Source organism: Prunus persica, chromosome G2 (genome assembly GCF_000346465.2).
Source record: "Prunus persica cultivar Lovell chromosome G2, Prunus_persica_NCBIv2, whole genome shotgun sequence".
NCBI lineage: Eukaryota > Viridiplantae > Streptophyta > Magnoliopsida > Rosales > Rosaceae > Prunus > Prunus persica.
This window is the reverse complement of record NC_034010.1, coordinates 18,646,032-18,718,120: the sequence shown is the minus strand read 5'-3', so window position 1 is coordinate 18,718,120 and position 72,089 is coordinate 18,646,032. Positions and strand designations below refer to the sequence as shown.

The window sequence follows — 72,089 nt, the reverse complement described above, 5'->3', positions numbered from 1 at the left end:
GTAATTCAGTATGCAACTTAGCTTTTGTTAAATCCATTTTTTGGGTATTTCAGAAGAGCCCATATAAAAATAAATAAAAGTAAAACGACAAAGACATTTACTTAAGTTTACAATGTAAATAAGGAAGTACCCTCCATTTGGATTCAAATAAAAATACTAGAAAATCAAATTCCCACCAAATCAAAATATGAAAAATCGGTTTTAGTGCAAAATACGATTTAGGCTAAAAATGATGGCTCATTAAGTCAATATATACTTCATACTAAAATCCCATAAAATCAAGTTTTCTTATTTGATGTGTGAGGAATAAAAGCCGCCAAAATTATCTTGAGAAAATGATTATTCTGAAAACCCATTTTTCATACTTAGTCAATATTTTTACATAAAATAACTTTTCATGTATTATATGAATGCATAAAGGAACATAAGGTCAATTTAGGTAAAAAGCCTTAGATGTTCAATCTACTATGGTGTTAAACCCTATTTGGTTTATGTTAAAACTTATTGAAAATTAGTCTATGGAGCTATGAACTAGTTTGGTTTATACAGTTTAATGTTTACTTTTATTTCTAGAAAGATTATAGAAATTGTAAGTACCAAAAAAAATAATCATTAAATTTTAAGCTAATAACTTTAGTTAGCCCACTCGTTGAAAAATTCCTGGTTCCACCCTTGCCAAATTCATCAATGAAATATACAACTTTCATCTCAACCCACTGAATCTTTCTGAAACTTTCCTTTTTCTCGTGTAGAAGCTCTTTAATATGCTGTATTTTTCTTTAAAATTATGGGTACAACAATTGCCACCAGACCAAATAGTTCTCACAAAGTTTCTGCAACTATGGAAAAACCATGTCTCTTCACCATAACACCGTTTTTGCAAATTCATTTGTTTATTTTGACTTTAGCCATCAAATTTCAAGAAACAATTATAACGTGTTATGAAGGAGGGTTGGTTTCTTAGCTTTATCTTAAATGTTTTTTTAATTTATTTTTAATAACCGGAATAGTGTTCTGATATTGGAGAAGTAATAAATGATGATATTTAAATCAGTTTTTTTTTTCTCGGACCACAATTTCATTGGGTCATAGGGTGCAAGAGAACAGGATTGTCAAGCTGCCCGGGCTCATAATAGAACTTATAATGGGAAAACAACATGCTTGAGACTGGGGTGATATCCCTAGATTTTTTCTTATGTCAGAGACGAACATGATTGATCCTCTGACAAAATCACTATGTCGAAAGCTAGTGAGTGATACATCGAAGGGGATGGGGACTTTTGCATGTATCAGTGCTCAACAGCCTATGTATAGGTTCATATGGGTAAGAACAAGCTGGTTGATCGGCCTGCACTATCAAATTTATGACTAAGAATTTATCCCTATGGTGTAGATATAGTGAGGTTGAACTTATAGATGGGGTGCTTGTGGGTGCATGGCCCATTCGCACCAACCCGCTTGAACAACTTGAATCTGAGAATTTAATGTGGGTTGTGAGTCCTCTCGGATTCACAATAAGAAATCTTGGTTCATAGAAAATATCATTTTCACCAAACTTTTGTGGCTCATGACTATCATATCCTAAGGCTAGTTCAGAATCCAAAAGACACCAATTCTGATGCATTGAATTTTCACTTTGCCTATTGACCAAAAACAAAAGGGCTTCTTAGATCTAGGTCCAAAATGATTAGTTATCATTGGGTTTAGTCCATGCGTTATTGGTTTTAGATGTAGGTCCTTTGACATTTATTACTTTTTTGTTGTGTCGATTTTACCCCTTGATGTAAATAAGGAAAACACATTGAAAATATAAATTTAATGCATTATTTCCTTGTAATTGCATTTCAGAATTTAAAATTTTAATTATTCCTTGATAAATCGTGTTACCTATAAGTTAGGAACATAAATTACAAGACTACCTCTAAATTAGGAACATAAATTAGAAGACTACCTATAAGTCAGATACAAAAATAGACAAATAAAATTTTATGTTACCTATAAAAATTAGAACATAAATTACAATATTGTCGAAAATATGAAGAGAAAAAAAAAACACATATATACCTATGCAAAAGGCAATAAGACAATATACCTACACCGTAAACAAATGCTTTTTTTCCTTTGTCAAAACATTTAGAGTTCGAAAGAGCATGAATGTAGGTAAAAACGTGATTTTTGGAAAATGTTTGCTATATTTTCCTTTTCTATTCAATGCCAAACGTTGTAAATAGCTAATTATTATGACATAAATGGCTATGATCCCATTCAAGTTGTAAGGGGCAACATTGGAACAAAAAATGATTTTCAAAATAAATAAATAAAAAGATTACATCAGAAAATACTAAAAAAGGAATGTAATCTTATGTGGCACAAAAGTCAAAGGACTTAGATCAAAGTAACCAAATCCGAGGATTAAACCCAACTCCTCAATGAGAATTTGGATCTATATCAACTTTTCTAAAAACAAAATCACTAATTTATCGCTAATTTTCAAAAAAGAATGTTTGATTACCAATTTAAGATGTTACAGGGGTTCGAATTTAAGACTACTATTGTACAAATCAAAGCCCTATTCCAATGAAATAGACCCCATTGACTGTTGTCTAGTTATTTTGTTAAGCAACGATATTGTCAGCTATATTACTATGATTATAAATACTCAGAATCTCTTGTAAGTGTTAACCACACTCCTAAATTCACTGAACACATCCTGTATATTCAATCTACTCAACACCCAGACAAAAGATTCAAATGCTGAGCACAACACTCCCCTTGATAAGCATCACGATTGTAGTCGTACAATGGTCCTCACGATTGTAGGGTTTTACCGAGTATAGAAACATTGTATTCATTCGTTTGTAAAGTAAGGCAGAAGCCAGCCGAATATATTTCGAAATCAATTATTTCCTCTGACAACTTCTCTTTCGCTCTTACATCTCTGCAATTTTCCATCAAGAAATCTTCACAGTAAGTACTCACTTTCTATCAGTAAATCCTCTATGTTCTTATGACTCTACATAATTATGATCAAATAAATAGGTACGCAAATACACTTTCTAATAAACACTAAAATTTTTGTTTTTAGTTTTCGTTTCTCGCGCTAGATTACAGAGGAAAAAGAGGGAGAATGGAAGTGAGAATAAGAAGAGTGAATAGGACTGAGATGGAAGATGAGAAGGGAGGATGGGAGGATGGGCTTCGTGCCTAAGAATTCCCCATATTCAACAAGCTAAGGCTTCGTGCCAACAAAAATCAACAAATCAAGGCTTTTTGCCAAAAATCAGACTATATCCAAGAACGGTGTGCTCAAGAAAAACATAGAATGGCTTCGTGCCACACAAATTCCAAAATCATATCAGTTTCAATAGCAAACCATGACGAATAGGGAAAATCCAGACCAAATCTGGCGAACGAACACATTTTAACAAAGCAAGACTAAGACATTATGTTCAATCGCCAGCAATATCACCTCAAGAATCCCAGCAAATCACGCATAAGCAAAATCAGAATCACCGCAATTAACAGATCTCAGTGAAAAGATGAACGGTGCAGAAGCGAAAAAGTATTGAGGCTGAGCTCTGGTACCATGTTAACAAAGAGTTAGAAGCAAAAAGACAGAGAATATTTTGAGAATATTCTAGATTTCTTTCTGATTTTTTTACTGAATGAATTACATAAGCTCTGTTGAGCCTTTATATACTATGATTACAGTTTGCTTACTAAGACACTAATTACAACTGAAATAGATGCTTACATGAACTCATCTAATGCAAGCTCATCATGACACCTCAGCTATTACTTCCGCACCAAGCAAACTGGTAAACTATCTCTTTGATGCACCTATACTTCGCATATTACCTATTGACCTAATACCTAGCCAATAGATAAAGTTGAAAATGATGTATCATGTACCTCCTTGCAGGTAAGGGACATATTCAACTCAATAGGTATAAATTAAAAGTTTTTCTATTTAAACTCCGCAATTCTCTTTGTTCACTTCATATTCTAAGTTCACCCTAATTTCTAATTCACATTTTCACAACTTCTGAGAAAAGCTCACTATCTTCCCAAACTGCCTCTAAATACACACCCAACAAAAAAATAAAAATAAAAATAAAAAAAACTCATCAACCTCACATCCCACACCCCACTATTAGAAAACTTACACAAGAAAGGAAAGTTTCAGAAAAGAATTAGAGGGTTGAGATGAAAGTTGTATATTTCATTGATGCATTTGGTGTACAATAAAGCTGCAGACTAAAACCCTAATTATCCACTGTGTAATGCGAGTATATATATAGAGGTAGTTTAGGGCAAGATGGCGGGGTGTGGGCTGTGGGGTTGATGAGTTTTTTTTTTTTTTTTTCCTGGTGCGTGTGTATTTAATTTATGGGTAGTTTAGGAAGATAGTTGGGTTTTCTTAGAAATTGTGAAAATTTGAATTAGAAGTTGAGGTGAACTTAGAATATGAAGTGAACAAAAAGAAATGCGGAGTTTAAATAGAAAAACTCTAAATTAATAACCAAGTATTGAAATCCCCATAATATATCCTAGGTCCAAGTACATATCCGTATACAATATTATATATGTAAGGGATACGGACACTTAAACACCATAAAAGATGCTGGCAAACCACACTCCGTCAAATTCATTACCTCCACCAATAGACGACGAGATAAAAGAAAAAGAAAAGAAAATTGAAACATCCAACATTAGTACATAGAAACAATATATATGATGCGTAGGCCATAATTATTGAGTTGATTAAGCATGAAATTTTTACATTAAATATTTGACTTCAAAGATATTGTAGCATCCCAGAATCGAAGGATGCGTTTTTATAATTGCCTTATGAACTAATGGCATATGTAATAATCAGGCTCGATCTCACACCCATGCAAGTAAGTGTTCAACACACCCAAACTGCATCCAGATGATATTCCTACAACACCTCAGCATACCATTTCTTCGTGCTTATTGTTGGGAAAGATGGCGAAAAATTAAAGAGCCAATAAATAAATATGGCACTCTTAAGATCTGACTTCTCTCAACCTTGTGTAAATAAAATGGGCAAAATTAACACTCTATCTTTCACTAAGAAAAATAATGGGAATACAAAAATAATCTCACCCAAACACCAGTGGCTAAACTCTCTTGGTTTTTCTCTCAAGAGGATTTTCTCTCTCACACAAGTGAGGCTTTCTTATTTCTCAAAACTGTCTAAGTTTTGGTTTTCGAAGGGATGCATTGAACTGAAAGAAAGGTAACTACTTTTATAGCCAGCATTCCTAACTAATTGGTGGCCATGCATGAGGGAGAGTTCTTCTCATTTTCTCTTCCATTCATTTTCTTCAAATTTTCCCATCCTTTCTTTCATTTTCTTTTAATATTTATTTTCCTTCTTTTTCTGTTCTCCACTAACGAGGGAAACCCATCAATCTCCCCCTCCCGACTTAGGTGGAGGGCTCCAGCAATCCAGCTGCTCTTCTGCAAAATTCGTATTTTTCCTTAGGTAAGGACTTGGTCATCATATCTGAACTATTGTCATCAGTATGGATTTTCTCAAGTTGTAATTGCTTAGACTCCAACACATCACGTATCTAGTGATATCGCACACCAAAGTGCTTCGACCTCGAGTGAAAACTCGGATTCTTGCTCAAGTGGATCGCACTCTGACTATCACAATGCAAAATGTATTTATACTGCTCTTGCCCTAATTCTTGTAGGAATAGCTTCATGCAAAGCATTTCTTGGCACGCTTCAGTAGCTGCAATAAACTCTGCCTCTATAGTTGATAGAGTAACACATTTCTGTAACTTTGATTGCCACGAAACTGCTCCCCCTGAAAATGTAATCAGGTATTCTGAAGTAGATTTTCTGGAATCAAGATCTCCTACCATGTCTGCATCTGTGTAGCCAATCAATGCAGGTTTTCCACCTCCAAAGCACAAACTCATTTTGGAAGTCCCCTTGAGATATCTAAGAATCCACTTCACAGCATTCCAATGCTCTCTTCCTGGTTTAGACAGGAATCTGCTTACAACGCCCACTGCGTGCTTAATGTCTGGCATCGTGCAAATCATTGCATACATCAGACTACCAACAGCTGAGGAATATGGCACCATAGCCATGTTTTCTTTTTCTTTCTCACATGTAGGACTCTGCTTTGAACTAAGCTTGAAGTGATTAGGAAATGGAGTAGAAACTGGTTTTGTTTTATCCATGTTAAATTGCTTTAGTACCTTCTCAATATAACTTTCTTGTGATAACCTCAACTTCTGATTTTTTCTATCACGGGATATACTCATACTAAGGATTCGTTTTGCGGGTCCTAAGTCTTTCATAGCAAAAGACTTGCTCAACTCTTTCTTCAGCTTGTTAATCTTGTCACTGTTCTGTCCTACGATCAACATGTCATCGACATAGAGAAGAAGTATGATAAATTCACCATCATCAAATCTTTTCACAAATACACAATGGTCTGAAGTAGTCCTCCGATATCTGTGTTCAATCATGAAGGAATCAAACTTCTTATACCATTGTCGAGGTGTCTGCTTGAGTCCATATAAGCTCTTCTTCAGTCGACATACCAAATCTTCTTTTCCTTTGACTTTGAATCTTTCTGGCTGCTCCATGTAGATTTCTTCTTCTAGATCTCTTGAAGAAAAGCTGTCTTCACATCTAGTTGTTCGATCTCGAGAATCAGGCTTGCAGCCAAACCGAGTACTACCCGTATGGATGACATCTTCACTACGGGTGAGAAAATCTCTTCAAAGTCAATTCCTTTCTTCTGACTGAAACCTTTCACAACTAGCCTTGCCTTAAACTTAGGCTTAGAGTTGTTTTCTTCCGTCTTCAGTTGATACACCCATTTGTTCTTAAGTGCTCTTCTACTTTTGGTAGGTTCACCAAATCATATGTGTAGTTCTCATGTAGAGATTGCATCTCTTCATGCATAGCTTTCAACCACTCATCTTGTTGATCATGAGTCAATGCTTTTTTATAGCATTCTAATTCTCCCTCTTATGTTAGGAGAACGTAATCATCTAGAGAATACCTACTCGGAGGTCTTCGTACCCTGGTCAATCTTCTTGGTTGGAATTCGGCGCTGGCTCTTCATGGGCTTGTGCTTCTCAACTACATCATCTACTATACTATCAGTTGTGTGATCATCACTCATGTCATTAGAAACTGGTTCATTTATAATAGGATCACTAGTTGGATCATCAGTATCATTGGATTCATCTTGCCCATCATTGTGCTCCAATGGAGGAGGAATTGGATCCAAGTTAGCTGGATATTCTCTAGGATTATCAAGTTTATCACCTCTTCGAATGTCTTCAATGTTCTAATCTTCAAAAAAGACAACATCTCTACTTCTAATAATCTTTCTAGCTACAGGATCCCATAACCTATAATCGAATTCTTCATTCTCATATCCCACGAAGATACATTCTTTCGACTTCGTGTCAAGCTTGGATCTCTCGTATTTAGGAATATGAACAAAAGCTCTACAACCAAAAACTTTCAAATGATTGTAGGATACGTCTTTTCCCGACCAAAATTTGTTCAGGACATCATCATTCAAAGGTGTTGAAGAAGAAAGGTTGATTAGATCAACCGCAGTAATCAGGATTTCACCTCAAAAACCTTTGGGCAGCTTGGCATGAGATAACATTGTTCTTATTCTTTCAACAATTGTTCTGATCATTCTCTCAGCTATGTCATTATGCTGAGGAGTCTTTAGAATAGATCATTCATGCCTGATTCCATTACTTCTACAGTAGTTTCTAAATGCCCCTATATATTCTCCTCCATTATCGGTGCGAACACATTTCAAGCTTCTACGAGTCTTTCGTTCAACGCTAGCATGAAACTGCTTGAAAACTTCATATACTTGATCTTTTGTTCTAAGTACGTAAGCCCATACCTTCTTGGAATGATCGTCAATGAAGGTGACAAAATATCTTGTACCACTAAGAGTACTAGTGGTCATAGGACCACAAACATCAGAGTACACAACATCCAATACATTGGGTTTTCTTTATGCATGACCATGTTGAAACGAAGCTTTATGCTGCTTTCTCGCCAAGTAATGCGTGCATGATTTTAAAGGCATGCCTTTCTTCATCCCAATCAGTGCCTCTCTTTTGGCTAGAATTGCAGCCTTTTCTCGCTCATGTGACCGATCCATTTATGTCATAGCTCGATCGAGTCTTCTGCAAGAGCATTTACGTACCCATTACTGACTTTTGCATGTGTCATGTATATGGTGTTCTCCTTCTTCCCTCGTGTTAGGACAAGAGAGTTCTTGCTGAGTTTCCATTTCCCTTCAGCAAAGACATTGGTGTATCCTTTATCGTCAAGTAATCCAGTGGAGATTAGATTGAGATGCATGTCTGAAACATGTCTCATATCCTTGAGGACCAAGTGACAACTTGTGTTGATTTCAAGGGAAATTTCTCCTCTTCCCACGATCTTGGACAATTTGTCATTTCCCATCCTCATATTACCAAAATCTCCATTGGTGTAAGATGTAAAAAAGTCCCTCCGTGAGGTGACATGAAATAATGCACTAGAATCTACTATCCAGCATGTATCTTGAGAGGAAAAATTAACGAAGCCATCACCACATAGAATAATTACCTCATTTCCATTAGAGGTAGTTGCAATCGTGTGCCTGTATCACTCTTTTCGTTACCTCTATTTCGCTCTCGTTTAAACAACATGCACTCTCTCTTCATGTGGTCTATCCCGCCACAATGGTAACATTCTAAGTCCTTTCTTGTCTTGGACCTTCCTCTCGAGCCATCTCTTGACTTGCCCTTTGACTTGTCTCGCCTATGGAATTTTCTATTGTTAGTTCTTCCATGATGCTCTGAGACGAGGGCTTCTGACTCGGCTACTACACCTTGTTCTTTCCTCCTTACTTCTTCATTGAACATGTTATCTTTAACTATGTCCAATGTAAAAACACCTTGAGGAGCTGAATTAGTTGAGGATACTACTAGTGTATCCCAGCTATCAGGCAAAGAGCTGCGTAACACTAGTGCTTGTAACTAGTCATCAAGTATTATCTTCATATTCGTCAACATGTTGATCAAACCTTGGAAGTCATTGAGATGCTCAATAACACTTCGACCATCTCTGTACTTAAGGTTTACCAACCGTCGGATAACCAATGCTTTATTTTGAGCGGTCTTCTGCTCATACATGGAAGACAATTTTGTCCATAATTTGTATGCATCCGTCTCTTGTGCCACATGGTGGATGGTGGAACACACTTTGATCCACCCATTGTCGAATTTGTCTGACAGCTTTTCTATTCATAATGCTCAATGCATCGTCTGACTTCCTTTCTGGTTTTTGTCCTAGCAATTGAAGGGGCTCACACAAATCCTTGCAGTAAAGAATGTCCTCCATTCTTGGCTTCCAAATGGAGTAATGGGATGCGGTCAATTTTAACATTGTTGCTGATGATGATGACGATGACTCCTCCATCTTATTTATTGGCTATGATACCACTTGTTGGGAAAGATAGCACAAACTCAAAGAGCCAATAAATAAATATGGCACTCCCAGGTTCTGACTTCTCCTAGCCTTGTGTAAATAAAATGGGCAAAATTAACACTCTATCTTCCACTAAGAAAAATAATGGGAATACAAAAATAATATCACCAAACACCGGTGGCTAAACTCTCTTTTGGATTTTCTCTCTCACACAAGTGAGGCTTTCTTATCTCAAAACTGTCTAAGTTTTGATTTTCTAAGGGATGCATTGAACTGAAAGAAAGGCAACTACTACTTTTATAGCCAGCATTCCTAACTAATTGGTGGTCATGCATGAGGGAGAATTTTTCTCATTTTCTCTTCCATTCATTTTCTTCAAATTTTCCCATCCTTTCTTTTATTTTATTTTAATATTTATTTTCCTTCTTTTTCTCTTCTCCAAGGGAAACTCATCACTTAAGTAGTCAAGACAGCTAGCAAGGAACCTCTTGTATATTTTCGATACTGTTCTAGAATACACACGATTGTATGGCTATATATATATATATATATACTCGCATTACACAGTGGACAATTAGGGTTTTAGTCTGCAGCTTTATTGTATACCAAATTCATCAATGAAATATACAACTTTCATCTCAACCCTCTGAATCTTTCTGAAACTTTCCTTTTTCTCGTGTAAAAGCTCTTTAATATGCTGTATTTTTCTTTAAAATTATGGGTACAACAATTGCCACCAGACCAAATAGTTCTCACAAAGTTTCTGCAACTATGGAAAAACCATGTCTCTTCACTATGACAACGTTTTTGCAAATTCATTTGTTTATTTTGACGTTAGCCATCAAATTTCAAGAAACAATTATAACGCGTCATAAAGGAGGGTGGGGAGCTATACAACCTTCTTACATTGAGACATTTCCAAGGGACGAAATCTATCTTAAGGATAGTGACTACATACTTCAACAAAAATCTATTATTCTACTCAAGCATGAATGGAAATCGAAATAATGACAAAATAATAATGACATAGAGACCTTAATTTGACTACACGCCATAAGTATTTTGTTATTATTTTGTTTATTTTATTTACAATGCAAATAAATTATAAATTATTAACAATTATTTTATGTGATGTTTTGCAAGAAAACTAGCATCCATCAACCAAAATTTTCCAACAATCTTAAGAGTAGATCGGATGCTACCTAACTTACACTGCAAAGCATAATGATCTGCTTACATTATTAGCAAACAATTCCTTTGAGCATCATGAGAGGAACAAAGGGTGATACACTTTATAATACTAGAGCAGAATAGAATTCTATCTATTGGATGGAGCAGTACTCCTTCCAAACTTGGTGTAAAGGTATGGACCCTTAAATCCTTTTGGGGAAGCTTTTGACTCAAATGTGATTCATAAAGCATCAAAGTTTTATATTGATATATGAGTACCTTAATGGAAATATTTCTAATAGACATCCAGGATGAATTTGAGGTCAAGTGGTGTAACAACATCTTGGCTATGTCCCTTAATGGAAGAAAACCAACTTTGAAATGTCTGCATTGTGAGAATATCTTGTCAGATATCCCTTTATGGAAGAGGTCAGCTTTGTCTGTGTCTAAGTGACTATGTCCAAAGCTATGTCCAAAATGACTATGTCAGAGATGAACTTTTGATTGATCCTCTGACAAAATGACTGTCCAAAGCTAGGGCCTAGGGAGCGACACATCGAAGGTGATGGGGACTTACGGTACGTATGATTATCCTATATAGTGCTACATGGTGCTGTCACCACACAAAAACTCTTTTTCAAAAATGCGTAAAAACCAATTAAACATATGATACATCAACAATACTAAGTGCATACTTTTTTTATTATTTTTTTTATCCCTAAATTTTATGTGAGAGATCAGCAAAAGTTAAGGCTTTGGAATTATATTGAATTTGTTGCTATCATATATTTCCTATATAAAGGTACGTCATTTTACTATTATTGAAGTGTTCCATTTCTCAAGGGCAGATCCAAATGACATAGTGATATATGTCTCCCGAGAATGGCGCAGTCGCCACTTTTTTTTTTGGTTGAGGAACAATATGATTTAGATCAGTAAAAAAGAGCCTTGATTAGCAGTCTCATGACATCTTGGTATGTAATAGTTGTATAATAAAACCCCCTTCTCCCTTCCTAAGTTAACTTTGGCCAAAAAGAAAACGTTTAGAATTCGAATATTAGCTCCTTAAAAACAAAACCTTAACTGTCTTAAATAATTTCCAAGCGTTCAAACATGCACTCACACAAAAATCCAGAGGGAGCTATAAGAGATCCATTGGAGGACTCACTAGTAATGTAGTACAATATTCACATCCTCTAATTTTTTTAGGCCTTCATTTAACGACGAGCTTGGGAAATATTAGTCAAATCGAAGATCATTATAATAATACAACCTCTAGTGTTAGCTACTAAGTCACATGATACTCACATGTTGATTAGTTATATTTGAATACAAGCAATAATCTCAACTACAAGAGGGGTCTATCACATACACTAAGGAGGGTGTATTCAATTTAGATTTAAATTATTTTAAAAGAGTTATAAAGTTGATGGAGTTTAATTGAATCTAATTGAGTTTGATTGAATTTGTGTATAGATTTTAACTCTGTTTGTTAGAGTTTTATTATTGATTTTAATGGAGTTTATAACACTTAAAAAACAAAGGGTTTAGGGGTGATGACAGTGGTGATGGCAATGGTGGTTTGTGGGTGATGGTGGGGTAGGTAGCGGTGAAAGAGGTGGGGTGGTAGTGGAATAAAAACTATTATTCTACTCAAGCATGAATAAAGACCGAAATAGTAACAAAATAATAATGACATAGAGATCTTTGACTACATGCCATATGTATTTTGTTATTATTTTATCTATTTTATTTTATTTACAATGTCATTGTAATAAATTATAAATTTGAGGCCAAGTGGTGTAACAACATCTTTGCTATGTCCCTTAATGGAAGAAAACCAACTTTGAAATGTCTGCATTGCGAGAATATCTAGTCAGATATCCCTTTATGGAAGAGGTCAGCTTTGTCTGTGTCTATGCATTGTGATATTCAGGCTGCACAGTCATGTTCTCCTGGCTGTGGATAATTCTGCCTCCCTCTATCGGATAATGGTGGTGGTTGTTTGGTTTCTCAGCTTTATCTTAAATGTTTCTTTAAATTTTTTTTAATAACCGAAATAGTGTTTTGATATTGGAGAAGTAAAAAATGATTAAATCAGTTTTATTGTGGGAGCATATATTTTCGTCTCCAATCAGGGCACGCCACGTGGAAAAGAAGATTATCTCTTTAATTAATTAATTAAATCAGTTTATCTGGCTAATTAATTAATTGGAATAAATATCTTAATTAATATGATATTATCTTTATTTAAAGAGATAATATCATTAATTAAGATATTATCACAATAAAGAGAAGATAATATCATTTAAATCAGATATTATCTTCTTAAGAGATAATGTCTATTTAATTCAGATATTATCAGGCCCATTCCTACGAAACCCTAGCCCCGAAGCTCCTATAAATAGACGACCTCATTCATCATTCAAGGTACATCTAAACCTACTCCTTATACCAGAGAAAAATACCCGAAGCTCTCTCTCCCTCTCCATTCTCCATATTTTCTCCCCACGGCTCCGGCCACCACACACGGCTCCGGCCACCCGGTTTACACCCTACATAAAACTCCGTACCCTTTGCTTAGCTATTGTTTTCCTACAAACACTCGAACTAACTTAGGCATCGGAGGGCCTTTGGCCAACACCCCCCGGGTGTGGTCTATTTACTCCAGTCTTTTTTACAGGAATCGAGGAAGAGAGAGAAGGAAGATCGAAGGTTGAAGGATCTAGAAGCGAATATTCTCCCGTGAGATTATTTGCACAAACATTTGGTGCTTTCATTGAGAGTGCGAGTTATACTCAACGCGTGCTCAAGGAATCCGTTCCTCCTATTTTCCAATCCACCGAAGCCTTCCAAACAACCATGGTTGGAAGCAAGCGCACGAGGAGCAAAACCGCCGCTATGGCTCAATCCGTGACGGCCCAAAGCTACTCCTCCCACGATCCCGCGATCGACATGGCGGCCCCACCACCTCTCGCCGCCATGAACCCTCAACAACCACCCCGTGTGACTGGAACCACCGTACCGGCCTCCGCCGCCGTCGTACCGTCTCAAGGCCCCATGGCCGGACCTAGCCACCTTCATAGCACCATCGTTGAGCATGGTGGAACCTCACATCCAGTTGGGCTCACTACCATCGTCGACTTTGGCCCAATCTTGGAGCAACTTCAACCATTCCCTCCATTGCCTCCACGCTCGACGCATGCTCCCACGCATACATCCAACGAAAACCTAGCCCGTGTGCAATTAGGCTCTACACATTTCTCTCCTCCCGATCCACGAAGTCAAGCAGACCTTAATCTGAGAGTTGACCAGCTAACTCAGAGAATGGACGACCAAAACAATTTGATGAGGCAATTCCTCAATCAAATAAATTTGGCTCAAAACCTTGGCCTTGGACAACAGGGCGAAGAGAGAAGGATAAACGAACGCGCCGATAGGCAGTTCGGTGGGAACCAAGCAGGTCGAGCAGGAGTGAGCAGACAAGGAAATGCGCAACAACGAGATCAGCTCGCGGACATGTCGCAAGCATCTGCAAGCCACACTCAGAGCAGACGAAGTTTCCCATCCAGATTGAATTTAGGGACCAACGTGCGCGATAGGCTGGGCCCAAGACCTGACATCCACGCTCGCCTGGGCCAGCATGAAGACGTTCATGAAAGGCTAGGCTCCCAGGGAGGTCAACTTGACGGCCATCGAGACGAGGATCGAGAAGAAAGGCGCTCTGCTGCCCGCTCACAGAGAAATATTCACGAAAGGATAGGCCCCCAGGGAGGTCAACTCGACAATCATCACAATAAGGACCGTGAAGAAAGGCGCTCCGCTACTCGCTCTCGAAGAACCAACTCTCGTCACCAAGCTATTGGAAATCCTTCGCAAGCGCAGTCCACCAACACGCCGCCTAGACAGCGCAACCGAGAAGGTCGACCCTCGCAAGCCAATGACGAAGTCAATCAGCATCGTCTAAATCGCGAAGGTCATCAACATGACCGACTAGCCATGCGTGCAGAAGACGTTGAAAAGCTTGTGAATAACCGACTTCGAGACTTAAAGATTGGCGGAAATTTCGAAGACGCACTACGCATTGAGGTAGACCAAGCAAACTCCTCACCTTTCACCGCCAAAATCGAGCAGGCTCCCCCCCCCTCCCCAAAAAGATTCTCAACGCCCTCTTTCACATGCTTCAAAAGCGATTCCGACCCTGAAAGTCATCTGAAGCATTTCAAGAGCCTTATGATCCTTTACAAAGCCGAAGACGCGCTAATGTGCAAGGTGTTTGCAATGACTTTGCGAGGAGCAGCTCAAGATTGGTTCCATACCCTGCCATCCGGGTCGATCAACAGCTTCAAGGAGCTTACTTACGTCTTCACTAAAGAATACACTTCTTATCGGACGATCAAGAAGAACCCTGACCATCTGTTCAACCTGCGCAAGAAGCCTGAGGAATCCCTTCGAGATTACATCAAGAGGTTCAAAGCAGAAAAGGCCAACATCGTAGGGTGCGATGACCAAATTGCATCCTCTGCATTCAAGAAAGGTCTTCCAGCAGAACATGACTTATACCGCGAGCTGACTATCACTCCCAGCCAGACTCTAGCAGAGGTCTTTGCGACCGCAGAACGCTACGCACTCTGAGATGACGATCGAATCGCCGCGAAGAAGTCCACTGAGCAGGAAGATCGACCGGCTAAACGGGCAGAACAAAGAGGCTACAGGCTTGGCAGCAGGGACAAAGACAAAGGCAGGTCACGCCCACAAAGAGAGGCCACGACGAAAGAGAACTACACCAAGTTCTCTATCCCCATACATCAAATTCTAGCCCAAGTGAAGAACAAAATCGCCACCCTTGAAAGGAGATCCGGAAAAGAGGGATACCAGAAAATATTGTGCCTTCCATGCGACACATGGGCACAATACGAATAATTGCTTTGCTTGGAAAGCGCATCTCGAAGAACTCGTAAGAGAAGGACATTGCACGGAGTTCATCGCGAAGCAGGCCATCCAGCAGAAAGAAGACCGCGATACCGCGAAGGAGCCACCCCAGAAGGTCATAAGGATTAACACAATCCTAGCCGACTCTGAGAAGTCCGGACTGACCAACAAAGAAAAGAAGAGGAAGATCAAACAGGCTACTATGATCTCCCAAGTCTCAACTAGCTTTTCACTGGCAGAAGACGATCCCGTGATCGGCTTTCAAAAGAAAGACTTAATCGGCCTGGATCTACCGCACAACGACGCCCTTGTCATCAGCATTCAAATCGCTCAGGCCATGGTCGACCGAGTCCATGCAGATGAGGGCAGTGCAGCCAACATCCTACAATTGGCAGTCGTCCAACAGATGGGCTTAGAGGCAAAGATCAATAAATCAGCCAAGTCCCTGACTGGTTTCAATGGCGCAACGACGGTTACCGTGGGCACGATAGATCTCGACGTCTACTCTCCACCTGTAATCAGCTCGCAAACGTTCATGGTCATTGATGAGATCTCACCCTACAATGGCATTCTAGGCAGACCATGGATCGGCCAGATCAACGCCATCACCTCTGCCACACATCAGAAGATTCGCTACCCAATCCCTGGGGGCGGTATCAGCCAGATCAACAGCGATCAAGCAATGGCAAGAAAATGCTCAGCTCAAGGGCTGAAGAAAGGCAAGCAAACACAGTTCCTCCCTGTAAATCAGGCAGATCTAAAGGGAGTAGAACAAGCAGATGAGAAAGCAGATCCCGTTCCTGACGGCCGAGCAGACCAGAAAGGAAAGGGAATAGCTACTCCCCAATAGCAATCAAAGAATCAGGACCAAGTCGAGGGAATCCGTCCGGAGGTCTCTCCTGAAGAAGGATGGAAGCCCGAAGAGGACGTTGAGCTAGTACCCCTTGATCCTGACAAGCCAGAGAGAAAAGCGCGGATCGGCTCGCGCCTAAGCCATGAGGAAAAGATAGAGCTTGCAGCCTTCCTCCGGAACAACAAAGACGTATTTGCATGGTCGCCATCCGACATGCCTGGCATCGATCCCCAGATCATCTGCCATCGCCTACACGTCAACCCAGCCATCAAACCTGTGGCGCAGAAGAGACGCAACTTCGCCCCCGAGCGGGTTGCCATCATTGAAACCGAGATCGATAAGCTTCTAGCTGCTGGTTTCATCGAAGAAGTCTCCTACGCAGAATGGCTGGCGAACATTGTTCTAGTGGCAAAAAAAGATAAAGGTCTGTGGAGAGTGTGCGTCGACTACACCGACCTCAACAAGGCATGCCCTAAAGACAACTTTCCACTGCCTAGAATTGATCAGCTCGTCGATTCAACTTCCGGCAACCAACTGCTAAGCTTCATGGACGCCTACTCCGGCTACAACCAAATCATGATGCATGAAGATGACAAGGCTAAAACCTCTTTCATCATCGAAAGAGGTACATACTGCTACAAAGTCATGCCCTTTGGGCTGAAGAACGCCGGAGCAACCTACCAAAGGCTGGTGAACAAAATTTTCAAGGAGCAAATCGGCAAGACTATGGAGGTCTACGTAGACGACATGCTAGTCAAGGCTCCCGAGCGAGCAGACCACATCAAGAACCTTGTCGAGGCATTCAGCCTACTCCGAAAATACAACATGAAGTTGAACCCGAGCAAATGCACGTTTGGAGTCTCGTCCGGCCGATTCCTGGGATACTTAGTCACCCAAAGAGGAATTGAAGCACATCCAAATCAAATCAAGGCTATACTCAACATGAAGTCACCTGCCACAACAAAGGAGATACAAAGTCTAACGGGTAGGGCGGCAGCCCTCAACCAATTCCTCTCAAAATCTACCGACAGGTGCAGGCCATTTTTTAAAGCCTTGAAGAAAGGACATAGGGACAAGTGGGATGACGAGTGTGAAGTAGCTTTTCAAAACTTGAAAACCTACCTCACTTCACCTCCCTTACTCTCAAAACCGATACCAGGCGAAGACTTGTACATCTACCTGGCGGTGTCCGACTCAGCTGTCAGCTCAGCTCTCATCCGAGAAGAGCTGGGGGCACAACATCCGGTATTCTACACTTCAAAAGCTCTCCTTGATGCAGAGACTCGCTATCCGAAAATGGAGAAGCTCATTTTTTCGCTTGTAGTTTCCGCGAGAAAACTAAGGCCCTACTACCAAGCACACCGGATAATTGTCATAACAGAATTTCCTTTGAGATCGATCCTCCACAGCCCCGACGCTTCTCAGCGACTCATGAAATGGGCTATCGAACTCAGTCAAGACGACCTCCTCTACCGGCCGAAGACTGCTATAAAAGCCCAAGCTTTAGCAGATTTTGTTGTAGAGTTTACTCCGACAGCCGAAGAAGAGAAGATGGTCACGAAAAGCAAGGAAAAAGCAGACGACACCTCCCCTGCCGATTCAAACCTACCTAACGACATGTGGCAATTGCATGTAGACGGAGCATCAAATCATAAAGGATCAGGGGCAGGCGTCGTCATAATCACCCCAGACGGAACCTTGTTGGAACAAGCCATCACACTAGGCTTTTCTGCTTCAAACAACGAGGCAGAATATGAGGCATTGCTCGCAGGATTGTGCCTAGCAAAAGAACTGACGATCAAGAGATTAGCCATCTACTCAGACTCCCAACTGATCACGAATCAAGCCTCAGGCGAGTATATGGCAAAGCATCCAAGAATGATCCAGTACCTCGACAAAGTCCAAGGACTTCTGAAAGAATTTCCTACTTTCACCATCCAACAAGTTCCACGGACAGAGAACACTCATGCAGATGCGTTGGCAAGCCTAGGATCATCACTGGACACCCAATTCAGACGCTCCATCCTAGTTGAACACCTTGACCGACCAAGCATCGAAGAAATAGAGCCAATCGACTCAATGCAGATCGATGAAGACCCCAGCTGGCAAGACCCCATCATCGACTACCTAGTGAATGGAAATCTGCCAACGGATAAGTCCGAAGCTAGGAAGGTCCAACAGAAAGCCGCGAGATATTACATGCAGGGCGACAAGCTCATTCGCAGATCATACTCCGGCCCTCATCTCACTTGCATAAAGTACCCTCAAACACTTGAGGTCCTTTGCAAAATTCATGACGGCGAGTGTGGCAACCACTCTGGGGGCAGGTCACTCGCCCAGAAGGCTCTAAACGTAGGCTATTTCTGGCCTACTATGCGCCATGACTCTACTGAATATGTCAAAAGATGTGATCGCTGCCAACGGTACAAACCAGTTCCTAGTCTGCCTGCCGAAATCTACCATCCGCAGAACAGTCCGTGGCCTTTCATGCAATGGGCCATCGACTTAGTAGGCCCCATGCCAACGGCACCTGCCAAGAAAGAAATGATGATCGTCGCCACTGATTACTTTACTAAATGGATCGAGGCCGAAGCTCTATTCTCTACTAAAGAAGATGATGTGGAACGATTTATCTGGAGAAATATTATCTGCCGGTTTGGCTGCCCACAATCACTAGTCACCGACAATGGCTCGCAATTCATCGGCAAGCAGATCACTGCCTTCTACAAAAAGTACGGCATCAAGCAGCATTTATCTACCCCAAGATATCCTCAAGGCAACGGCCAGGCCGAGGCATCCAATAAAATAATATTGGACTGTCTAAAGAAGAGATTAGAAGGCGCCGAAGGAAAATGGGTAGATGAGCTCCCTGGCGTACTATGGGCTTATCGCACCACCAAGCGAAGATCAACTGGCGAAACCCCGTTTTCCCTCGCCTATGGAACTGAAGCGATCATTCCTCCTCACATCACTGTCCCTTCTATAGGCATCGAAGTGGGCAGTATTGAGCAGAACTCCGAGCAGATGAGACTCAACCTTGACTTACTTGAAGGCGAGCGCGAGAAGGCCATTGTCCGAGTCGCCTCCTATCAACAGCGGTTGAAGTCTTACTACGACAAAAGAGCCAAGATCAGACAATTTCAACCAGGCGACCTTGTCCTAAGAAAGGCCTTCATCACTGCACAAAGACAAGGATCTAAAAAGATGAAACCCAATTGGGAAGGCCCTTACATAATCAGCCGGTCCGGGGGCAGAGGAAGCTATACGCTTGACACCATGGAAGGGAAGGAGATTCCGCGACAATGGAACGCCTACCATCTCCAAAGATACTATCCATGACGCTTCCTCATACCTGCTCAGTCCCCAGCAGACGACTGAGTACTGCACATTTCTGAAAAAGAGAAGCAACTACTGCAAATTCCAGAATGTGCCACAACAAAAGACAGTTGCCCATAAGGAGCGTCCTAAGGGAGACGCAGGGTGACGACAAAACGCGTCCGTTTGGAGACGTAGCCCGCTAAAAAAGCGTCCTAAGGGAGACGCAGGGTGCGTCAGGAATTTCCTAAGGGAGATATCCAGGTTCCTATCCGTTTCCTAAGGGAGGTAGGATAGTCACACAGTTGCCCATAAGGAGCGTCCTAAGGGAGACGCAGGGTGACGACAAAACGCGTCCGTTTGGAGACGTAGCCCGCTAAAAAAGCGTCCTAAGGGAGACGCAGGGTGCGCCAGGAATTTCCTAAGGGAGATATCCAGGTTCCTATCCGTTTACTAAGGGAGGCAGGATAGTCACACAGTTGCCCATAAGGAGCATCCTAAGGGAGACGCAGGGTGACGACAAAATGCGTCCGTTTGGAGACGTAGCCCGCTAAAAAAGCGTCCTAAGGGAGACGCAGGGTGCGCCAGGAATTTCTTAAAAGGGGGTCACCATGCTCTCTGCGGGAAATATCTAGGTTCCTATCCGTTTCCTAAGGGAGGCAGGATAGTCAAAAAAGTTGTCCATAAAAAGCGTCCTAAGGGAGACGCAGGGCGACGACCAAAAGCGTCCTTCGGGAGACGCAGCCCACAAAGCAGCATCCTAAGGGGGTTGCAGGGTGCGCCAGGAATTTCCTAAGGGAGGTATCCAGGTTCCTATCCGTTTCCTAAGGGTGGCAGGATAGTCACACAGTTGCCCATAAGGAGCGTCCTAAGGGAGACGCAGGGTGACGACAAAACGCGTCCGTTTGGAGACGTAGCCCGCTAAAAAAGCGTCCTAAGGGAGACGCAGGGTGCGCCAGGAATTTCTTAAAAGGGGGTCACCATGCTCTCTGCGGGAAATATCCAGGTTCCTATCCGTTTCCTAAGGGAGGCAGGATCGTCAAAAAAGTTGTCCATAAAAAGCGTCCTAAGGGAGACGCAGGGCGACGACCAAAAGCGTCCTTCGGGAGACGCAGCCCACAAAGCAGCATCCTAAGGGGGTTGCAGGGTGCGCCAGGAATTTCCTAAGGGAGGTATCCAGGTTCCTATCCGTTTCCTAAGGGGGGCAGGATAGTCAGACAGTTGTCCATAAGCAGCGTCCTAAGGGAGACGCAGGGCAACGACCAGAAGCGTCTTAAAGCGTTTTCTGGAAAAATGCAGAACACGCCCGGAGTCCCTCAAGGGGGACCCTGGCTTTTGCCGAAATTCCAAGGGAAATACACAGCAGGACACTAACCGGTTACTCAAGCAGTTTACAAGACAATGTGCAAATTGAAGTTGAAAAAATAAAGACTGAAATTTCCATAGTAAAGCGACCAACCGGCCAAGTTCAAACAAAAAGAAGATGGTCAAAACAAGACCAATTATTCTAAACAAAAAGCAGACTACAAAAGCTGAAAAGAAATAAAGAAGCCTTCGTCTACTCCGAAGCTCCAGCAGGAGACCCCTGATCTGCAGCCTCTTCAGCGTCCACCTGATCAGCCACGCTCTCAGCAGCTCCACATGCATGATTTATGACGTCTGCCGCCACCTCATCAGCTGCATCATCCTCTGCTCCATCTTCTTCAGCTACCGCGTCTTCAGCCACCTGCTCTTCAGCCCCTTCGGTGTTCGCAGCATTAGCCTCCTCACCTTTCACAGGGGGCAAGTCAGGATAGAGCGTTTCGATGTCTTCATCTCCAATGGCATAGAAGGGATCATATCCAATTGTGCAGTCCAAGTAGCCCAACTTGTACGCATCCATGACAGCATCGGACTTGGATTCTTCAGCAGACTTATGATAGGCGTGAAATCTAGCCAAAAGCTTGTCATAACTATGAGAGATGTCGACATTCTTGCGCTCAAGGCGGAAATAAGCATCTTTTCGACTCGCCAAGTCAACAGCAGAAGAGCTCATCTCGGAATCTTTCTCAGTAAGGGAACTCTTCAGCTCAGATATCATCGCCCGCAAATCAGACGTCTTCTTCTCATAACGAGTCTGCTCGGCAGAAAGCTTGCTAGCCAGCTCAGCATTCTTCTTCTCCAACTCACTAAGCTGAGCAGAAGAGGGGGCAACAGCAGACGACGAGTTCCGGATGGTCTCCGCAGCAAAAACCACTCCTTTTTGAAGCAGATGAAATGTTGCTTCTCTTTGTTTTTCCAAGGAAAGACTTGAAAAAGTACCGAGATCACCAGCCTGACGGACTTGATCAACCAGCTCAGCACAATCGGATGGACTTGATAGAAAGTGCGTCTTGAGCAGATCAGACACGCCTGCATCCCCTGTAGGGCTAGGCTTGTCCACCTTTGGATCAGCCGCTGATGTCGCAGAAGAACTTTTTCCCCGAGCAGATGACTCTCTTGCTTTCTTAGCCTCTGCCAACCTTACTTCCAAAGGAACTGACGAAGATGAATCGACTCCACCCTTGACTGCTTGTGATTCAACAGTTGGATCATGATGGTTGGATGGATGAGCAGACCTCGCACATCGACCTCCACTCTTCGACTGGTGCCGACGACCCGAACTTCGGAGAGGAAAATCAGCATCTCTTGGCTTCTCAACAGGTGACCTGGACCGTGCACGAACTACGTCGCGGAGCAGATCACGATCTCCAAACTCATCAGCAAGAGGCTTAAGGGGAACATCCCTAATGTTGCGCATACCACCAATCTTCTTGCTATCGGCACCAACAAGATGTTTGACTCTGGCAGATGACGCGGGAATAGCTCCTACTTGGGTTTTCTCAGCAGAAGGGAACCTTGGCTTCTTCCTCAACGGAGACACATTCCTCGCCCGCAAAGAAGTAGCTGGAGTTCTCGAAGACTTGACATCGGCCTTCCTTTCTGTTGGGGGTTCAGCAAAGCACTCATCCTGTTCAGCAGATAGATCATCAGGGTCCGGACCATTCTGCTTCCATCTCTCGACATCCTCGGCAGGGGGCAGACCACCATCCTCCTCCACGCCCTTGCTTCAGGCCCAGCACGCATATGCTCCAGCCCAGGCCATGTAGCACCAAGACCAGCATGCACATCATGCTCCATCTGATCCCAGCATCAATTCCCCAGCTATTTGGCAGCTATCGCTCACGAATTGCAACTCATGCTGGACCATCTCCGTGCTGCAAAATAAAAATAAAAATATATATATACATACATATATATTTTTATAGGCTCGACTTACTTGGGATGCACGGCAACTCCTCTCCTCAACAAGCAGTACAAATTCTCCAAAATCTTTCTCAAGCCAGAAGGTAGAGAAGTTAAGTTTGCGATATGAGAAAGAGTGAAGAGAAGCCCTGTATTTATACAGGTTGGACAACCCGGGTCAAGAAGGAATCACAAACTCATTCCTACTGGGAATCCAACTCCAACAACAGTCAGAAGCCTACACCAATTGGAAATCCAATCTGCGAAGGAGTCCAACTCACATAATAAAGCCCAGACACAGTTGGAGAGCCCGAAAAAAATAATTTCATCTCCTACATGCCACACAAGCGCCATGCAGAAGCTGGGGGCATTTGTGGGAGCATATATTTTCGTCTCCAATCAGGGCACGCCACGTGGAAAAGAAGATTATCTCTTTAATTAATTAATTAAATCAGTTTATCTGGCTAATTAATTAATTGGGATAAATATCTTAATTAATATGATATTATCTTTATTTAAAGAGATAATATCATTAATTAAGATATTATCACAATAAAGAGAAGATAATATCATTTAAATCAGATATTATCTTCTTAAGAGATAATGTCTATTTAATTCAGATATTATCAGGCCCATTCCTACGAAACCCTAGCCCCGAGGCTCCTATAAATAGACGACCTCATTCATCATTCAAGGTACATCTAAACCTACTCCTTATACCAGAGAAAAATACCCGAAGCTCTCTCTCCCTCTCCATTCTCCATATTTTCTCCCCACGGCTCCGGCCACCACACACGGCTCCGGCCACCCGGTTTACACCCTACATAAAACTCCGTACCCTTTGCTTAGCTATTGTTTTCCTACAAACACTCGAACTAACTTAGGCATCGGAGGGCCTTTGGCCAACACCCCCCGGGTGTGGTCTATTTACTCCAGTCTTTTTTACAGGAATCGAGGAAGAGAGAGAAGGAAGATCGAAGGTTGAAGGATCTAGAAGCGAATATTCTCCCGTGAGATTATTTGCACAAACATTTATTTCTTGGACCATAATTTCCTTGGGTCATTGGGTGCAAGAGAACGGGATTGTCAAGCTGCAATAGCCCGTGCTCATAATAGAACTTAAAATGGGAAAAACAATATGCTTGAGACTGGCGTGATATCCCTAGATTTTTTTAATGTCAGAGATGAACTTGATTGATCCTCTGACATTATGTCGAAAGCTAGTGAGTGATACATCGATGGGGATGGGGACTTATGCATGTATCAGTGGTCAACAGCCGATGTGTAGGTTCATATGGGTAAGAACAAGTTACTTGTTGATCGGGCCTGCACTATCAAATTTATACGACTAAGAATTCCTCCCTATGGTGTAGATAGTGAGGTTGGACTTATAGGTGGGGTACTTGATTACAATGCACTATTGATGGATTCACCTATAAGAGTGTGGAAATGCAGCTGCTTCGTATGAGAGCTTAGGCAGTACTCGTGAATATCCAAGTGGTCGCATTGCCCATTCGCACCAATCCACTTGAACAAACTTGAATCCGATAATTTAATGTGTCGGACTCACAATAAAAAATCTTGGTTCATAGAAAATATTATTTTCACCAAATTTGTGTGGCTCTTGACTATCATATTCTAAGGCTTTTTCACTTTGCTTATTGACCCAAAAAAAAAAAAAAAATTCACTTTCCCTAATTTTTTTAAAAAAAATATATGTGGGGGTTGTTGGGTTTTTGTGAGTATTTCAAAATAAAGTTAATTTATTATTTGATTTGTCGGAAAACTGAAATTTTGAAGTGTTGTTGGTTAACTTGATTTGATTTGATTAGATATGTCAAAACAAAATTTATTTTTAATATCATTGTTTTGGACGTTGTTGCAATGCAATTGTTATCATTTGAAATGGTTGCTTTTAATTTTCTGTTTGCTACCATTTAATTGGCCTTTAATTTCGTTGTATTTAATTAGCATTTAATTGAAGTTTTTTTTTTTCGATTTATTTGACTTCAGCAGAAAAAACTTGCAGACCCTTTTGTAGGTTACTTTGATTTGCTGAAGGTTTAATTACCAATTCAATTGCGTCAGTTTTGTACTCACCCTTTATTATAGATTTTATTGCTTATGACACGTTTGATAATCATTTCAATTTTAGTTTTTAGTTTCTATATTTTATGCTAGAGTACAAAGGAAAAAGAGGGAGAATGGAAGTGAGAATAAGAAGAGTGAATGGGATTGAGATGGAAGATGAGATGGGAGGATTGGAAGGATGAGTAACAAAAGTGAAAACAAAAACAAAAAATTGAAATCTATTTGAAATTGTTTTTACTTTCAAGTTTTTATTTTCACTTTTATTACTCATTCCTATTCCATCCTTCCCTCTTATCTCATCCTCACTCCTATTATTACTCTCATTTTCCTCTATAATCTAGCACCAAAAATGAAAACTAAAAACTAAAATTGAAATGGTTATCAAACGGATGAGATTTTGTAACTTTGAGATTGAGTTATAGCCTTCAGTTTTGTTCATAACGTGCAAGTGTTTATAACCCAACGTCCACTTGGAAGCTCCATCCCCTATATAAACCATTCGAGCTAAGTTTGAGCAATTGACCAACGTCCGCATGATCCTCCGTACAAAAAACTCATGTCTACCCAAAAAACTGAGTTGGTTATGAAGAGAATTGCACCAAAAAGGAAAGTTTCAGAATGCAGAGAGAAAAGATATTTGTATTCAATGGTATAACGGTATACATGAAAACCATGCTAAAACCCTAGGTTTTATCCGTTGTGTAAAAGGAGTATATATAGGATTGTACAGTTGTGAATGGGTATTTAATAATATATATACATGCTGGGGTGTATTCCAAGTCTGTGCTGAGTGATTTTCTGCGTGTGAATAAAGATCTTTAAACTGTTTGCGTGTGCCTCTAATAATACGATTGACCTTGAGTTCCATTGCAGCCTCTCATGATAAAGTTCTTTGACATTTGGAAATTATTGGCACGATCGCGATGGCAAGTGATGGAGCATCTTGGTACGTATTGTGTAAGAAAATTCATTCTCCCTTTCTAAGTTAACTTTTGCAAAAAAGAAAACATTTAGAATTAGAATATTAGCTCCTTATAAACAAAACCTTAATTGTCTTAAATAATTTCCAAGAGTTCAAACATGCACTCACACAAAAATCCAGAGGGAGCTTTAATAGATCCATTGGAGGACTCACTACGTAATGTAGTTCAATATTCACATCCCCTATTTTTTTATGTCTTCATTTAACGATGATCTTTGCAAATGTTACTGAAATCAAAGATCATTATAATAATACAACCTCTAGTGCTAGCTACTAAGTCACGTGCTACTCACATGTTGATTAGTTATATTTGAATACAAGCAATAGTCTCAACTACAAGAAGGGGGTCTCTCATACACAATAATGGCATGTTTACTAATCCGTAGGAGTTAGATTGAGGAGAATTAGATTCTGGATTCCTATGAAGTTGTTTACTTAACCATATGAATTGAGAAGAATTAGATTCCGGATTCATATTGAAGTTGTTTACTTTTTATTATTATTATTTTTTTATCAATAGGAACTTTCATTAACCTTCAACAACAGGCACAAACAGCTAGTACATCAATACGTAACGGGAGGGCATAAGAGGTGGCCTCGTTAAAACCTCACCATTAAAAACCCCCAAGGGGGAAAATCCGATCCAGGGAAAAGAGTGCCACAACGCCTCCGACATGAACTAAAAACATTAAAAAAAAACCTAGCCCAACTCCATATCTCTGGCAAGACTCGACTCCAGCCAAGGTGGAGCAATATCTTCCCAAACAAAAATAGTCCCTCCGTTAATCCAAACTATGCCAACGCATGCGCCACTCCATTGCCACATCGAGGTTGAAAGAGCACCCTTGAAACTGCCAAGTCCACTATGAGTCGGCGAATATCCTCCACCACGTTCCCAATATTACTCCAATAAGTGTTCCCTTCCTTAAGCATGCTCACAGGAGTCAAATGCAATAACAAAATGACAGAGCAACAAAACCATCAGGAAAAAACCATTGTAGTCCTATATAGGCAGCCCCCCAACCCCCTGTGTCGGCCTTCCTTTCCTACGAGCCATCACAGTTGAGCACAAGGGAGTGATAAGGTGGTAGAATCCACCGAACCAGGCGGGAGAAACAATAGGTTTTGATCTCTCCATACAAATTTTGTACTGTGCTAGCCCCTCCATAGTACGCTCCACCAAGACCACAATCTTAGCTATAATTCTTCCCTGCAAAAAATCACAACTGAAAGAGATCAGCAAAAGACCCCTCATGGGCCTGAATACGTGCCACAAAACGTGTACAACACCAACAAAATTTATTCTTCTTACAGCTCCACAACGCATGCCCCGAATCTTCACTACCCACCCCAGGCCTTGTACATGCCGGTTTATTCTTCTTTTTATTGAAGTCGTTTACTAAATCATATGGAATTGAGGTAAGAGTGGTGCTAATTACTAAAATGTAGATGACAAATTTGGATTATATAGTTAAGCCTTTGGTATTATTATTGTTTTTTTCATTTTAATTTGAAATTCAATTAACACTTTTCTCATTAATTTGAAGCAGTAATGGCTCATATCAAAAAGTCCTTTTCCTTTTTCCTTTTTCCTTTTTCCTTTTTCCTTTTTCCTCTTTCCTCTTTCCTCTTTCCTCGTATAGCCTATTATCTTTGCCCATATCACATATGTGAAGTGTTCCTAAAGCAAAAGTCCTCTAATGGATAGCTAGGAAAAAGATGGTCTAATAATCTATATACAAAAAATTCCGATAAGAACTAATAAATTTGAATGGCTTATAAATAATTATCAACATCTCAGTAGCAAATTCTCCAAGCATAATATGCAAATCTTTTATATTACATTAGAAATATGTCAAAATACAAGCATAATATGCAAATCTTTTACATCACATTAGAAATATATAAAAATACATCATATGGGAACCTATCGATCAATACAACATCATGCTGTTAAAAAAAGGGTCATACGCTCAACAAGAGTCATAATCTCTATTACATAGTCATAATCTAACTAAAAGTTTCATAATCTTAACAAAAGTATCATATTATCTTCAAAAGATTCATGAGCTCAAGAAAATGGTCATGATTTGTTCCCAAAAGTAAGCTGCCAGCAAAAGATCTGTTTGCCAAAAACTATCTCCACTCCCCTCCCCCCACACACCAAAAAAAAAAAAAAGCAATGTCTTCATCACCTATATGCCAGATTTCGCCCACGCACGTTGCTCTTGCAATTCCATCAAATTTATTTATGTTCAAAGAACATGAACTAGACCATCAAGCTTAGGTCCTACTCCGGCTACAACTCGTGTCATAGAAGAAAATTGCTTAGTCATCTCATCCACAACCTTTGGCCACTTGGGGGTCGTTTGGTACGTCGGACTGTCATAGACTGGACTAAATCCTGGGACTGTCTTGGATTAGCTCGGATTGGCCTAAGCTGGATTAAGTACTGACCTACGTTTGGTAATACGTCGGACTAAGAAGTTGGATTGTAAAAATAGTAAAGACCTATGTTTGGTGCAGTGTCGGACTAAAAAATAATTCTTGTAATATTTAAATTTAATTAAGAATTTTGACTTAAAATAAATAAATGTTGCAAAGAAACCCAATTCAAAGATTTAAAACAATAATAAATAAATAAAAATTCTTATATTTTTTTAAAGAAGTTGATTTTTAATATTCTTAAAGATAATATTTTTAACCCAAAACAAATATACCAAACCCCACCCACCCCTTCCGTCCTCTCTTCCTCTCTCCATCCATCCCCCTCTCTTCTCTCCTCTTTATTCGACAACCAAGCCCCCCTCCCCTCCTCCTTCTCTCTTCTTATTTTTCTCTCTTTCCCCTCTCTTTCTTCAACCAAATCCATATCAGGTTTTTTTTTTTTTTTTTAAATAAACCAATAGATGTTGCTGGGGTTGGGGCCAGAGAAATGAGAGGGAGCCATTGATGTTGCTAGGGTTGGGGGCAGTGCAGTGGACGACGATGGTTCGGAGGAGATGGGTTTCCAGAGTTGGATTGGAAGAAATTCTAAAAATACGTTTTTTTCTTTTATTGTTGGGTCCAATCAGATCTTGGAGTTTTAGTTTTTTCAATCAAGAAAATATACTTCTTGGAGCTTCAATTTTGTTGAGGTAGGGAAGTTGCGGAAGAGAAAGTGATGAATGGCGTCAGGGAAGAGAAGCCAGGCCAGTGTGTTGGACTCGCCTGTTCAATTTAGCAATAGTACTATTTTGTGAACCACATTTTAGGCTCATTATATTAGAGGAGCTAGTGAGCCATTTTTTTCACTGTTGGACTGCATAGTCTCATTTAAGTTAGTCCTCTCTCCTACCAAACATGGGTTTTAAGTGCTATTTTGTCCAGTCCAGGTTAGTGAGGCCTACCAAACATGCTATATAGTAGGCCCTTGTTGTTGGGTATTTGGTTGTGTAAAGGAAGCATCAAAATCATCAAGCCCCTCAAATGGTGACCCCAAATCAATATTCATGTTCACATTTTCAACAAAATCATCATCCTCACCTTCATTGTGATTCATAGTTGCATCTTCATGCATAATTTCTTCTTCTTCATCATCCATATTACCAGCATTTGCACCTACAACACGATCTTTTCTATATATCTCTCCCAAGAGATAGTAGTATGGAAATGACTTATCATACAAACCACTTGCTTCTTTTTAGACTACACATACAATAAAAACAGATAAATAAACATTCCAATGGCATGTAATACAATTGTATATGATAACAAATTTCAACAAATAAGTTTTTAAGTTGCTTGCTACAACTACAATGCAATTAAGCTCATCATTTATAGGTAAGGCACAAAAAGTATCATACAAAATATATGCATCATATATTGGTTTTTTGAAGAGGGAATAAGAAGTAATTAAAAAGTGTACCTTCACCCATTCATTATATACACTTTTTTCACACACCAACATCATTTTCTCTTCATTCCATCCAAATTCGCTTATAGAGATAACATCTCAGTTAGGGCAAAATATTTTAACTTCAATGTCTTGACTCATGATTCAATATAAGGAGACGCCTTTAATCCACAACCGGGAATTTTGGCTTCCAACATACATTTTAACTTGCCCAAATAACCATTCTTGAAACCAATGTCAGCTCGCCACGTCGTGCCATGATATAATTCCTTCAATGACTCATTAATGTTGCATCCTCACTGGCCGTCCAAAAATGTTTTGGTTGGGCCCTTCCTCGCTTCAAATTGGACCTACACTCCATGTTGCATTAGCAATAAACATAAGTATGAAACCCAGCCAACATTATACATATTCCCTTCTTTATATAAAGTTGTCAATCAAACCAGAATCAAAGTATCTAAACATTCCCTACTAATATGTTAAACTAATGAAATGTAAATCACAATACAAAGATTAAAAAAGAGAAATAATGCTTTAATTAAAAGAAGCATTCCATACTTTATCACAAAAACATTGAGACATACAAATAATGTCTATAATTTTATCACATTACACGCATATTAAAAATAAAGAAAACATAACTAGTGGCTTTAACTTATTAAGATTCCTTAACTTCCCTAGGTGCTTTACAAGTGTTAAACATTTCTAGTGCAAGGTTTTGCCTCCATGTAGTCCACTCATCTGAGGACTCAACAACAATAATGTAGTCATTCGCTTCTAAATTCTCATCTTGCAATTGAGTGTTCATATTATCTTCCATAGGATCTACAAGCATCTCTCTTCTTATAAAATTATGGAGCATACAACACGCTGAAATTATACAGCATTGTGTTGTAATGTCGTAAAATGATGGACTCCTAAGAATTGCCTACCTCACTTTTAATAGTCCAAAACACCTTTCAATGAAATTCCTAGCACTTGAATGTTTTATATTAAAAAGCTCCACACCCCCAAACCTAAAATAAGCATGATAGTTGATGAAGACATGGAAGTTTAAATTATGTGTTGTCCTCAAGCGAAACGTCCTCATCACCAGTGCCTTGCCGAGGTGGGGAACGTTATTGATGTAAGACAAGACACTGGTGATGAGAACGTTTCGCTTGCCAAGGATGGGTAACATGGGGGACCTTCTGGTCCTCCTTGGAGGTCACTATAAGGTCTCCCATGTTCAACTCTCTCATACAGTGGTTGAGCTAGAAGAAACAGGAGCTTAAAAACCTACAACTCAGAACAATAATAAAAGTTCATCTCTTTATAATATTTTGTTATCTGTTTTCTTAGTATTGAAAATCAAACAGAGCATATTATATTCATTATATATTCCCCCCAGTGACCAAACATGTATCCCTATATTTTACGTAATAATCAAATGGGAAACCACATTGTTGATCAAAAACGAAAATGGAAAGCCACATTGATCGACAAAAAAAAGGGAAACCACGGGCTTTGAAGACTGCTTGTATAAAAAGCACTTATCTTCGTACTCGCTTGTTGTAAAAGGACTTGAATTTTATTTTTTTAAATATTAGTAATTCAATTTAAAATATGGTGCTTAGTCATGCTTTGTGCTAGGAGATGCTTAGTGTTTGGCTATACTATGTGCTCAACGGTAGTGTCATTACTCGATTCGAGAATAAGGAATATTCCCAAATTAGACTGTGAGTCATACCATATTCATAAGAACAAAATCCTACAACCATGATATAATGAGAAATAAGGCCACAAATAATACAAATTACATAAAAACACAGAATTAGAGTCGCAGTAGCTCATAGTTAAATACACACTAAGATCCTTATCAAACGGTTGACTACTTACAAATATTAATTATACAATTCAACAACAAAGGCCTAGTAGCTTGGTTGAAACCTGCTTCCTCAAACTTCACATTGAATCCTGCATAATATATTATGGTATGAGCATTCTAATGCCCAGTAGAGTATCATCAAACCCCTCAAGGTTAACTATCACAGTTAATCAAAGTATCTTGCATAAAACAACACAAGATACATAAATTATACAACTAGAAAAGATAAATAAATTTGCATATGTGATGATGCCATAGACTCACTCCCTTCTAATCCCACTAATTCATACCTTAGGGCAATAAGCTTGCATGTCTCATACCATGCGTTTTACCATTGTGGCTCTGAATACCCTAAAATATGAACTAGCACATATCCATCCCTTAACCCCATTTTTTATTTGCGAATTTCTCAAATTTCCATTTTTCATTAGAGACCCTACTCCCATCACCTCAATATATTCAAGCCCTGCTCTCATCACCTCAATATATTCCACATTTTTACTCAAATATATATAAGGCACTCTCCCACCCCTTAGATATACATCGACCCTAACACAAATCCAAAACACAACCGTATTTATGATGCATATGTAATGCATTACATCATTTATCTATGCGGAATAATAATACAAATGATAACAATTATATTTCAAGTTTAATCACATGAATAATAATATTCACCCAACATCAAATAATATTCATGGACTAATATTTCAAGTTTAATCACATGAATTATAATATTCACCAAACATAAAATAATATTTCATCGAACATCAAATAATATTCACTGAACAAAACAACAATAATATTCATATTTATAGTATTATATATAAGCACCAAGATTAAAAATGACATGGCCCAATCATCGAGAAATCAAGAAACTCTACCTCGTGTCTGACTAGTTAGATTACCGAATTACCCTTTCAATTTTAAACATACTTGTGTACTAACGATCATTGGATTTTTCCTCGAAAATCTGTGAAGACCCTCAAAACCTATATTGTTACAACTCCAAAATTCAAGCCTATTTCTAGTTCCTTTGCACAACTTCATAAGTTCTACCCAAAAAATATAATACATGGGCTCTAATACCATCATGACTCACACCCTGATTCGAGAATATTCCTTATTCTCGAATTGGGGCATAAAAGATAGGCTTGTAAAAACGTCTCAAGTCTAATCTTGTTTTTGGGCTATGGGTTGGCCAAACTTTGTATTATGACAAGGTTATGTCCGGCCCGTTCTATGTATGACAGGGTATGAGCCTTAATTTCTATGGTTATTGAACTACTTATAGGCTTAAAAATTCTTCACACTTAGGTAGGGCTTAGACTTAGTCTATTTAAGATAAGTCGGGCCTAGTCGGGTCTATTTTACCATTAAGGCCCAAAACACCCATGATTGGGTAAGGCATGTGCTAACCTTTTTGCCACCTCGGCCGACTCATTTTACAACATGATTCGGCGATGTATGGTACTCAACAATGATACATGCTTGGCAAGGCTTTGTGCTATGCTATGCTCTATGCTTTAAGATGCTTCGAGCTCAGATATGGTCAATGCTCAAAGATGCTTTAAGGGATCTGATTTGGAGGGTTAAGAGAGCTCAACCATCTTAACAGTTAATAACTAGTAACTCTATATTTCAACATGAATGTTTGTATCTTTTGCATCGTTTCAAAAATGCCATATACATTTACTCGTAGAAAACTTTCTTGTAAAAACCATCAAAATTAGATCACCTATAGTATGTATTGCACAAAGGCAAAAACTTTGAGCGTTCATGAATAAGGTGTTCTAGAATCATGCATCCATAATTTTATTAAATAGTTATAAACATTCAAATTTAAATTATGCATAATTAGTGATCATAACTAGATTGTGGCTAAAGCATTACTAAATAGACAACCAACCTACTTTATACTTTAAGTACTCAATAACACTGATAGTTTTCATCAAAGTCCAATTTTCACTAGGTCCAACATGTGTTAATGAAAACATCACCTGAAAGATAAAATAGGCACGGTTGAATCGATTATTTTTATAAGTATGAAATTCTTATACAAGTGAAATTATTCACAAAAATGAAAACATGACTATGACAAAAAGTATGCTTTCACGTCACCTATGCTCCCTTGATTGTTGTGGAACTTGGGATGATAGATTTGAATAGGAATATTAATAAATTAGAACATTAACCTCTCCAAAAAAAAATTATGATTTCAGACTTCCAGTTTCACGATCATATAGAGTATGATTTCCAATAAGATAGTAATGGGCAATAAATGATGGCAATTCCTTAAATAATCGCTAAAAACCTACAACCATACAACTATGCTAAGGATATTTAGTAAATGCAATTACCAAACTGCACTTGGCGAGGTGTATTTCGAATAGGACATATACTGTATGGTATGACACATTATCCTTGCCCATAAACTTATACAGTCCACATTCTCATAATTCTTCCACCACTTCTCCCAATCATCAATGTAGCATTTAGTAATAGCAATATATCCATCGGAGCATCAAACCATACATAGAAAACCTACCAGTAGCAGAGTTAGAACAAATGTAATTTTTTTTTTTTTAAATCATTATCAAAATGTAGTAGAATTAGCATAACTTAAATGTATAGTATTAACCTTATCCTCGAAGTAATCATGTCGAACTTGAATCCCCAAATTGATGTTATATTGATATACTCTTCCAATTTATCCTTAATCAAAGCGAGTTCTTTTATGATTTTTATCGCGAATTCGTTCAATTGTTCATCAAATATCTTGCAATTATATCCCCCAACAAAATGGAGTAGTCAAGCGGTAAAATGGTCATCTTGTTGACATTACATGTTCTTTGCTTATTTCCATCTAGGTTCCCAAATCCTTTTAGGGAGATGTCATTCTTATTTATGCTCACCTCACAAATAGGATGGCTTCCCTTTTTATACAATTTAAAACACTTTCCAAGTGTTTCGTCATCTTGTTCCCTACCAACTCTTAATCAACTTCCACCTCAAGTCTTTGTGTTATGTTCATATTCATAAAACTAACAAAGGTAAGCTTGACCTTCAAGCTCTCAAATGTGATTTCTTTGAGGTAATCCCCCACACAAAAAGATTATAAGTGTTTTCATCATTCACCAAAAAATATTTTGTTTCTATAGATGTTTCCTTTAATAAAAACCTAGCTGATTTCTCTGATTCTCTTGCCTACACTTCCTTTCAAGAGGAGACCATGACTAGCTAAGAGAAATCTTGGGATGTTATATTAGATATGGAGAACAAAATACATAACATACATTTAAGTGATATAAATATAGAAAATCCAAATATCGAAAGTACTTCATTGAATCTTCTCTGACAGGACATTGTATGTCATCTTTTCGTTCCGCATATCAATGAAAAAAGACACCTATCGAGCAACATGACTAGCTATATGCTCTCGAGACAGGTAATCCTGATGTACAATCTATTTAGTTTACGCTTTCTCATGCTTATCATAATCTTCAAACTTATCCTAATTCATTTGATGATTTAGATTTTCTAATTGTCTTCAGAAGATCCCAGCGTACTTTTCCATCAACATATAAATATCATATTTTCAGTTTTATGTCTTCTCATCAACTCTCACTATCTTTTAAACGGTTTTCCCATAAGTTGTCATCTGTATTTATTCCATAAACCTTACTGAAGCACTTGACAACCTAGGGTGAAAAAAAGGCAATGGTTAAAGAATATTGAGAGCTCTTCAAAATAATATACTTCGAATTAGTGGAGATACCAAGAGGGAAGAAAGTTGTTGGTTTCAAGTGTATGTTCACCATAAAACATAAGGTTTATGGCTCAATTTACATGTATAAGGTTAGATTGGTAGCAACATGATACACACAGACTTATGACGTCACGAAACGTTTGCTCAAGTTGCTAAAATGAACATTATTTATGTTCTCTTATCATTAGCAACTAACTTGAAGTGGACCCTTCAACAATTTAATGCCAAGAATATTTTCCTTCACGGTGATTTATATGAAGAGGTGTGAATGGACACTTCTCTAGGTTACGATGAACACATTAGAGGGAAGGTGTGCAAATTAAGGAAAGCATTATATGTCTTGAAGCAATCCCCTAGGTAGAGGTGTCAAACGGGACGGGCCAACCCATTTAATTTATCGGGTCGTGCTGTGCCGTCTCATTTAGTAAAATCATTGATCCCGGCCTGGCCCAAAGTCCATGTCCACATTGAAACAGGCTGGGCCGAGCACATGCCCTGCCTATGCCCGTGCCCATGCCCGTGCTCGTGCTCGTGCCATATTCGGGCCCAAGAACCAACCCATTTAATTTGAATTTTTTTTCACTTTATTTTTTTTCCCACTAGATAATTCAAATGATAAACATTAAAAATATAAGTACAAGCAAGAAATGATGAACTATTTTAACATCCAAACAATATGAATTGGCGGAGGGCAAAAGTGTCAAACTCCACAAAGTTCACTTCAACTTTTCATTTTTAAACAACTTATTATTTTATATGTAAAAAAATGTCTTACTTTTGATTATAAGAGAAGTGTATATGTCATATGTACTGATTAGATATTAAGTCCAATGTTGTTTAATTAATTTGTAGTTAAGATGTTTCATTAATTAATTTGCATTTTGACTTTTGAGAAAGAAAAAAAAGTTAAGTGGGCTGGGCTTAAAGCAGGCTTGGGCTCGGGCTGTGCTTGAAGCAGGCTTGCGCTCGGGCCGTGCTTGAAGCAGGCTCGGGCCATGGGCTGGCCTAGTCCATTAGACCTATTTTTTTATTCCGGCTCGGCCTAAGTTTTAGTGTTGTGCCAAGTACAGTCCATTAATATTCGTGCTCGTGCCGTGCCGTGCCGTGCCTCATTTAAACGGATATCATCCAAGTCAAGCAGATAATACATTATTTTTTCGACATTTTGAAAAGGATAAAAAATTTATCATCATTGTTTATGTTGACAACATTGAAATGATAGGGAATGACCCTGAAGAAATCAAGAGATTGAAAGTTCATTTGGCTAAAGAATTTGAAATCAAAGACTTTGGTATCCTAAGATATTTTCTTGGGATTGAAGTAGGTTATTCCGAGCAGAAGATCTTTGTTTCAAAAAGAAAGTATGTGCTTGATCTTTTAACAGAGACATGGATGCTAGCTTGTGAGCCAGTAAACACTCCAATGAAAAAAAAAACAAAGACTTGGGTATCCTAAGATATTTTCTTGGGATTGAAGTGGCTTATTCAAGGAGGGTATCTTCATTTCATAAAGAAAATATGTGCTTATAACACCTCACAGTGTTAGGGTATGGAGTCTACACCCTTATTTGATTAGTTACTTGAAATAAGAGAGTAGTTACTGGTACTCCAAAAATAATTATCATATATTTACAAGAAAAAAGTACATGATCATTATTTTGAAGTGCAAATATAGGCCGTTTTGATATTAAAAAATAAGAAAATTCTGGACTTACTATTTTTTTTATACCACATTGTGTACCACCTCTCTAAATAGATGTGACCAATTGTATTGGTGGGCACAATTTTTTGGCTGAAATCACAAACTTTTTAAATTTATCTATATATATAAAGGAAAAGATAAAGAATTGTGAAATATTCAAAATACCAGAAAATGTCTTTGGTTAATTCAAATATGGAGAATTGAAATTATTAATTAAATGACGATAATATGGTAAATTCACATTTTTCATATTTAAAAAATAAAAATAAAAACAAAATCATATAATAGGTCATATTTTTATGTAACATAACTACCCATGTTATATTTTCTTAATTCTAAAAATAAAATAAAACAAAAAAAGAAAATAAATACATAAATAGTGAATTTGATAGAATATTATATTTTGTTATACCGGAACTTGTACAATTTCACAATCGTCTACAATTCATTCATTTTTAGAAAAAACAGAAAATAGTTGTTTTCAAGTAGGAATGAAAAGGAAAAGAAGCTTACACAAATATTGGCCGTATGATTGAAATTTTTTACTGTTACAATTACGTAGATTAAATCTAGGCTGTCAGATTAGAGGATAGCACGCAGGCAGGTCCACCCTTGGCGTCGGCACTGCCTGACCAGCCGAGAGGTCCAGTGGTCTGCAAAAACTGGGCTCTACAAATTTCTAGTCCATCTGGTTTGTGGGCTGAAATTTCGACCCAACTTTTGCATTTCTCAAAATTTTGGCTCACTCAAGGGCGTTTTTTGTTTTTGGGCTGAAAACCCAATTTTTGAGTTCGGCCCCCTGCAGCGTTGGAGATGGCCTAACCGAGCAATCTTCAGTAAAAGAAAAAAAATCAATCATAGCTTCAAACAGCATCAGTCTCAGCAGCTTTTATTGGGGGTGGTTCCTCTCTCTCTCTCTCTCTCTCTCTCTCTCTCTCTCTCTCCCTCCCAAACACCACTGTTTCCCAATTTCCTCACTCCAAAACCCCTCTCTCTCTCTCTCCCCAATCTCTTCCCCCAAATTCAGACCCACCGAAAACCTAACTTTCCACTGTTGAACTTTTCACCGTCTTCTTTCCATTTAAATTTTTTTTTTTTCCCATTATTGCGGATCCTACTTCTGTGCTCTAAAGATGGACATTGAGCAAAAGCAAGAAGAGATCATCGATCACTTCGTTAAGCAAGCCTTGTCCCTCGAAGGCTCTGCCCTCGGCTCCCTCGTCGTCGAAGCCACCTCGCACCCTTCTCTCTTCGCCTTCTCCGAGATTCTCGCCGTTCCTAATGTTCTTCAGGTTTCTTTTCTTTTTCTTTCCTTCTCTGTTTTGTTGTGAATTTTCCTTTTCTGCTCTGTGGTGGTAGAAACTAAGAATGAAAGGAGAATTTGAATGTTAAGTTAGGAAATAGGAGATGATATCCTCACTGCTACAACTGGTATTTTTTTTTTCCCAATTAATGATGGCCAATGGATGTGGTGAAATATGATGTGGTAAATTTTTAATTTTTAATTATTTGGGATGTTGTCCTTAGCTAAACAGAAATGTTATTCTTGTTTTGGTTGAGAGAAGGGTTCTGTTGTTTTAGGAGTTAGGTCATTTGTTATGAACAAAAAATGTCTAAATCAGAATTTTGGTGTAGCCAAAGAGAAAATTAAATTGTTTTATTATTGTTATTGGGTTTTCATGCTACGAATGTCATTGTAGGAATAGTTCTTTTGACTCTGTAATATTTGCAGCTTGAAGGAACAGAAACTTCTGTGAACCTGGATGTGCTTCGCTTGTTTTCACAAGGAACATGGAGTGACTACAAAAGTGAGCGTGCAAAACTTGCTTCATCTTTTGGTCCATTTTCTCATTAGTGAATCTCTAGCTGTTGGTTTGATTGCTTTGGCCTTCTTGCACCAACTCAATTAATGTTTCTTTTCTGCTTATATTTCTGATACAATATCAAACGCCCTAAACTCTAAATGTTAAAAACTAACTTACACCCTGAAGTGTTAAACCCTGTTGCAACATGGAAACAAAAATCAGAAAAAGATAATCCAAAAATTGAGCCGCCATTGGAACGGTCTGTTGGCATGGCATAGTCTGCACCTGAAGTTCAATATATATGCATGTAGATGTACATATGTAGCTGAAAAGAAAATTAAATTGTTTATTGTTGTTGGATTTTCCTTTTCCTTCTCTTTGTTTTCTTCTTTTTCTCGGTGGGTAGTTGTATTTTTAGTGCAAGTTTTCGGGGTCCATGGTGATATTTCAAGTTGCATATATTTGAACGTTAAATGGTTTAATTATTCAAAACGTATGCAGCATCTATAACTACAAATGCGGTTACAAAAAAAAAAAAAAAGGTTAAAAAATACAAAAGAAAAAAAAGAACTTTATCTTCATTATCTTCAATTTTTTATATAAAAAAACTACTACTGTTTCTTTTAATGTCCCTGGAGTTTGGCGGAAATGATACCACTCCATAACATTTAATCGTTTTCATTTCCACTACAATAATTTCCAAAATTTCGGAGGATATAATGTCTTAAGAAATCATCTGTTAACTGTTGACCATTTTAAAAGGGAACACAGCCATAATTTTATGCATCATTGCCTCTGTCATCAACTCCGTAACATTATTAAATCCATGGTTCTCTTTTCTTATGTTTTTTTTTTCCGTATGGTTAATTTTTTTTATTTTAGAGAACTACTTCCCTTAAATTTCTGAGAGTTTTTGTGAAAAAATTATGTAAGCTTCTCTATGGCTTATTGTGATGGAATTTAAGAAACTGAAACATGGTTCAATTGTAGGTGATGCCAGTCGTCTTCCCCATTTGGTCCCTGATCAAGTCCTAAAGCTGAAGCAGCTCACTGTTCTTACACTAGCTGAGACAAACAAGGCATGATTCAAATGCGTTATCCTCTTATTTTTCAAAAGTTGTTGGTGATTTACATCTCTGAATGTGTAGTAATGGTTGAGGCTATATGGTTCAATGTGATTATGTGGAGTGTGTCACTTCTGGTACTTTATGTTCTCCATGCTTAACAAATGTCATCCTAAATAAAAAATGAAAGGATATAGTGAAAAATGCCTCACTTTTGGACAAGGCCTTTGGACATAAATTTGTCTTAATTGCACTTGGAGCAAATTGACTGCAGTTACCAATACCGCCAGTGCTTAAAATTGAATTCTTATTGTAATAGATTATGGTGCCTGTTAAAATACCGGAAACTCAGATTTGAAAAGTTAATTGAAGCGGAATGCCGGAAGCTTATTTGGTCTAAATCCCGAAAAATAGCAATGTTACCTATCTTAGTCATCTGATGCCCGACTCTAGTAATTGATCAGATCATGAGCTAAAGGCCTTATGATGGAGAAATTCTTCTATAACTTTTAGTATGTAAGGTAGCACTACATTAGATAGTGAAGTTTATCCCATTCCTGTTATTGTTATGAATCAAATACTGATGCATCAAGCATGTGTTTTTTTTTCCTCATTCAGCTACACTCGGGGATTTTCTGGGTCACTATTGTGTATTCAATTTTCTTAAGTATTCTTGAAAGCCTTTGCAGGTACTACCATATGATCAACTAATGCAGGAGTTAGATGTTATAAATGTACGTGAGCTCGAGGATTTTCTCATTAATGAGTGCATGTATGCGGTAATTCTTCTTTCATCCTGCTACCTCTTTTTTTTCCATACTATATTGAAACATGGACAAAGCGTCTCTACTGAAGGATGTGGAATGAATAATCATAACTTTTAACGAATTATCATTCAAATACAGTCCAAGTGAAAGAATTAAAATCAAATGTGTTGGAGAAACACTATTCTCCCTTGTCTTTCTGCCAATCTGTCTCGGTGTGTGCATATGGGCGGATGATTATTTGATTATGCCTACAACCATTGAAATAAAATGTGTTCTCGCTTGTGTAAGAATATTCTTTTGAATATTGGACAGCAATATCTGAAAGTTGTTAATGTTAGTTTTGGTCGATGAAGCATGGATATTCCAAATATTGCAGGTGCAGAGTATCCGATATGGATATGGCCCTGATGCCCCCCAATACACCTTGACACTTGTCGAATACAGATTTGGAGTATTCCGTTGACATTTTTGTAAGTTTGACCTTTGGATATAGTGCGACATGCGTTGTCTACGTACGCATTTGGGTGCAAGAGGCGTTCTTTTGTGATTTTTTCTCCCAAAAAAAGGGGGGTGTCTGAGGTTTTTTTTAAAAAAATTCAAATTATTTAAAAAACTGATGGTCTGAATATTACTTTAAAAGGTTAAGGGTTAAATGTGAAATAAACAGCAGCTTCTTTAATGATTGTTCTGCGACAAAGTTGATTTTCTAGCTAGTAGCTATTTGTAACAAACTAATGAGTAATCACGCATGAATGATGGAATGGAATCAAAGGATATAATCTTCTCCTTTTGTCTATTTTAATATAGTATCTTTTAAATTATGAACTAGGTTGCTACTTTCTTGGTTGTGTAGATAACCTTTTTAAGATATATATGTAATGTTATATATACTATTTTATTATGGAGGACATGTGTGGTGATTTTTAGGTTTGTTTTCTTTTAGGGCATAGTAAGAGGAAAGCTTGACCAGCTGCGGAAGTGCTTTGAGGTTTGAGCTTTATACAGCCTTTGCTTTAAATTATTGGAATTTTTTTCTCCTTGTTTTCGCTTTCCTCTTTCTTCTCTTTGGTTTCTGCTCATTCCCTTTAGGTATTCAATCTTGTGAAAGCAGGTCCAGTTTGCTGCAGGGAGAGACCCCAGACCTGGACAACTTGGGAGTATGATACACACACTGTCAAACTGGTAACATCTCTGATTTTGATGGCATTGGTGTAGTTTCTCTACCTCTCTTGGCATGTGCATTATGATCTCAAAACATTAATGTTTTTCCCTGAATGCGTGAAAGTTTCATGACTGTGAGGTGTAAATCTCATGCCATGGAGCATCTTTTACCAATTTGCTAACAAGTTTTCCAATGAAGATTCAGAAAAAAACCAAAAAACTGAAAAACATGGTCCCATTTCTAATGAAGTAATGTGTTATGATTTTTTGCTGCTGAGTTTATGATTTATAAAGTTTCTTCTCTAGATAAAAAAAACTAATAGAATCGTCTAAATTTTCTGTGAATGAAAACGTAGGTTGGATACCTCGAACAATCTTCTTATCTCGATTCAAGAGAAGATGAAGTGGGCAGATACTATGACTGAATTGGCCAAGGAACACAAAAAAGAGGTTGAAGATAGGGTGGAAGAAGTAAAGAAGTCCTCTTCCCACAAGGTCAGTTTAATCCAGTTTTATTTTTTGTATTGCTTCTCCTAATAATCCTTTCCTAATCAAGTGGACAAGTTGCATTTGATGATTTGGACATGCCATAGTAAAGAATACTTTATGATTTTTATTTTATTGATATGTTTCTCTACACCAAATGTGCACATCAAGGCTTTTTTGATGATCTACGCTGAAGCTAAATAATCACTAGATGAACGAGTACTTTGTTCTCACCCCACACAGTACCTCCCAATGTGTTTATTAGAGTCTTTTGTTTAGTTATTGGTTATATTGGTCGATGTGTCTTACTTACGTTGTGGCAGAAGTTCCACACTGTAACCAGGCCGACATTGACTTCCGGGGGCACGAGGAGATTTACTCCGAACCTGGTGGAGTGATGGACTATGAGGAAGACCGAAGTAGACCAAAGAGGTAATGCATATACCTCACTTTCTTAATTATGATTCTCTCTCTCTTCCTCACGTCCTTTGGGTAGGTGGTCTAACCATGTTCCACACAATAAAATATTTGTGAGCCTTTATTGCAAAACCCATTACGTGCATTATTTGAATATTTGGTTTGGATCGTCAATATGATTTGCCTTTACTCTACTTTTGGACTTGGAAATGCAGGAGACGGCATCCGATATATAGATGAGAGTTAAGAGGTGGAAAGGATGAGTGTGTTTAGGCGAGTTTGAGTAGGCTTGATTTTTGTTCATGGCTTTCCCAGATGTGTTGATTTTTCCTTTTTGGAGACCATAACCTCTCCTATGTTAAACCTTTTTCTTTGTTGTTTTAGGCTCATATTTCATATGTTATTTAGCTTGTCTTCAACCCATTGTTATTCCAATTGAGTTTACAAGAATGAAACCACATTTATTGGTGCGGCTAACATTGTTCATGGATTCAGATACTACAACTGTTCTTGTTTCTCAATGTGTCTTGAGTTCAGTGGTTCTTATATTGGTAAAAATTGGCGGGTGAATGGTTCAACTTCCCAGTAATGATTTTGAGTGCCCTTTTAAGTGGCTTTGTTTCTGGGTGCGCTTGTTTCTTTGTTGTTAGATCGGATACGGATCGTTGAGATACACGATGGAAATCTTGTTGATTCAATACTTATTTAATATTTTTTCAATTATTCAATCTCAAGTAAAAATATGATAGTTATTATAGGCGAAGTGCAGCACAAGAATGAATGTTTTCTTATATGTACGAGTTAGGACAGTTGCATGCACCCAGTCCAGAGGTAACTTCCTTGTAAAAGCGTTCATGCAAGCTTCTAAGTTTAATTTAACCTTTCGATAAAAGAAAAAAGTTTTATTTCACCCAAGTAGACATTTTGAATTGAATATTTCCATTTATTTTCTTTGCATAGACACCAACCATTAACATTATATGGTGTAGCGACAAGAGTACCAAGTACTTTGATACAATTTTCCATTACTCGATAGTGAACAATACTCCATCTGTTTTGTAGAATCATGTGTACTTATCAAGCCAACAGGATACGTGCGTCAAACGTAGCCATTTTGCAAGACCACCAAGGCGACTCCGTGTTGAAGAGGCTCCGAGGAAACCACCACCCCCACCTAGGTGTACCACAATTGTCCCCACAAGGTTATATATGTTATGCCACTCATTGGGAAGATAATTGGTTAGACAAATTCTGGATCGAGATACTATAACCAGGGCTGGCCGGGGGCGACGCCGAAAATAGATCTTATATTTATATATATAAAAGTGAGCATACCGCTATTCTTTCATTTATATAACCGTTGAATATGACCTGACAATGACAACAGAAATTAATTTGGGGACCTCCCTTGAGCCAGGACTCGGGGGTGGCACTTCCTGCCCTGGCTCAGGGTCGGGCCTAACCATAACAACGTTTCATATAGTTCTAGAAAGGTTTATGTGAGGACGGGTAAGAAGAGGATTCTCTTGAGTTTATCAAACGCCAAACGGCTTTTTTTCATATTTGATTTCTCTTGCAACAAATCTAAAGAGGTTATTTTCACAGCACAATAATGTCAAATTAACCCTACATTAAGTGCCTCTGTAAATTAATTTGTCATGTATTGGCCGACATAATCTAACACCTAGATCGTTGGAAATATAGAATTGAGTAAAATTTGAAGGAAATACACCATGTGTACACCATATATTTTAAATATTAAAAGACAGATAATAGCAGTTGGTCATTGTACGTATATGTATTATTAACATACTAGCATAAGTTGACCCCAAAAAAAATATATACTATCGTACGTATAAGAAGGAAAAAAAAAAAAATATTCTTTGTTTAAACATTGCACATGCATTTTATAATATAATAACAATTATGAAATAAAAATGAATAAACAAAAGTGAAAATGCCCAGTTCTGGACTTCGAAAACGGAAAGTTGAAACAAGGTGGCATCTGGCTCAGTGTACATTTGAAATGGCTTTGACCAGAGGCCCCGTGAGCAAAACCTTATTTAATTTTAGAAATAGTAATATTTAAGGAAAGTAAAAATCTACTGCGAGCTACTTAATCGAATCCCTCTATCTATTTAAAGCAAAATTCTAAGATAACTATAAATGGCAACAACAACAAAAACTACTATTCCTTAGAGAAAATCTGTGAAAAATTAAGTTCGGTACATTCTTATTGGCATTCTTTGACTTGTAATCTAATCCTTAGTGTAATAAATTCGATCCGTAATTTAATAAATCCGAGGGTTCCCTTGTATATCTTAAGATTTAATAATAAAACTTTATAAAATATAAGATAGTTTTTGGATCAGTAAAATTGTAAATCGTGTTTTTAATTTCATTGACAAGCAAGTGGGTCAACTCCTTATAAATTCAGGTGACACATCACGTAAGTGTTGTCATTGGGTTTCACGCATGGGTAAATTAATTGATAATTGGAGAGGAGATCTAACTCTTTATAAGCTCTTAATACAACCATTGGGTTTAAACTTTCCAACATGGATTCACATCCTCACAATCATAACCCTACAATTTTTTTTTGCTTTGAAGTATGCAATAACAAAGAAAAAGACAAAGAACAAAGAATCTAGATCCACGATGTAAGCCAAAAAGAGAAATAAGAAAATCGATCACCAATCTCAACTACAACAAGATTCTAGGGTTTAGAATTAAATACATGATAATAATTCATGCCCATGTGTGTAACGTACCTGGAATCCAACATACCATGCTCTCAAAATCTAACTAAACTGAAGAGATTCATTTTAAACTAATATAGTGCTAATTAAGTATCAGATAATTTCTGCACGTGACTAAACGGACACATGGATTGCATTAATTATTTCACGCACTGCCATGAAACTTGAAGCTTCATTGAAGCTGCCTCCGATACCATATGAGCTCATATAAAGCTAGCTTTTGTGTGTGACGAACATGTGCCAACGTTCGATCGATCATAAGAAACTCAGAGCTTCGACCCACTCAATCGATCATAAGTACGTCTATACTATAGTTCAGGAACATGTACGGAGAGACAACCTTAGAACTAGAATCAAACTTGGCTCTTCTTGAGTCCATTCGCCACCATCTTCTTGATGATTTGGAGCCTCAGGCAACGAGTTTTAGCGGCAATAATGTCTCGGTGACTTTCCCCTTTTTCGTGAAGGAGAATTGGTGGGAATCATCTCTTGAAGCTGAATATGTGGACAACACCATGCAGGACATGCTTGAAGCTTTGCATGACGTAAATTACGTTGGATGTGTTGTGTCCGACGACGAGGTTCAATTGAAGGAACAACAAGTGGCGGCGGGTGCTGTTCACGCGCCAAGGGAGGAGAGGCATTATAGAGGCGTGAGAAGGAGGCCTTGGGGGAAGTTCGCGGCGGAGATAAGGGATCCGGCAAAGAACGGCGCGAGAGTGTGGCTTGGAACTTATGAGACCCCGGAGGACGCGGGGCTGGCTTATGATCAAGCCGCATTTAAGATTCGAGGTTGTAAAGCCAAGCTGAATTTTCCTCACTTGATTGGCTCGAGTAACATGGAGCCCGTTCGGGTGACCCCTAAGCGGCGCCGCTCGCCTGACCAATGCTCTTCTTCGTCCTCGTCTGCATACACATTGGATAATGGATCTCCCAAGCCAAAGCTAAGAGAGGCCGGGGTTGATAATCACTTGGCAGCTTCAGATATAAATTAAGAGTGGTGATTTCCCCACTCTAATTTTATCAACTTACACTTCATTTTATAACTAAAAAATGAGTATAAGTGGATAAAATTGGAGTGGAAAAATCATTACCCTAAATTAATATTAGTTATGAAAATGCATGTATAATTAAGTAGCTGAGAAATGGTTCCTACTACTAGAGTTGCATTTCTATTTTCCTTATTTTTGCAAGGAAGAAATTTAGGCCTCACTCTAATCTTGAGTGGGGGAGCATATAAGGGCAAAATGTTCATCCTCGTTTCTTGTTGGGGAACTAATATTTAAGAAGTCATGAAAACAAAGTTCGCCTAGTTAACCTAAATGGCCCACTTCGGTTGTGCTATTGGGCTAATTTTTCAATTCTTTTGGGTTTCATTCAGAAAGTATTTTACTTGAGTTCATAAGCACAAGTAATTAAGCTACTCTCATAAAAAATAATAGAAAAAAAAAACTAGAGTTATAATTTTGAAAGAAACAAACTACAATTGCAATTGAGTTTAATTCAATTCATTAAGCTCTATCCCAAAAATAATCGCAAGTGACTCTCGGTATATGAAGAACTTTCCGCTACCACAGGTTTGTTTGGTTCACGGAAAGAATTTGATGGAAAATTATTTCCCATGTCATTTTTCAAAGAATGGAAAATGGAAGATTTCCCATCCCCAAGTCATGTTTTCCATGAACGTAACGCACCCTAAGGCCAATGTGTTTACATATACAATCCAGTAAATCACTGAACATCATATCTGTTTTTCAATTTTTTCACTCAGTGGCTTATTTGGTTAAATACGTATTTATCAATATAAACTAGTCTTCTTCTTTTTTTTTTCCTAGTGTGAATCTCTTTTAGAACTTTTCCATACTTCTTGAAGGCATATTATTGTCAAAATACGATTCACACAGGTTGATTTGCAGGTTTTTATTTCAAATATTGAAACATGTGTTCATATCTTCTATGTCACATGTGTTCATATTTCAAATATTGAAATATGATCCTTTAGGAATACAATACAAATCAAAGAGCCAAGTTCTCGAATTCTGTAGAAATCAACAACGCTACGAAAAATGAAAGGACAAAGTTGAAGGACATATGCACATTGATAAAAGATATATATATTGGGCTAGTTTGACGATCTTTCCCTTTTGTAAAGATGCTCTGCTAATTCTCCAACCCTAATACACTGCAAGATTGTCAATTTTGTTTCCGAAAATTACTTTTATTATGTCCAACTAAAAAAAAAAAAAAATCTGACCTGAAAAAAAGAACTACAAAAAAACCAAAATGAATAATCCAAGTACTCAGATGGCCAAAAGTTCGTCATATGTGTACAACTCGTCGACAAACAGCTGGCCGCCGAGTGTTAATGACTCCACTTGAAACACGTGAAACTGTTCAGCTGCTTCTTCCAACTTGGCTTTAGCCGCCGAGTCAACTCCACTCTTTCTCCTCTTAAGCGTCGGGCATCCGCCATCATCAGACGATGTGGCTGACGAAAAGGATGGCTCCGGCGAGCCACGCTTGGGAGCCACACGACCGGGCTCCGAATCATGTGAGCCAATAAGGTGAGGAAAATTAAGCTTAGCCTTGGAGCCACGCATTTTAAAAGCAGCTCGGTCATAAGCCAAGCCGGCATCCTCAGCAGTCTCATAGGTCCCGAGCCACACTCTCGCCCCGTTCTTCTTTGGGTCCCTAATCTCCGCCGCGTACTTCCCCCACGGTCGCCTCCTCACTCCCCGAAAATGTCGGCCACTTGGCGGCGCGTGGTTTACACGCGCCTCCACCTTGACATCCAAATCATGGTCCAAGATTGCAATTGTGTCACCCCAGCCCTCTACACCAAAGTGAGCATGGCTAGAGCTTGAAGTACTTGGAGCACAATCATACAACGGTGCATCATCTTCAGCGGCACTGACCAAAAACGTTGCCTGGTTTTCAAAATCGTCGTCTAGCAGATGCTGACGGATTGACTCCAAGAGAGCCCAGTTGGAACTCGTAATGCTTTCCGTTGACATTTTCTGAGTTGTAGATCTGCCTCTTTTTTTCCCTCAAGAGTTTGATGATGGTGAGATGAGTTTGATTTCTAAATCTGGATTGTTTTTGAAGTTGGGACATATCAGCCTCATCAGGATTTCTATATATACATGGAGATGCGGGAAGAGAGGCCCTGTCGTCTTGCTTGTAAATGATGATTATGTTATTATATTGATGTGGTTGGTTCCATGAAAGCTCACTGGTTTATTTTCGATCACATGTTTTGAATGCTTCAAAGAAGTTCAAAGAAGGTGTTTTTTAACACGTTTGTGTTGTCTTGATATTGCTTTCGTTAACTGGTTTGAAATATTCGAGAGTCCAAAGCATTGTTTAATAATAAAATTTGAGCCCGTTCGTAATCTTTTTGTGTGCATGTACAAAAATAAATAATGGTGCTGCATACGACAAAATAAAATAAAATAAAAGGAATTAAGTTCATCAGCTGGTAACACATTTGGTGAATATAATTTATGTACTTGCAGTTTTGTGCTCGAAATGGATGAGGTCATGAGTGATACTTTGCAAATTCGTATGAACACTCACATAGTAACATCTAAAACCTTTAACTATAGCAATCATTTAATATATATATATATATATATACATATATACAGTCCCCTTCTATTGAGGGATCCCTCAAATAATTTTATTTGAGGGACGCCCTTTAGGGTACCCTACAATTCTTTTCCCAATAATCGAAACCATCTATTTTTTAGGTATTCATTCATAGATCATCCTTACAAAAAATTAGACAAATCGGAAACCGTTTCGACATCCAATTGTGTCTTACAAAATCAATGAACACGGTGCTTTAAGAAAAGTACTAAAATTTCAATAACTCAATTGAGTGGTCACATGATATCGGATTCAAGTGATTTTTTGTAGAGATGATCTTTGAATGAGTATCTACAAAATAGACGGTTTGGATTAGTGAAATACAATCCGGAGTGGGGCCTACAAGGGGTGTCCCTCAAATAAGCTTATTTGAGGGATCCCTCAATGGAAGCTCTCTGTACATATATATACATACGAAATGCTCTTACTATTCATCAAATAAAAATAATATGATAAATTAACCCTTTTTTATATTTTTTTTATAAGAAACATAAGTCTTCTTTTCATGGGATAGAACTAGACTTATTTTCTCTTTTTTTAATTCTAAAATGATAAAAGTAAAAAATAGAAAGCAACAAAAAAAATTAAATTGTTACATGTGTGAACATGTGCCAAGGGCTACTCTTTTTAATTCTAAAATACAAAAGCTAAGTTTTAATAATAAATAAATAAAAAACCGAGAGAAGCATGTTCGAAAACCCTAGCTCTCTCTCTCCCAAAAAAAACACTCTACATCTATTTTCACTTTGAGGGGGGAGGAAGCCACTGTTTTTCCTCCCCTCTCCCTTTCTCCCTTCCTCCCTTCTCCTCTTTTCCCCAATTTTTAGAGACATAAGGTTTCCCTTGTTTGTCTTAGTTTTGTAATCATTTTCCTCCACTTATCATAGGCGAATGCGTCTTGGCGTCGGATCTCCACATGTGTTTCGGTGTCGAATCTCTGCGACCATCCTTTTTGCAGTTTCTCCATGTTTAGAATAAGTCACAAAGACTCTTTGGATTTTCTGTGTAGTTTTCACCTTTCATTTGTGAGAGTTTTCTACTTCTCCTTTGTGAGAGTTTTATTTGTGTTGTTATGGCTTGATTTTTTCAAGCTTTATTTATTTTTGATTATTCTGAGTTTGCACTCTTAGTTGGGATGTCTATGCCAGAATTTTTTCAATCATGCGTGATTGTTGGAGGAGCCCCAGATTATCTTAATTTTGATGTTGGATCGCTCCGTTATTGTAATTGCTATTTATGGCTAGTGACTTTTTTTGGCTAAATTATGAATGCAATCCTAAAATTTCTCAACAAATTTTTTTTTTAAAAAAAATAATTAGAAGCATGTGTGCCGAGGAATATATTTTTAAACAATCCTGAAATCTCTCTCGACAATGTTCACACACACATGAGCTAGCGCTTGTCATGAAACTAGTTTTTCACTACATAAATAGAAAGATTAAAGGATAGTTTTTCCATGATTTCACATTAGCTAGATTAAAATGGAACATGTGATCAACAAATCTCGAGATGATTTCACATGAATTCATTTTTATGGACAATTTTTTAAAGGATATCTCAAATCGAGAGTTCTAATATAGGCATCATCTCAGATCAAACTGCTAAAAACCATGTCCACATATTTATATATCAGGGAAATATATGTATCGCGCACACACGAACATGAAAATGGTGCTGCATTCATCTCGCTATATTGCTAGGTTCTAGACTAAAACAATTTTCTTTACCAGCAAAGGAGATAAATGTGGAGAAGGACTTTATGCTAGAATATTTCCCTTTTACACACTGTTTCTTCTTTAAAATTCTCTCCCTTTCGTTGAACTCCAAGTTATTCAACATCAGCTGCGTTTTTTTCCTCTCATCCAAAAGATCTTTGACTTTTTTATTCTTTTTTATTTCTTTTTGCAACTACTTGCATGCATGCTTACGTCTAAATATTTGTCCTCTCAAGGTGTAAATAATCGAGGTTATGTAATAATAATAACATAATTATAGCCAATGGGTTCCCACTGGTGGTGGTGGATTCCCCTTTCCCCTACCACCCAAGATCGAACCAATAGGATTTTTTTCTTCCGAAGTAACCAAAAAAACATAATTATAGACATGTCACATGACGTCATGTTCCAGTTACCTTAATTAGACTCGGTTAATATATACTTCCATGAAAAATTCCATATAATTCAACTACCTGGTCCTTCATAGTTTTTATTTTATTTTATAAACTTTAATAATACTTTATCAAAAGGTCCTTCATAGTTGGAGTGGTTAGATGTGCTAGCTTTTACAATTACAACTTTGACTTTTTTACGAGAAAATTATTTACATTGGTTGCCTTTTCATTGTACTTACTAACCAATTAAATGCTTTATTTATTTATTTATTTATATTTACTATAAAATTGATTCAGATTGAAACATATGCTCCTTTTCTCATTGCCGTACACATATAAACTAAAAATACAACTTGTCTTTTAAATCAGTTTCAGACAAATTTTTTGACGTATTTTCAAATATAAATTAATCTTCATACTAAAATGTGTAATGTATTTTTTTAATCTCGTAAATTGCTAGCAATGTGATTCGCAAGGAAATGTGATTTTTTTGACCAAAAAATAGAGTGTCATATCTTATGGTAGTTAGGGAAATTTTTGTGACTTACAAAGAGAATTATTATTATTTTGTAATACAAGTGATGGTCTAAACTACAGATGCAGAGTGAGGAATTTTTTGCACAGTTGAACTCTTGGGGTAAGTGTAAAGCTAAGTGCTTTATCACTCGAATGATTTCTTTGAAATAATTTATGTAAATACTCACGTTTTACATTAATTATGAGGATTAGAATACTAGGTTAAGGTTGTTTTTCATATTGAATTGCATTTGTGGGCAAGTGGACATGTGAGCCTCCTCTCTCGAGTCTCAGAGTACGGGCGGCCATGTGATCAGAGAATATTTCCATGAAAAGCAAGTTGCATATCATGACATCCAATCCATTATGTCTGTTTCCTAATTCATTCTTCATGAAGACTTTTTTTGACCAAGTAATTGCTTGTGTTCTTTTTTTCATTTTCTTTTTCATTTTTAAATTTTCTTTATTATTATTATTTAGAATAAACGATAATAGTTCATAATGAACAAACAAAAGTACAGAGCAACTATCGTGCAATAAAGAATTGATTGGTTGTGTTTTGTATACCAAAAACGTTGAAGTTAGAGTCACGTGTGATTGGTAGTATTTTCTATATTAACAAACAGGATATATCGTTTACTATATTGGGAATAGACCTTGTGGAATTCATGCTCTCGTTTATTATTATTATTATTATTATTTTTCAACATTAAATTATAGTACTAGTTTTTCTTCTCCTCCAGGCTTTAAGTTCACTTTTGGTACCACTCTATGTTTGAACGCTGATGTGGGAGAAAATTTCAAGTCTCCTCCCCGCCCCCAAAATTTACCACTCAAAGGAAAGTAATTTTAGTTATTTTTTCTTTTACTTGGTCCATAATGTTTGAAAATATAACTATGTGCTTCGGCTATACATGAATACAAATACATGATCATACATCAAATAAGTGTAAGGCAGGGTCTCCAATCTGAGACCATGTTAAATTCAGCACGCGCCGGAATATTATCGAAAAACAATCCGTTAACGAACATATTTTTTCATAAGTGTGTTGTGAATGTTATTCTTTTTATGCAAGCGATATTAGGGGATGGATAATCGAACACATAATTTCGGAAATGAAAATAAAATATTGTCAACCACTTGAACTAGAAGCTACTTACTTTTGTGAATACTATTAATCAAAGAGTTTTTATATCCGAAAAGACGAAATAAATTATGCTTTCATACAACTATTTCAAAGCGACCCAATAGCTTCCAGCTTTGAACTACTAACAAGTCTATGCAAAATTTTCAAAATAATACAATAGAGTATTGCAAGAGATCTAGCAACATAAGATGTTTATATTGACGACAGATATAATTAAATAAATAAAGTCCATTGCTCCAAAGTGACGTTTAGAGCTGACATTCCACATCCTAGGCAGCGCTGAATCACTCTTGTCTCATGCATTTACAAATAATTTTTTTTATGTTTCGGAATCGTCATATTAAGCGATGGATGACTATTGATTTCCTTATTTTATTATTCCTTTTGAGTTGCCATGGATGTAGATCAAGAATGGGAGAGATGTGACAGTGACGACGGAATAAATTTACAGGAGGATACAGAAAGTGAAGAGGAAAAGTCTCCATGACTTAAGTAAAACTTATCTATGCAATTTCCAAATTTCTGTGATCTTCAATTAATGAGATAGCTGATTGGATAGATTTATGTAAAATTTTAACGTGAAGAAAGTAAAGCTGTTATTAGAATTTTCGTAAAATTTTGTGGAATTTCATGGGCTTAAAGACAAAAAGCTTTTGAGTTTAAAGCTCATGTGTTGATACGGCAAAAATCGAGTGAGGCTGTAAAGAAGAATTATGATGAGGGGATGTTTGTCAACAAAATGATCTTAACTTGTTGAATAGTAGTTTTAGGTTCGAACCCTCATAACACATTCGTATTGTGTGAGAAAACATCCCTCACCAAATATCACTTATATCAAAAAATAAATAATAAAAAAAATCCTTAATAACCGTCCAAATGAACCCAAAGTCTAGAATTAAAAGCCAAGTATGGAAATAAGGCCCAAAGAAGCAACTTTTATTTTAGGTTGGATATTTCCATATGAATTAGGGAAAATTATACAATGATATTGTATTACCACGTCAGCCGGTGATACTTCCTTTCAAAATATGCTACGTATTATTATTATTATTATTAAATAATGAAAGCTTTTTTTTTTTTTTTTTACAGTTGAACTTTAAATATGTTTTTATCTTTAAAATAAAATAGAGAAAATAAGAATATCCAAAAGACAGAAGAACCACCGCCCACCCCAACCCTGCCTCCCTGATTGACGCGACCTCCCTGTCATTTTCTTCCTCCATCCATCTCTCTATTTCATTGGATCGACGTGCAGAGAGCATCATAACGCCTTCTTTTTTTTTGGGCTGATTTTTCTCCACAATATTACCAAAGGGATTAAGATTCTCCTTCTCCTCCTCCTCCATCACTCACTTCCTCATACATATTAAGACAAAAAACACCAACCCAGTTTACAGTTTACTTTTTTTTTCTTGAGCTATGCTTGAAAATGAAAACCCAAGTTGAAGATTAGATTTTTTTCGAACTGGGTTTAAGTGATGGATACTCCTGACATACTTAGAATATATGATATTGGTTTTGTTTTCTGCTCTCATGGTATAAGAGATCTTGCAGATTTTTATGGAGAGAAGGGGGGGGGGGGGGGGGGGGTGGTGAGGTGGCAAGCAGTGGGAGTGGGAAATTGGGCTGGGTTGGGGTGGGAGGGAGGTGGTTAATGACGTCTATGAATTTTAAATACAACTTGTAAATAAATCAAATTTATTTAAAAAAGATTGACACATGATGTATTTTTGAGTGGAAGTATCATCAATTAACGTGGTGATATGATACTATTCTATAATTTCTCTGAATTAGGACTGAAGTATAATTAAAAGGCTGTAAATCATATTGTATTTGTGGCTCAAGTACGTGAGCAACGATTCTTCCCAAGTCCCAAAGTGAGGGCGCTCTGTGGCTTGAGCTAAGCATCTTACTATGGACAAGGAGACATTGCAATGCTGCTTAAGTCCCATGATATCCATGATGTGTTGTTTCATAATTCATTCTTCGTGACAACTTTTTTTACTTATATTAATATAGTCCCTTTTTTTCAAATCATAGTTTGACAAATGTAAAAATACTTTATTAAAAATACAAAAAGAGAATTTTTTATGCGTACATGTCAAATAGCGATTTGTTTGGACTTTATTGAAAAAAATAGTGATTTGCAGAGAAAGAGAACGTATATATATATTTTACCACTAGCAGTACTTGTGCATTATATATACCAAAATATGAAGAGTTCACGTGTGGTTATAGTTTTCTTTTTCTATATAGTACAAATGAAACATGTTAATGCTTTGGCACGAAGAATTTATGTTGCTTTTATTTTGATTCATATGTATTAATATTATTATTTGTTTTTCTTCTCCTTAGTTTAAGTTCATGAACTTTTGGTACATGCCACAGTAAGGTCTTGACGATGTAGTAAAAATTGCAAGTTAAGTCCTTCTCATCCCCAAAAATTTACCTCCCCAATCATCTTAATTGTAATTTTTTTTCTTACTTTTCCATATATATAATCCCCTTCTATTGAGAAATCCCTCAAATAAACCCTTTAGGATACCCTACAAAAAAAATTTCAACAATCGAAACCATATATTTTTTAAGTATTGATTCATAGATTATCCTTGCAAAAAATTTGATACATCAGAAACTATTTAGATATCTAATGGTATCCTACAAAAACAATGAACACGGTGCTTCACAAAAAGTAATAAAATTTTAATAATTTAATTTAGTGGTAAAATGATATTGGATTCATGTATTTTTTGTAGAGATGATCTTCGAATGAATATCTACAAAATAGACAGTTTGGATAATGAAATACAATGTATGGTGAGCCCTACAAAGGTGTCCCTCAATTGAAGCTCACTATGTATGTATATACATGTCTTTTTTTCTTTTTCTTTTTTTTTTTTTTTTTGAATTCATCTTCTTCTTTTTTGGTAGAAGAATCAGAGCCAGCCTTGGGGGTGGCCGGGCCATGGCCATGGGCCTCCAAGTAAGGGGGCTTTAAAATTTTTTATATTATTTATATTTACTAGCGTCCAACTTAAAAAAAGAAAAAAAAAACTCATGATGAAATTAAATGACGAAACACAATTCCTCTTTCTAGTAGAAACCCCAACACGCTTACTTTTTTCCCACGTAGCAGCACCAACTCCTAGTTTCTCCATGGAAGAACATACTATGTATTTAATCCACCGAGCTCTTAATCCACAACCATATTATTCTATGTTTTCACAGTCTCTCTTCAATTTATCCATTATTTTCAGTTTCTATAATTCCTCTTTTCTCATATTGTAATCCTAAGAATCGATCTCTCACTGAGTCGATCCTTCCAAATTTGCTACATAGCTTCCAAATTTGTATCTCATGTTTAAATATTTGAAACATATATCTCAATTACCTTCATATCAAAACCTGCAAATCAACCGTGTGGAATCCTATTTTGACTAACATGCCTTGAAGAAGTATGGAAAAGTTTCATAGAAAGATAACATAGAGAACTTCGATGAAAATTTTAAAAAAAGGGAGAAGACACAACCGAAGTGGTCCGTTTAGGTTAATTAGTCGAAATGAGGATGAACATTTTGCCCTTATGCTGCTCAAGAACAAGATCAAGTGATGAGCCCTAAATTTCTTCCTTGTATAAATAAAATACAACTCTAGCGCAGTAAGAACCATTTCCCAGCAAATTAATTAATACAAGCATTTTCATAACTCATATTAATTTATTTTAAGTTATTTATAGTAATTTACCCCATTATGCTCCATCTCAAGCTGCCAAGTGATTATCATCAACTCCATCCTTGCTTAGCTTTGGCTTGGGAGACCCATTATCCGATGAGGACGACGAAGAGGAGAGGTCAAGCGAGCGGCGCCGCTTAGGGTTCACCCGGACAGGCTCCACGTTACTCGAGCCAATCAAGTGAGGAAAATTCAGCTTGGCTTTACAGCCGCGCAGCTTAAACGCTGCTCGATCATAAGCCAGCCCCGCGTCCTCTGGCGTCTCGTAAGTCCCCAGCCATACTCTCGCGCCGTTCTTTGCCGGATCCCTTATCTCCGCAGCGAACTTCCCCCACGGCCTCCTTCTCACACCTCTATAATGCCTCTCCTCGCTTGGCGGGTGAACAGCACGCGCCGCCACTTTTTGTTCCTTCAATTCAATCTTGTCATCGGACACAACACATCCGACGTAATTTACGTCATTCAAAGCTCCAAGCATGCCCTGCACGTCGTTGTCCACGTGTTCGGTTTTAAGAGACGACTCCCACCCATTCTCCGTCACGAAAAGCGGGAAAATCACCGGGACATTATTTCCAGTAAAACTCATTGCCTGAGGCTCCAAATCATCAAGAAGATGGTGGCGAATGGACTCAAGAAAAGCCAAGTCAGATTCTAGTTCTAGGGTTGTCTCTCCGTACATGTTTCTGCACTATAAACTAATACACACGTAATATTAAATTGAGTGGGTCGAAATTTTGAGTTTCTTATGAACGATTTAAATGGAGAGAGTTTATTCGGAGGGCATTTGGTTTATATAAGCTTAATATGATCTAGGATGCAGCTTCAATGAAGCTTCAAGTTTCATGGCAGTGCGTGCAATAATTAAGGGAATCCTGTGCCTTTTTAGTCACGTGCAGAAATTATCATATACTTAATTAGCACTATATTAGCTTAAAATTAACTAAATTAATCGAATTATCTGCAATTTAGTCTTTGAGAGCGTGGTATGTTGGAATCCAGGTGACGTTGCAGCCTAATAAGGTTAAGGCTCCACATCACCAGCAACGGCTCATTGCTTGTCTTATTATAGGTTCTTGTTACACACATGGGCATGGATCATTATTATCATGTATTTTTTTGGTCGGAGAATAATTATCACGTATTTATTTTTAAATATAAAATCTTGTTGTAAGATTAAAATGGGTGATCGATTTTCTTACTTTCTCTTGGATTTAGATTTCTTTTTTCTTTTTTCTTGTTGTGTACTGAAAAGTAAAAATAAAGGTAGGGCGGCGATTGTGTGACGATTTGAAGAAATATTCCTGATTGAAAGTTAAAAAGCCTTGTAAGGATTTATAAGAAATTAAATCATTCTTTTCATTGACCATGATTTATAAGGAGTTGACCCACTTACTCATGAATGTGATTAAAAACATGATTTACATTTTTGCAATAAAACCTTCCTTTGAAAAATGGGTGAGAATTCTTGCATGTTCTGACATGCATTACTTGGACTTTTTATTTGAGTTTGTATTACGGATTCAAAGAATGCCAATAAGTTTACTCTATGAAACACGTGGTTTCTGGTTAAAGCCATTTCAAATGCGCAGAGAACCAGAGATGCCCACTTGTTTCAACTTTCCATTTTCAAAGTCCACAACTGGGACATTTTTTTTACTTTTGTTTTATTCATTTTAGGGTTTCATAATTGTTATTATATTATAAAATGCATGCGCAATGTTAAAAGAAACAATGTTTTTTTAATTTATTTTAGGGTTTAATATTTATAGCATATGATACACATGGTGTATTTTTATTATTCCTTCTTCAAATACTTAATTCTTTATTCTCCCTCATCTACGTGTTAGAAGAATTATGTCAGCCAATACACGACAATGTACGGCAGCACTTGACTTATATAATTCAGTGGTTGAATAAAACGTTTTGAAAGCTTCGAGTTAAACTACTCTTTCCTTTCCCGTACGCTATGCTGATTTATGGCATGCATGGTTAATCAGTTTAAGTTAAACTTTAATCTATTTTAAATTAATTTAAATTACGGAAGGAGGAGAGAGAGATTCAAAATCGGATATAAAATAGGAAGCACATCCGCTCCATCCCTTCTGATCGACTTGATTAAGCCCATACTTGCTCTCAACTTTGATTTCTAATCCTGTAAAAATTTGGGTGAAGATTCTGGATAAGGAAAGGTACAAATGTTATTAAAACCACATGATCAAAAAAAACTAATAAAATATTATGAAGATCCTCAGTGTTGACCAGTCCAACCGAAATTAGTTGACCACCACAGTCTTCTCATCCGCTGGCTCTTAAGACTACTTAAATGTGCATTTGATATTAATTAGCTACAAATTTTCGTGTTAAAACAAGCAATTGAACATGCGATAATTTTGGAGGCATGCATGCTTTCTCCTGCACTCACCTTTTTCAGACCAAAAAAAGAAAATACAGTTCCGATTATCTAAGCCCTAAATGGTTTTCAAAGAACCCAATTAACATAAAAAATTATGATAAAATAAATACTTGATATTTGTTTAGTTATTTTCTTTTCGTTTACATTTGTATGAATTCAAATGTTCCAATTCAATCCTGTCTTTTCATGTGTCAATTCGACCCTGTAGGTTATGTGATCATTATATCAATTAATAATGATACCACATTTCCAAACTTTTTATTTTCCAACGAGATTGACTATATAGCAACTAGCTATTTGCCTTTATTTGATTGAAGTAAGTTTCAAGTTTGAATCTTATGGGTAAAAGGACGATATATATTTATGATGAGTTTGATATTTAGTTGTAGTTAATGGCGGGCCCAAAAAGGCGGAAAAAAGTACAGCTGTACCTTATCTCGTGCGAAAAATACTTGAGAGTTGCTGGATATTGCCCATTTGCTCTGGCTTGGAGGTGCCCACAGCTTGTTTGAACAAATGACTGAGCAAGCGACCTTTCTTTCTCTTCTTGGATGGGTTGCTGCGTGCAGCACGTGCATGCGCATCCCCTTTTATTTTTTTTAGATCTTAGCCAAAACGACGTCATTTTGGATGAGGTCTAAAAAAATTAAAAACAACTAAAGCAGCTTTACCTTGTATGCAAAGGAGTCTTGAAAGATGCCGTGCCAAAGTTGAAATTAAGTGATGCGTTCAAACTATAACTCTTGAAGAAGACTAATTTGATTTAAATTCCCATTAAAGAGAAACCCTGAAGAAGCCTGGCGTGGGTGTGGCCTTGAAAAGGGAGAAGGCTCTTGCTGCTTTCAGACTTCAACTTCGAATGTATTTTTGTTCATATATTTTTTTTAATAATTTTTTTATTTGGCTTTCTCTGTATTAGTATGATCAGTAATAAACTCGAGAAGGAAGAGGTTGCGCAACGCACAACTCACAAGATATGATCAATTATGATTTGTTTATTTAATTGATAATTTGATTTTCATTTTGATTAGATTAATTGATGATTTAATATGAAATTTGATAATTATTGTATAAATTGGAATGAATTTTGTTCATATTAATTGATATACAATATAGACTATAGTCAATTAGTTATAGACCTAAGGTTATTTGATTATCTTTTTTTTTTGTCTTACTTTTTAAATATTGCCCCTTCCCTAAAAAAATCATGAATCCGCCAGTGATTGTAGCTAGGGGTGGCAATTTCGGGCACGATCCATTACACGACTCGAAACTCGGATGAGAATTTAGCCGGTTCAACCCGCACGATTAAAATTTGGGTAATTTTCTGGTCAACCCGCTATGACCCGTTTAATAAACTGGTGGATTTCGAGTCAACCTGCCAATTCGTTAAAATACCTATGTAACCCGCCAACTGGCTAAAATACCCGTGTAACCCACCAACCCACTAACTCGTTTATTTGTTTATTCTTCATTTTTCTAATTTTTTTAATGTCTTTTAATTGCTACCACTTAGCAGGTCAATCCGTCATGACTCGAAACCTGCACGAGAACTTAAGCAAGCGACCTTTCTTTCTCTTCTTGGATAGGTTGCTGCGTGCAGCACGTGCATGCGCATCCCCTTTTATTTTTTTTTAGATCTTAGCCAAAACGACGTCATTTTGGATGATGTCTAAAAAAATTAAAAACAACTAAAGCAGCTTTACCTTGTATGCAAAGGAGTCTTGAAAGATGCCGTGCCAAAGTTGAAATTAAGTGATGCGTTCAAACTATAACTCTTGAAGAAGACTAATTTGATTTAAATTCCCATTAAAGAGAAACCCTGAAGAAGCCTGGCGTGGGTGTGGCCTTGAAAAGGGAGGAGGCTCTTGCTGCTTTCAGACTTCAACTTCGAATGTATTTTTGTTCATATATTTTTTTTAATAATTTTTTTATTTGGCTTTCTCTGTATTAGTATGATCAGTAATAAACTCGAGAAGGAAGAGGTTGCGCAACGCACAACTCACAAGATATGATCAATTATGATTTGTTTATTTAATTGATAATTTGATTTTCATTTTGATTAGATTAATTGATGATTTAATATGAAATTTGATAATTATTGTATAAATTAGAATGAATTTTGTTCATATTAATTGATATATAATATAGACTATAGTCAATTAGTTATAGACCTAAGGGTATTTGATTATCTTTTTTTTTAGTCTTACTTTTTAAATATTGCCCCTTCCTTAAAAAAATCATGAATCCGCCAGTGATTGTAGCTAGGGGTGGCAATTTCGGGCACGATCCGTTACACGACTCGAAATTCGGATGAGAATTTAGCCGGTTCAACCCGCACGATTAAAATTTGGGTCATTTTCTGGTCAACCCGCTATGACCCGTTTAATAAACAGATGGGTTTCGGGTCAACCCGCCAACCCGTTAAAATACCTATGTAACCCACCAACTCGCTAAAATACCTGTGTAACCCGCCAACCCACTAACTCGTTATTTGTTTATTCTTCATTTTTCTAATTTTTTTTAATGTCTTTTAATTGATACCACTTAACAGGTCAATCCGACATGACTCGAAACCTGCACGAGAACTTAATGGGTCAACTCGTGCATGACACGTTTATTAAACGGGTCGGGTTTGAGTTGAACATTCTTGACACGTATATAATCTTGACACGATACGAATCCGACACGACACGACCCATTGCCAGCCCTAATTGTAGCTAACCCACATGTGGTGATGTAACTATGTTAGTGTATTGGCTCATGATAAAACTATCTTGGTAAATATTCTATGGTTTGTAAAAGTCAATTAAATCTTTGAAGACAAAATAGGCTACATGTGCTTTCATATTGCTGTGTAAACTCGAGCAGGTTCTCAATGTTTTATTATAATATCTTTCCATCTATGCACCATATGATGATGACCAACGATCGATCAACAACAAGGGAGACGCATGACAATTTTGAATTTTCTCTGGCATGTTTCCGGATATATAGGCTAACTGTGTCTGCCGTTCAAATGTCATTTTTCTATATCAAAATGAAACTAACATGAAAAATCAGGTTATAGAAACCAAGTACTATATATACAGTGAAGCTATTAGCTTAAGTAGCGACAGCATGTGTTACATTTGATAATCATGTTAGTGGGTAAAATTCCTTGATCTCGAGCAGGTCATCCCGTTGTTAAACCAAATTTAACAAATCATCCCGCTCTGTTAAATCAAATTTAAGCATAAACACATGAGAACAAGAACCAATGAGATTGCTAATTATATCTCTCTATTTTGAACAAAAATGAAGCAATGAGATTTATTAATACAAAAGTATCCTAATTAAGGCACGTGATTATAAACCATCTCTCGGACGAAGGAAATTTCATACAATTATAACTTTGATAATACATGCACGTTTATATTGCTTCTTTTGAACACCGACACATATGTGTATATATATATACACACACTAAAACAGAAAGGCACAGAAAACCTCAACCGTACACAATCACTGATCGTTGACATATTTACAAGAATTTGAAAAGCCTAAGCAAAGCTTTGTCCCCTCCCCAGAAAAAAGGAAAATGTTAGGAGATGAAAAAAGTAGCTTGGAATCTGATTTTGCTCTGTTGGATACCATTCACCAACATCTTCTTGATGATAATTATTTCCATGGCACTCTCATGGCAAGTCTTTTCCCAAATATCCCACCAGCAGTGGAGGATTTGGGAAAACTTAGCATAGTGGTTCCTGGTGAGTCTTCTGAGTCTTCCTCATGGAGTCCACCCAACCAAAACGGCGTCGCTGAGCCAGCGCCCCCTACGTGCGCCGACACAACTGAGGTAAAAAATAATGTCCAGCCAAAGCTTGCGGCACGTGAAACCCACGCGCCTCCTAGAGGGAGGCAAAATTACAGGGGAGTGCGGCAGAGGCCTTGGGGGAAATACGCGGCGGAGATTAGGGATCCGGCTAAAAATGGCGCAAGGATGTGGCTCGGGACCTACGAAACGGCTGAGGATGCGGCTTTGGCTTATGATCGAGCCGCCTTTAAGATACGCGGCTCGAAGGCTCTTCTGAATTTTCCGCACCTCATTGGCTCAGATGATGATGCATGCGACCGGGCCAGAGTGACTTCCACGCGCCGCTATCGAGAGAGTTGTGATTCATTGGCATTTTCGTCGGATGGTGGCTCACCGAAGAAGTAGTGGAGTTGGGTCGGTTGGCTCAAGCTGAGTCGAGTAATTAGCCGAGTGTTCTCAGACCACCTGAATTTTTGATGCGTCGGTCTAACTAAAGTTTTCTTTCCTTTTTTTTTTTTTTTTCCCCTTTTATGTTGGACGCATTAATGAAAACCCAATAATGTCTTGTTTTATGGTTATAAATAAATAAATAAAAGCTTGATAATGCTGGTGTAGTGTTGTGTTCGAATTTGAGTTGAGTATTAGAAAATCCTAACTTGATTAATAACTTTGAATGTCACGAAAACTCTGAATACTAGATATGCATATGATCTTAAAATAATCGAATTAAAACTGTCCATTGAGACAAAGGGGAATAAGCTTAAGTATTTGAACTTTTTTTTACATTTATCAATAGTGTAATGAGATTCGAACTTAAGACTTTTTCTAACATAAGGAGGTTGGAACTTAAGACTTTAATTTATCAATATTATTTGAACTTAAGAACTTAAGACTTTCTACTTACCCATAGTCTTTTCACACTCCTTTGCTTTTCTCGGTTCGAATCCTAATATATGTGTAATGTGTGTAAATTTAATATACTATAGCCCCTCAAAATAAAAAAAATGTTGGTTTAACTTTTATCCCAACCGTGCACACTCATGCATGTACATTGTACAGTTTGTTAATTGGTAATTCGAATTGAAACAGATAAGCCCTGCATATTAAAAACTTGACACTCAATCTCATTATTCTCTCTAGCCAGAGTGGATCATCACTAAAAACGCTTTTGAAAGCAAAGTAACGACTTTAATTGAAGAATACATGTCTTTTCTTGGAGAGGCACCTCCCCTTACATTAACTAATGTCAATGAGAATATAATAATTTGAGGTGTTTTTGTGTGTTTGCGTTATGTATATTATCTTAACAGTTTTCTAACGAGCTGAATTGCAAGAGTGATGCACTTTAATTTTTAGTGCGATTTTTATCATATTTGTATTATTATTGAAATTATTTGGAAATTTCCATAAGACTTATTATTTTTTGTTAATAAAAATATAAGGTGATTCACTCTGATTTATTTAGTTAATATTCATTTTGTTTTGTCACTGTTGATATATTCTCTTTTGATGACATGATTTTGTTGGGGTGACGACTGACCACTGTCGCCTAATATGCCTAATTTATATTCTCCAGATCAGCAGCACGCAGTTGTTAACACGTACGACGTCAGCTTTGTTTAATAAAAAAGATTTCTCATTTTATCGTTGACAATATATGTTTTTTTTTTTGGGCTAACATCACTGAGGCTAATTAAGGTATATTCTCAATCATTTATATTACATTTTTACCTAGCATTATGTACAAACTGGCAGGCATATATTGGCATCAGTTTTACTCATCGTAGATGACGTGGACTAAAGAGCCATCGCACGAACCAAATTGCCCTTGGATAAGGCCGGGAGAAGATGAATATCATGCAGTAGGATTTATTTCTAAAGAGCTCGCAAGAGGTTACTTCCTTTTCTAAGGTAATGATCAAACGGAAAGCCTTATATGTGGCTTTTTCTTCTTTATGTATATTTATGTGAATTTTTTTTCGATAAGTTGAACAAATATAATTTGAACTCAAATTCAAACATAAAAGAAACAAACAATATGTAATTGACATAACAACTTTATAAAATGCATCAAAATCATCACTTAAATATCCCTTGTCTTACATTTTTCGATTCAAAAGTATCAATTAACATTACATACGAAGTAGGTACTTAGGTGGAAGGCGTAAATTTAAAACTTACTTAGACAACTTAAAGACAACTTACCACAACAATAACCAAACAATCCTTGACACAATATGACTAGTCAACAACTAGTCATAAATCTATCAATAAGAAGACAAGATACAAAATTAATCCAGATCAATAATCAACACTTGCAAACCTAGAAGAGTTCTAGTGACAACCTATGCACTCAGAAGAACTCGTCAATTTAGGCATCTCCTGTGCTAGCAACATCTAAAGTGTAGAGTGTGTTAACATCCATTGAATCAAAATAGAAATACTTAGCATATTATGACTAGTCAACAATCATGAATAGTACACCAGAAAATGGTACAAGCTCAATGATCCTAGTCTATTTAGGAAAAGCTATACTTCTATGTGCAATTTTCTTCCCCAAGTTGTTAATGTATACATTTTGAGTTTTTCTTTTGGCTTCCCTTGACAATTTTGTAATAGGATTTCTATTGTTATTTATCAAGCTCAAGTTTAGATTGAGAATAGCTTCTCTAGGTGTTCTTAACTAACAACTATCCTATGAAGGTTCAAGCAAATTGGCAAAGGTAAATTGTGCATTGCATAACATTGCATTAAACTGTTTTCATAAAATGATGACTAGTCATCTGTTTCTTGTATGACTAGTTATCCTTGCTCTGTAGGATTTCCAACTGGATAACCAACTTTTTTGTCCTATTCTCTTTTCTCTCTCTGCTACCATGTGTGATTCTAACCTAAGGAAATTTTTGTCTGTAAAGGCTAAGGAATTCCTCTTTGGGCAGTCGTCTCTTTTTTGGGTGGAAGTTTTGGAAAGTTTGGCTTGCCATCTTTCACTTCTTCTTCCTCAAGAGAGAACCATCTTATTTTCATCTATGAGTTTTTCCAAATTAATTTCTTTTTGAAAAAATTGCATTTGAAATACTAATATGCATCTAACTACTTAAAACACTCTCTCATTTATATCTAGGTCAGATTCAAGATTGATTTCTTCAAGAGTATGGTTTCTTGAAGAAATTGGTCATTCTCATTTGAATCCAAATTTTGGTTTCTGTTTGAGTTAGAGCTTGCAAGCTGGTGCCATGGGATGAATGAGCTGAAGAAGGAGCTACCATTGCCATGAAGAACTGAGCTTCAAGCTTTGCTAAGTTGGAGAAGAAGATTGCACAAATGAGGTATAGCTCATCTTACTAAATAGATCTAGGTTTTTCTTGAGCTTGCTTGTGTTTCTTTGTAAGAATATTTTTTTACTTAGTGGATTGCCTGGTTGATTAATGACCCCTAATTTTTTCTAATGATGGGTTTCTGGGTGAACAATTTCTGTTTGCATCTCTGTAATTTTTCTGGGTTTGTGTTTTTGGTGGTTGACTAGTCATCATATGAATTCTGGGTTTGTGTTCTTGGTGGTTGACTAGTCATCGTATGAATTATGGTTGACTAGTCATCATATGAATTCTGGGTTTGTGTTCTTAGCAGTTTACTAGTCATCGTATGAATTCTGGGTTTGTATCCTTGTAGTTAACTAGTTATCATTATCTGCTGTTTGGTGTTTGTTTGATTATGTTGTCTTCACACACTTTCACTATAGTTGTTGCTAGCACAGGGGATGCTTAGATTGACGGGTCCTTCTGAGTGCCTAGGTTGTTACTAGTAATTCTCTAGGCTTGCAGGTACATCTTGGTATGCTCTGTATATGTTATTATTTGGTATAATTCATATCTGACAGTTGACTAGTCATAAGAGTATTTGGTCAAGGTCTAGAGTGTGTGAAGTTTGTTGCGTTCTTGGTTGAATATCTTTTAAGTTTACCCCTCGTTACCTAAGTATCAATTTCACAAGCTAGTTGAGCTAGAAACCAGTCCTTCATGTAACTGGCAGCTAGTCCATCAGCTCATTCACTCCATGGCACCGACAACTCAACTCTAGATCGAACAGACATAATGGAATATAGATTCTAAGATGAAATGAACAATTCCTTTAAGAAATTATATTCTTGAAGAAATCAACTAAGAATGTGATCTAAACTTAAGAAGATGACTAGTCAACACGAACCCAAATGCAGATTTTAAAAACCATTTTCAAAATCTCACAAGGAAAAACCTTAGAGAATGTAGAGTAAAAGTTTTACTCTAAAAAATTCTCGTTGGGTGAAGTAGATTTTGAAAATAAAAGCATATTTCGAAAGCTATTTGAAAATCACATTTGAAAACCCAAACCCCACCTAGCTGCAAATGTAGAGAAGAAGAAAAAGACCACTCTATCTCTAAAAAATGTAGACCTCACTAATCAGAGAGAAAAATGGAGAGCCAAAAAAATCACGCTCTCAAAAACCTCTCTCGGTAAAAGTGACGGCTACCAAAACCTTTTGTTGCTCTTTTACCCATAATGGGTAGGTTTAAAAAAGAAGACTTGGCAGCTAATAGTTGGAGCAGGAATAACACAAAAATTCGTAGGACTCCAGCTAGTAATAGGTGAGAAGTCAAATGAGTTGGCAGTTCACATGTTACTCAAAATATGACTAGTCATACACATACAAATTGATTAGTGAAACCGTAATGATGTCTAATGTAATGCAATGCATGATTTACTTTGAATGATCTTGATTGAGTTGAGCCATGACTAGGTTGATCTCTATTACTGTAATTATCTTGAGTGCAGACTTAAACTAGCCTAAATTACTTAAGCTTGTTTGATTTCATATATGATTACAAGTTTGTCAAGAAAAGCTAAAAACCTTAGCTAAACAGAACCTAACAACATATAATCAAGTTGACAATTGCCTTAGATCCTTGCAATTTCGACGTTGGTGTTGAATATATCAATATCTTATATTTTATTGCATAGTTTATTCAACTGGGTTAATTGACTTAAGCTATAAGTTTAAAAAATAATTGAGCCTTTATTGAGTTTCCTATTTTTGATTTTGAATTGTATCATTGGGCAAGGTTTTTTTTACAATACTTGGGCCTAACATAAACATAATACTGATATAAATTTTTTTAAAAAAGTAATTAACAACATAGATATGTATATATATGGATTTATACAAATTAGGGTCTCTCTCAATTTGAGAGCCCCTAGGCGGTTGCTTTGTCTGCTTGTTTTCAGGGCCTCTCCTAGACCTTGCAAGGCTTTACATTAGACAAAGGCCCACGAGCGACCCAGCCCAGCATGAGCCCAAACACCTATATGAGTTTAGTTTCGGCTAGATAAGGTCTAAATGAGGAAGCACACCTCTCTAAAACATTAAACAAATTTTGAAGATTTTCCTAATAATTGCAACTGCAAACCCACTTTGGGTAAATATCTCACACGTCCAAAGTTAAACATCTAAATGACTTGGAGTGCATATCAATAGTTCATCACACCCCCAATTAGTGCCAAACACGTAGCCTCCTACAGTGATAAATGAGTTGCCAAAGAGCTAAATATAAACAAACATCCACCTCTTTGAGAAGGTAACTGTTACTTTAACTAAGTAACCCTATTTTTCTACAGTCAAATTGGCTGAGGCATTAGAGGCTCTTTGGCTTACACTACACCGTTGTGCTCAAAGACTGATGATCATCTTCTTTCATAGTTTCAGGGCGCAAAAGTCTTTTTAGAAGACTAATGAATTCATTCCCACAATAAATACTTCTCTTCTTATCGTTGAAAGATACTCTAAGTTCTCTCTCCAACCAAAAAAAAAGAAAAGGTTTTACTAACCAAAATTTGGTATGGCCAAAGGTATATATGCATATTGCTTTGGAACAACACAGTTTTGTTGCATTATATAGGGCATCAACTCAATAAATTAATATCAAATTTTTTTAGGATTAAAAGGTCAGGCAAGATACAAATACAATAGGACAGTTCGCTGGAATCCCATTATTCTCAATCTTGATATTTTGATTCTTATTAATTTTAGTTTTGATTGGACTATAATTGTAAACGGAATAAGCATAATGTGCGGTTGGCCTGTCTTTCAAGTCCCCTGCAACTACTTACAAGTTTTTGTAAAATCAATGAAAAAGATTCGATCTCAGCTTATGTATAGGTGGACTCAGGGATATTGAATTGCAACTGGCATTAAATTAAGGTTGGAGACCGCATTAAACGTGTGTTAGAGATTTCCTTTAGATTCATAACGCATCGTGTACATTTTTCTAGAGATTTTTGCTAAGTTATTTTCCTTTATCAGTTAGGTTCCAATATAAATAGACATTATTCTGGTACATGTGCGATGTATTTACAGATATATATATTTTTAAATCTATACCATGCTATAATCGTGGTGCTTTTAATTTACTATACCATTAAAATGATCGTGGTGCTTTCATGGGATGTCACAACAGTAGAAAAGTGAGCCAAACTCTTTTCTTTTTCCGCAAATGCATCCGAGTTTGATAAACAATCTTGAGAGAACCCAATATATATATAATACTCCCCCTCCTCCAAACTAATAACTAGTACCTATTACCTAACGAAATAATTAGCTAGTTTTGTTTTGATATATATCTCCAATTATTTTAATTAACTAAGCGATAAGTTTTGTTCTTTAGCTAGGAAAAAAACACAGATCTGATGATGGAGATTAATTGTTCTTATCTCAAGCCAAGCAATATATATAAGAGATGTTATTGGACTACTACATCGATCATGCACTCATGCTAGCTACCACCCACCAACATTGAGAGAGAATAATTCAGGGTGACCTGTGCCCTATTGCAACTTGCCACTATCAGCCATTTTTTTGGCCTCTTGTGATCACTGTTTTCAGAGTCTATAAACAAATAGGTAAACTGAAACACTGGCCAATAGATTAATCTATCCCTGGGTTTTAATATTTTATTTAATTCACAAATAATTTTTTTAAGCATGTAATGCATGTGATTAAATTAATCCACGGATCAATGAAGTTTCATGGCAATGACAGCACTACTGTGAATAAAATAACAAATATATGCATAGCCCTCATATAAATACACACAACACACAGGGCCTGAACCACAACAGCTACATCAACAATCCTAAGCCATTCGAATCTAGTTTTACAAGAGCTTAAGATTCAAAAACCAAGAACAGTTTCATCCAAAAATGTTTGGAGAGATTAGTTTGGAGTCTGATTTTGCTCTCTTGGAGTCCATTCGGCAACACCTTCTCGACGATAATTTCGATACTGTTTTGGAAGAATCTTCGCCGACAGCTTCAGGCAGCCCTCCTCCTATGTTCTGCCGGAGTTTCAGCTTCAGTGCCCTTTTCTCGGAGGAGAGTTGGAGCGACATGCCGCTGAAAGTGGACGACAATAACGACGTGGTCGTTTACAGTGGTTCCACAGACAGCAGATGGAGTCCATCATCAGATCACAGCCACATTGATGTTGTTGACACCACACCCGTGAAACCGGAGCCTCAGGAGGTGGTTTTGGAAAGGATAGAGGTGGCGCGTGAGACTCACGCGCCGTCATCGGGCAGGCACTTTCGAGGAGTGAGGAGGAGGCCGTGGGGGAAGTATGCAGCGGAGATTAGGGATCCTAAGAAGAACGGGGCGAGAGTGTGGCTTGGGACCTATGAGACGGCGGAGGATGCGGCATTGGCTTACGACAAAGCCGCTTTTAAGATGCGCGGCTCCAAAGCCAAACTCAACTTCCCTCACCTTATTGGCTCGGAGGGATGCGAGCCGGTTAGAATAACCCCAAAGCGGCGGGCACCGGAATCTTCCTCTTCGTCTTCCTCGTCAGACAGTGGGTCGCCAAGGCCAAAAAGGAGAAACACCGGAGTTGGCTCGGTGGCTGGAGCCGAGTCGGGTAGCGAAAGCCTAGTAGAGATGGTTGAGACGAGCCAGCTAGCCGTTGTTGATCAATGGCTAAATGATCTCAACACTACAGCATTCCCCATGCCACATGAATTATAACCAATTAATAATTTTTATTGCATTTTTTTAGACATGGAGATTCCCAATCCCAAGTGTAAAGCGTTGGGCTTTTTTATTTTTTTATTTTTATAATTCCACCCTTGGTTTTGTACATGATCATTATGGACCCTTTTTTTATTGGCAATTTGTTATGAGTTTTGTTTCATAAGATTGAAGAAAATGATAGCTCAACTTGCCCTATTCGGTTTCACGTTTTTCTGTCAAGACGAAATTTATCATATAATACTTAGCAAGCAACATAAGATCCTACAAAGCAAACATTAAAAAGTAGATATCATCGGTTTTCAAAGTTGATATGCAAAATGATTTCTTCCAGATAAATTATTTGTTAACTATCTAAGTTGACTTTGGCTTACTTGTTCTACTTCAAATGATGACTTGTTTGAAAATAATTCTGAATTGATCGATAATCACTTTTATGAAAAAGTACATGGGAATAATTTCTCCCCATAATTACTTTAAATTACTAAAATTAATTATATAACAAAGCAGATATGAGGTGTACTCCAAAAAATAACAGAAAAACTCCCGAACGAATTTAATAAATTTTCGTCATCATTGGCATAAGAGTTGGATTAACAAAATAGTAGAACACAGTACAAACATATTCTTGCTAGATTTTATTTCTTTGTATGGCTTCAAGTTCAATGATCAATTGCAATTGTGTCTATAATTTTAGCTGGTAGAATTAAAAGGAAATTCCAATGCAAAAATATTCGTAATTTTATATTTATTCAACTTCCAATATTATGAGTTACATTACTCTATTGAGAAAAGTGGAGGGAAAAAGCAAAGATTCCAGTTTAACTTGACTCTTCCATTACGAATTAGGGCGGATAATGCCA

The 72,089-nt window shown here is 37.5% G+C and overlaps 8 protein-coding genes across 12 annotated transcripts; 6 read left to right on the top strand and 2 right to left on the bottom strand.

Annotated features, from left to right (window-relative positions):
* On the top strand, positions 15,317 to 16,462 carry LOC109947398. The gene is made up of 2 exons (XM_020557357.1): positions 15,317 to 15,425; positions 15,621 to 16,462. The coding sequence occupies exons 1-2, from the start codon at positions 15,317 to 15,319 to the stop codon at positions 16,460 to 16,462; spliced, it is 951 nt and encodes a 316-aa protein (XP_020412946.1).
* LOC109947397 (uncharacterized protein K02A2.6-like) lies at positions 16,679 to 19,804 on the top strand. Its single transcript, XM_020557356.1, has 3 exons — positions 16,679 to 16,991; positions 18,102 to 18,938; positions 19,143 to 19,804. Exons 1-3 carry the CDS (start codon positions 16,679 to 16,681, stop codon positions 19,802 to 19,804), a joined length of 1,812 nt encoding a protein of 603 aa, XP_020412945.1.
* On the top strand, positions 38,235 to 44,520 carry LOC18770325 (COP9 signalosome complex subunit 7). 5 transcript variants are annotated; one of them, XM_020558297.1, is made up of 9 exons: positions 38,235 to 38,644; positions 39,085 to 39,160; positions 40,148 to 40,236; positions 40,911 to 41,000; positions 41,932 to 41,976; positions 42,100 to 42,170; positions 42,506 to 42,644; positions 42,979 to 43,067; positions 44,115 to 44,520. In XM_020558297.1, exons 1-9 carry the CDS (start codon positions 38,486 to 38,488, stop codon positions 44,320 to 44,322), a joined length of 966 nt encoding a protein of 321 aa, XP_020413886.1. In that variant the 5' UTR covers positions 38,235 to 38,485; the 3' UTR covers positions 44,323 to 44,520. The 5 variants fall into 5 exon arrangements, with proteins under 5 accessions (XP_020413886.1, XP_020413888.1, XP_020413887.1 ...); XM_020558299.1 differs by having other exon boundaries at positions 42,959 to 43,067; positions 44,115 to 44,218; XM_020558298.1 differs by lacking the exon at positions 44,115 to 44,520 and adding an exon at positions 43,268 to 43,675.
* Positions 46,135 to 47,097, top strand: LOC18771097 (ethylene-responsive transcription factor 13). Its single transcript, XM_007203230.2, has one exon. It carries the CDS (start codon positions 46,135 to 46,137, stop codon positions 46,804 to 46,806), a length of 672 nt encoding a protein of 223 aa, XP_007203292.1. The 3' UTR covers positions 46,807 to 47,097.
* Positions 47,879 to 48,904, bottom strand: LOC18770127 (ethylene-responsive transcription factor 2). The gene has a single exon (XM_007204009.2). The coding sequence runs from the start codon at positions 48,823 to 48,825 to the stop codon at positions 48,112 to 48,114; it is 714 nt and encodes a 237-aa protein (XP_007204071.1). The 5' UTR covers positions 48,826 to 48,904; the 3' UTR covers positions 47,879 to 48,111.
* Positions 56,754 to 57,696, bottom strand: LOC18771055 (ethylene-responsive transcription factor 1A). Its single transcript, XM_007203032.2, has one exon. The coding sequence runs from the start codon at positions 57,642 to 57,644 to the stop codon at positions 56,994 to 56,996; it is 651 nt and encodes a 216-aa protein (XP_007203094.1). The 5' UTR covers positions 57,645 to 57,696; the 3' UTR covers positions 56,754 to 56,993.
* On the top strand, positions 62,802 to 63,788 carry LOC18770782 (ethylene-responsive transcription factor 2). Its single transcript, XM_007203967.2, has one exon. The coding sequence runs from the start codon at positions 62,959 to 62,961 to the stop codon at positions 63,577 to 63,579; it is 621 nt and encodes a 206-aa protein (XP_007204029.1). The 5' UTR covers positions 62,802 to 62,958; the 3' UTR covers positions 63,580 to 63,788.
* Positions 70,282 to 71,434, top strand: LOC18771446 (ethylene-responsive transcription factor 1). Its single transcript, XM_020557916.1, has one exon. The coding sequence runs from the start codon at positions 70,408 to 70,410 to the stop codon at positions 71,221 to 71,223; it is 816 nt and encodes a 271-aa protein (XP_020413505.1). The 5' UTR covers positions 70,282 to 70,407; the 3' UTR covers positions 71,224 to 71,434.

Coding starts and splice junctions, on each gene's coding strand:
- LOC109947398 (XM_020557357.1), top strand. CDS start 15,317: ATGACGATCGAATCGCCGCGAAGAAGTCCACTGAGCAGGAAGATCGAC. Junction 15,426..15,620: donor AGGGACAAAGACAAAGGCAG/GTCACGCCCACA, acceptor TTGCTTGGAAAG/CGCATCTCGAAGAACTCGTA.
- LOC18771055 (XM_007203032.2), bottom strand. CDS start 57,644: ATGTACGGAGAGACAACCCTAGAACTAGAATCTGACTTGGCTTTTCTT.
- LOC109947397 (XM_020557356.1), top strand. CDS start 16,679: ATGCCTGGCATCGATCCCCAGATCATCTGCCATCGCCTACACGTCAAC. Junction 16,992..18,101: donor GCTCGTCGATTCAACTTCCG/GCAACCAACTGC, acceptor AATTGCATGTAG/ACGGAGCATCAAATCATAAA. Junction 18,939..19,142: donor AATCTACCATCCGCAGAACA/GTCCGTGGCCTT, acceptor CACAATCACTAG/TCACCGACAATGGCTCGCAA.
- LOC18770325 (XM_020558297.1), top strand. CDS start 38,486: ATGGACATTGAGCAAAAGCAAGAAGAGATCATCGATCACTTCGTTAAG. Junction 41,001..41,931: donor TTAATGAGTGCATGTATGCG/GTAATTCTTCTT, acceptor GTTTTCTTTTAG/GGCATAGTAAGAGGAAAGCT. Junction 42,645..42,978: donor AGAAGTCCTCTTCCCACAAG/GTCAGTTTAATC, acceptor CACTGTAACCAG/GCCGACATTGACTTCCGGGG.
- LOC18771097 (XM_007203230.2), top strand. CDS start 46,135: ATGTACGGAGAGACAACCTTAGAACTAGAATCAAACTTGGCTCTTCTT.
- LOC18771446 (XM_020557916.1), top strand. CDS start 70,408: ATGTTTGGAGAGATTAGTTTGGAGTCTGATTTTGCTCTCTTGGAGTCC.
- LOC18770127 (XM_007204009.2), bottom strand. CDS start 48,825: ATGTCAACGGAAAGCATTACGAGTTCCAACTGGGCTCTCTTGGAGTCA.
- LOC18770782 (XM_007203967.2), top strand. CDS start 62,959: ATGTTAGGAGATGAAAAAAGTAGCTTGGAATCTGATTTTGCTCTGTTG.